The 72,089-nt window shown below is 47.6% G+C and overlaps 1 protein-coding gene across 4 annotated transcripts; it reads left to right on the top strand.

Annotated features, from left to right (window-relative positions):
- Window positions 1-17,317: 17,317 nt before the first annotated feature.
- Window positions 17,318-63,834, top strand: LOC149428197 (cytochrome P450 4B1-like). 4 transcript variants are annotated; one of them, XM_089667608.1, is made up of 14 exons: window positions 17,318-17,449; window positions 17,538-17,613; window positions 37,584-37,728; window positions 44,947-45,079; window positions 45,174-45,218; window positions 45,948-46,075; window positions 52,761-52,885; window positions 53,417-53,568; window positions 54,650-54,756; window positions 56,292-56,482; window positions 56,609-56,742; window positions 59,975-60,039; window positions 62,598-62,680; window positions 63,575-63,834. In XM_089667608.1, the coding sequence occupies exons 3-14, from the start codon at window positions 37,702-37,704 to the stop codon at window positions 63,741-63,743; spliced, it is 1,359 nt and encodes a 452-aa protein (XP_089523734.1). In that variant the 5' UTR covers window positions 17,318-17,449; window positions 17,538-17,613; window positions 37,584-37,701; the 3' UTR covers window positions 63,744-63,834. The 4 variants fall into 4 exon arrangements, with proteins under 4 accessions (XP_089523734.1, XP_089523733.1, XP_089523735.1 ...); XM_089667607.1 differs by having other exon boundaries at window positions 17,322-17,449; window positions 44,851-45,079; XM_089667609.1 differs by lacking the exon at window positions 44,947-45,079 and having other exon boundaries at window positions 17,327-17,449.
- Window positions 63,835-72,089: the final 8,255 nt, after the last annotated feature.

The raw sequence follows: 72,089 nt of genomic DNA, 5'->3' as shown, positions 1-72,089 counted from the left end.
ACAGATGGATGGAGACATGGATGGATGGACAGATGGATGCATGAAGATGGATGTAGACATGGATAGATTAACTAGAACACGCATTGACTCCGGTTATATTCAGTACAAATGGTGTATTTATATCTGTGTGATGACCAGTCCTCACCTCCAGCTGCACCCAGTATATGACTGTAGTCTGTTCCCTGAGAACCATCCCCCACTATTCATGTGATCCTGATCAGCTTCTAATTGGGGGGGAGTTGAATGCTCATTTGAGCATCTCCCTATAAATTTAGATCAGCTCATGGGGGGCACAGTCTCTGATGGAGGGAGATCTCTGATGGGGGGCACAGTCTCTGATGGGGGGAGATCACTGATGGGGGGCACAGTCTCTGATGGGGGTGCTGCTTTGAAGGAGTGCATAGAAGAAGCAGTTAAACACAGCAGGAGAACTCAAGCAGCAGGAAGACACAACAACAGCAAGAAACTCTCCTGCACGCTGGACAGACTGCAAGCAATCACCCCGGGAACATCTCTTACATACCTGAGTCCCACTCCGTGTACCTTTATATAATACTCCCCTCTTCTCCTCATCATATTACTATCCTCTGTTTCCAAATCTCATTTCTTTACCCCTCTGCTCCACCCCAAAACTTGTACATCTCCCCCTCATTGCTATCATCTCCCTACTACTGCTCTCATCACCTCCCCAAAATGCCTCTTCTACTCCTCCTCATTTTCCTCTCCTCCGTTCCCAAAATCCATTCACTATATCCCTCTGCCCCTCCCAAACATTTGTATATTGTGTCCTCACTGCTTCCTTCACCCCTCTACGGCACCCACCACCTCCTCCTATTACTCCTCTCCCACTGACCCCAACACCTCCACTAGGAGTTTCTCACGCTCCTGCACATCCCGCTCCCATGCCACCTTTCTCACCCTTCTCCTCCTCCTAACCGCGGGGGACATCTCCCCGAATCCTGGCCCTCCACCACCTCCCTCACCCGCACAACACCCTCCCGCCTCCACGTCCTGCCGCAACCCCCGCAACTTAGTATCTGTCCCCCTTCTCCCTAAAATCTCCCCCCCGTTTTCATGTGCACTCCTGAACGCCTCGGTGTGCAACAAGCTCACCGCCATCCACGACCTCTTTGTTTCCCGCTCCCTCAACCTCCTGGCGATCACGGAAACCTGGATCCAGCCCACTGACTCCACCTCCCCTGCTGCACTCTCCTATGGAGGTCTCACCTGGACCCACTCACCCAGGCCCAACGGTCGTAAAGGTGGTGGGGTTGGTCTGCTCCTGTCACCGCAGAGCACCTTCCGAGTCCTCCCAAACCCCCCCTCCCTATCCTTCTCCTCCTTCGAGGCCCACTGCGTCCGACTATTCTCCCCAACCCCCCTGAAGATTGCTGTGATATACCGGCCTCCTGGATCCATACCCCGCTTCCTGGATGACTCCTCCTCCTGGATCCATACCCCGCTTCCTGGATGACTTCTCCTCCTGGATCCATACCCCGCTTCCTGGATGACTTCTCCTCCTGGATCCATACCCCCCTCCTGGATGACTTCTCCTCCTGGCTACCCTTCTTCCTCTCCTATGAGCTCCCCACCATCATCCTTGGGGACTTCAACATCCCTGTCAACCTCGACAACCCGGACACATCCCATCTCCTCCACTTAACCCCCTCCTTTACACTTGCACAGTGCATACAATCCACCACCCACTCCAACGGTAATATCCTTGATCTCGTCTTCTCCCTCCTCTGCGCTCCCCACAACCTCACTAACACCCCCTTCCCTCTCTCTGACCACAACCTGATCACCTTCTCTATCTCCTCGTCCTCCAACGCCTACCCCTCCAAATGTCACACTGCTACCAGCCGTAACCTCCGCAACCTTAACCCTGCCCCCCTCCACTCTGCAGCTGATCAACTCCATGACCGCATCCTCCCCCTGTCCTGCCCCGACTTGGCTATGACTGCCTATAACAACGCGCTGTCAGCAGCCCTTGACTCACTAGCGCCTTTAACCACACGCAACATCAGACCCCGACCGCTCCAGCCCTGGCAGACTGATCACACCAAAACCCTCAAACGACACAGTCTTGCCCTGGAGCAACTATGGCACAAAACCAAATCCCAACAAGCCTTCACCCGATACAAATCTGCCTTCCGCACCTACACCTCCTCCCTCCACGCAGCCAAACAAGCCTACTTCCTGACCCTCATCAAGGCCCTCTCCTCCAATCCTCGCCGACTCTTCTCCACCTTCAACTCTCTACTCTCGCCACCCCCACCTCCACCCAGCACCTCACTCACTGCCCTTGAGATTGCCAATCACTTCAAAAACAAAATTGACACAATTCGCAAGGACATTGGCGCAATTCACACGCCCTCTCAACCCGTCCCCTCTCACACAGCTACCCCCTCATCCCCCCTCCCCCTCGACATAACCCGCAGGGACTTCGTCACTGCTCAAACTCCCTCCAACCCCGTTCCCCATCACTCAGCTACCCCCTCATCACCCCTCTCCCACGGCCCCACCACTGCTCTGACCTCCTCTTCCACCCCACCCTACATTCCTCATACTGAAGCTCCCCCAACACTCCGCACCTTTGACCTTACTACCATCGAAGAAGTCTCCAAGATCCTCTCTGATGCCCACCTCACCACCTGCCCCCTCGACCCTATCCCCTCACAACTCCTACGACCTCCCTCCCCCTCCATCCTACGCTCCCTCACCCACATCTTCAATCTCTCCCTCTCCTCTGGCACTTTCCCCTCCCCTCTGAAACATGCACACATCACCCCCATACTTAAAAAGCCCTCCCTGGACCCCAATGACCCGAACAACCTCAGACCCATCTCCCTGCTCCCATTTCCATCTAAACTCCTCGAGCGCCTCGTCTACACCCGCCTATGCTCTCACCTCAATGACAACAACCTCCTCGATCCCCTACAGTCCGGCTTCCATCCCCTACACTCCACCGAAACCGCCCTACACTCCACCAAAACCGCCTTACTCAAACTCTCCAACGACCTGCTAACTGCCAAAGCTAATGGCCACTACTCAGTCCTCTTACTCCTCGACCTCTCTGCGGCCTTCCACACAGTCGACCACCCCCTCCTCCTCAAAAAACTACACTTCCTCGGCCTCAGAGATTCTGCTCTCTCCTGGCTCTCATCCTACCTGTCACAACGCTCTTTCAGCGTTACCTATAATGCTACCACCTCCCATTCACTCCCCCTCTCTGTTGGGGTCCCTCAAGGCTCTGTCCTCGGGCCCCTTCTCTTCTCCATCTACACCTCCTCCCTTGGCCAACTCATACACTCTCACGGCTTCAACTACCACCTCTATGCCGGCGACACACAAATCTATCTCTCAACCCCCCACCTCACCCCCTCGGTCTCCGTCCCCCACCTCACCCCCTCGGTCTCAGCCCGAATCACACACCTACTGAGCGACATATCAGACTGGATGTCGCTCCACTTCCTTAAACTGAACCTCTCCAAAACCGAGCTTCTTGTCTTCCCCCCAGCCCGGACACCACCCCCCATTGACTTCTCCATCACATCCAACAACGCCACCATCAAACCCGCCCCGCAGGCCAGAGTACTGGGTGTCATTCTGGACTCCAACCTATCCTTCCAGCCCCAAGTCCAATCTTTAACTAACTCATGCAGACTCCACCTCCGCAACATGCAGACTCCACCTCCGCAACATGCAGACTCCATCTCCGCAACATCGCCAAAATCCGCACGTTCCTAACCCCAGAAACCACTAAACAGCTCATCCACTCCCTCATCATATCACGACTCGACTACTGCAACTCCCTCCTCACTGGCCTGCCTCGCCGCTGGCTATCCCCGCTTCAGTCCATCCTGAATACGGCTGCCAGACTCATTCACCTTTCCAACCGCTCCATCTCCACCACCCCCCTCTGCCAATCCCTCCACTGGCCTCCGCTCAGTGTCCTCCACCCCCCTCTGCCAATTCCTCCACTGGCCTCCACCCCCCTCTGCCAATCCCTCCACTGGACTCCATTCAGTATCCTCCACCCCCCTCTGCCAATCCCTCCACTGGCTTCCGATTGCGCAACGAATCAAATTCAAAATCCTAACCCTGACGTACAAAGCTGTCCACCATACTGCCCCAAACTACATCACCGACCTAATATCCAAGTACCGCCCAACACGCACACTCCGCTCCTCACAAGACCTCATTCTCTCTAGTTCCCTGGTCTCCTCCTCCCATGCCCACCTCCAGGACTTCTCCAGGGTGTCACCCATCCTCTGGAACTCCCTGCCCCAACCCATCAGATTATCACCTACTCTCCTCTCCTTTATGCGCACCCTGAAAACCCATCTCTTCAGGGAAGCCTACCCCACCCCCTGCTAAATTGCCGGTCTCCTCCTACCACTCCATCCCCCACAGCTATCTCCTCCTGTGCCACTATCCCCTCCCTCCTAGATTGTAAGCTCCAAGGATCAGGGCCCTCGATCCCCTCATGTTTTGCATTGTATTGGTATTGTTCTGTCACATGTTCTGTTCCCCTCTGTAATGTACAGCGCTGAGCCAACTATTGGCGCTTTGTAAATACTGTATAATAATAATAATAGATTGAGACATGGATGGATGGAGAGGATGGATGAATGGAGAACATGGATGGAGATATAGATGGATGCATGAAGATGGATGTAGACATGGATAGATTGAGATATAGATGGATGGATGGAGATATGGATGGATGGAGAAACAGATGGATTATTATTAGGGATTTATAAACAAATTTGATCTTTTGCATTTAAAATAAAAAAAAAAAAGTGACTTCCACCCTAGACAGGAAGTGACGCCATGATGTCGCACCAGTTCTCCGATCTCATAAAGGTTCTCCAATCACCTCCAGCCGCGTGAACCGCCGGATTGTTTCCCGGGATCGCCGGTAAAAGCGACCCCTCCCACTGCTTCCGGAAGCGTTCCAGCGGGTTTCATGTAAAAGAATCGCCAACTAAAAAAAAAAAAATGTAAAAATCCCGGGATTATGGCTGACTGCTTGCTGCACAACCCCGGGAAACTACCTGCAGGCTGCAACGTATTTCCACGTTTTGTGGTCGGCAAATGATTATGAAAACATCGGGGAAAAGAAGGAAATGGTGGCCTAATATGCACCTTTGGCATCCAAGTTGGCCGGAATCCTTCCAGGAATGGACAAATAGAAGTCTTGGATGGCAGATAATGGAATCTGATACCACTCTTCATCCAAAACTTGTCCCAGTTTTTGCAGAGAAATCGAGCCCCAACCTTCTTCTCCAAAACTGACCATGGCGGCTCTATGATGTTGAGGTCCGGCGACTGAGGCGCCCAGGGAAGCTACGAGACTTCAAGTCAAACCACGATCTGACAACAGATGTGAAGGAGCGTTATTGTCTTGGGAAATGGCGCTGTCTTCGGGAAACAATGTCTGCACCATGGTCGGCCAACGTTTCTACCTAGTCAATGGTGGTGACTCTGCCTTTCAAGGTGATGATGGGGCCTACAGAATACCAAGATCTGGCTGCCATGATTGCACCACCATGTTTTACAGTTGGCACAAGACAGTCCTGGTGATAAGCTTGGGATGGTGTTGGCCGCACGTAAACACGTCCAGTGGTTGGGAATGGTGGGAAGCTCGATTCATCGGACCATATTACAGTCTTCCATCGATCGATCGTCCACAATTTATGGGTGTTGCAGCACTCTCTCCTCTTCTGAGCATTAATATTGGTCACTTGTGGTTTGGCCATCGCAGCTCACCCGGGAATGTTCTGCCTGTATAGTTCCCTCCGCACAGACTTCGTAGACACAGGCTTTGGAAGACTGAGATTGAGCTCTGCAATCACTTTGGTTGTCTCCTTATTCCTGTGCCAAGGATAATTCTGCGCCATGTCCTTTTGTCTCTGTCGGTCAGGTGACCATGTGGGCGGCACTTATCAGACAACGTTTTCCCAGAAACTGTATACGTCGCCATAACCTTTAATACTGGACCTGGCGACACGGCAAATAAATTGGCGACTTCGGACACAGAGGCGCCAGCTAAGTGATACCAACGATTTTAAGCTCTGACATGACTCCATATTACTAGCAGCGCAGGCAGCGAGTGAGGCTAGCTAGGTGTCTCATCACACAGCGGAAGCCAAAGAAGGTTCCATCGCTTCCACTTTCACCACCAAACATTGCGTCACTTTCACACCCGCCGATCATGGAGCCATTCCATATTTTTGTCCAACCCCCTGTAATTTGCTGTTATGAAGTTGCCCACGGGACAGGTCTCCTGTAGGGCCCCATTCACACCCGCGTGTTTTGCAGCACGAATCGCAAAGCTCCAGAATGCTCGGGTAGGAAAAAAAATGCACATTACTCCATGGAGACGGTTCGCATCTCCACTCCAAGTTGCCTGAAGCTCAAAAATGGGTTTTGGCGCTGCTTTTGTAGCTCCATTCGGGCAAATTGATGCGGTTTTTGGAGCGTTTTCATTCCCATAGAAATACATGGAAACGCGCGCTTTGCCAGCACGGCAGAACATTGGCAACAATGGATGTCGCAGATGAATGTTTTCTCTGTTGGCTGATACAAAAGCGCCTGAACTCACCCGCAAACGCCTGAACAAATGGCGCACAAACATTGGCAAACACGCAAAAACACTACGCTCAGGTGTGCATGGGGCCTCACTTTACTGCTGCTGGGATAGATAAATGGACCGCGTCAGTGATCTGAAAAACCAATGAGTGGCGAGGTCTGGCAACCAGAAACCTGAAACTTTTTTTTTGTTTGTTTCCTTCCTTTAGTTCTGCTTTATCCACTTGCCGACGGCCCCCCAGCAGATGGACTGTTACAGGGCGGGCGTCTGCATATAAACGTGATCCTCCACTTCCAGGTAGAGGGTGTGTGCGCCGCTTCTGGTGTGATCAGTCACAGTAGAAGCTGGTCAGCAGGTGCCGGCCATTGGATGTCCTCCGGCACCCGCTGATCGGCGAGGAGAGACGGAACGCAGCTCTCCCTATGCAGACCAGGCAGCGGGGATGTGCCGGTTTTTGTTTCACCTGCAAAGCACATCCCTTAGTAAAAACACCTAAGACCCCGGTCACACTGGACGCCAATTGGCATGCGATTTGCATGCCATGTGACTTGCAAATCACATGCCAAATCACAACCTATTGTCCGCCGTTAGAGCGGCCATATTGGTGCGGTTCTGACTTTACCGGAGCCGCACTGACTTCTAAAGTAGTACATGCGCTATTTTTGGTGCGATTTGCATAGACATCTGTATCTGACGTCTTGCAGATCGCACCTGAAATCTTCACTGTAAGTCACACGATTTCAAAGTAGTGTTTGATGTGACCGGGGAGGGGGGGTAAAAGTAAACACCAAAAAAACTCTGCTTGGGCGCACATATAAGTCTCAGTCGCACCATTTCAAAGTCGGATGTCATTCTGACTTGCGGTGCGACTTGCAAGACACAGATGTCTATACAAGTCGCACCTGAAGTAGCACATGCACTACTTTAGAAAGCGGTGCGGCTCCGACCAAGTCGGAATCGCACCTATATGACCGCTGTAATTGCAGACGGTCGTGGATAGGGGGTACCACCAGTTGTCCTGTACGGGGCCCAGGCTAGCAGGGGGGCCCAGGCAAATGTGGGCAGGGAGGGTGATTGGTGCAGTGAGGAGGGGGGGCAATTACTGGAACCGATCCCCTGTATGGTTTCCTCTGCAGCAGCTGAAAGCCAGATTCTTCTCTTCTCCCTGCCATTGGCTTTAAGCTGCTGCAGAGGAAACCATACAGGGGATCGGTTCCAGTAGTTACCCCCCCCTCCTCACGCCACACCCATCACCCTCCCTATGCACCATGCATTTCCCCTCTGCTGCCCAGGCCCCCTTGTGTGCCCCCTCGCCCGCAGTGCTGCCGGCTTCCCTCCCCTCTTTCCCTCCTCCTCTCCACCACACAATAGGATCCTTCAGGATGGAGAGTGGGCAAAAAGTCACACCAGCCCTTCCTGAATGAACACAATGAGGGATCGGTACCTGATCACTCACTGTGTTCATTCATAACAGAAGCATAGTAAACGGGGGGGGGGGGGGGGGCTGTCAGGTTGGCTGTATGGGGCCCCATGGTTTCTAACAGCAGCCCTGATTGCCTGAAAGTCACATGGCAAGTCGCACCCGGTGTGACTGAGCTGTAGCTCTTTGATCGCCCTAGATGATTAACCCCTTCCCAGCCGGTGTCACTAGTACAGTGTCAGTGTTGGTTATTAGTACTGATCACTGTATTGGTGTCACTGGTTCCCACAAAGCCGCAATATCGCAGTCCCGCTGTGAGTCGCTGATCGCCGCCATTACTAGTATAAACTAAATACAAATTCCAGGATATATATTATACCTTGTAGACGTTCCAACCTTCACACAAACCAATCAATAGACAATTATTGGGATTTGTTTCTACCAAAACTATGTTCTAAATTTATGAAGAAATGTGTTTTTGGTTTTTTTTTTATTGGATGTTTTATCCACTGGGGGATCACCCACAGTACATATACTGCAGCAAAGCGGCCCCTGTGCGCAACATCACGTTTATAAACGTCATCCTGTTTACGGGGTAGGGGGCGCGCGACCGCCCTACCCGCGGCACGATTGGGGCTGTCAATTACTGGGTCCCGGACGGTATTTACCCGCCGGAGCCCGGTGATTGCCGGTAAACACAGTGAGCACAGCTGCATTGTTTTCAGTGGAGCTCTCCTCCCTGTCAGTTTCCAGCACACTGTTCCGGATTGCTGAGTTCAGCTTTCCGGATTAGTGTGTAACAGTGAAGGACACACACCCCGCCCCCTAGTGACACCCCCCGCCTCCTAGTAAAACACTCCCCTCACGCAGTTAACCCTTTGATTGCCTTTTAATGTTAACCCCTTCCTCCCCAGTGCCATTAGTACAGTGTCTGCTTTTTTTTTTTGTTTGCACTGATCGCTGTATTGGTGTCACTGGGGATGTCAGTGACCCCAAGTCAGTTCCCCCCCCCCCCCTCCAGGGTCTGAATGTCCACTGCAGTCCCGCCATAAGTCGCTGATAGTATAAAAAAAATAGATATACCGCCATTTGCAAACGCTATAACTTTCACGTAAACCAAGTAATTTACATATATTGGGATTTTTTTTAGCAAAGACATGGAGCAGAATACATTTTGGCTAAAATTTATGATGAAATTTGATTATTAAATTTTTTTACTGGACATGTTTTATAGCAAAAAGTCCAAAATATTGTTTGTTTTTTCTCTCAAAATTGACGGTCTTTTCTTTTTATAGTGCAAAAAATAAAACCGCACAGGTGATGAAATACCACCAAAAGAAAGCTCAATTTGTGGGGAAAAAAAGGACATAAATTTCATTTGGGTGCAGCATTGCATGACCGCGCAATTGTCAGTTAAATATCGCAGCGCCTTAACACAAACTGCTTCTGTAACCACTTCCTGACCGCCCTATAGCAGAAATACTGCTACAGGGCGGCACAGGTCTGTAAAATCACATATATATACGTGATTGGCGCTCCCGCGGTTTTCACGCCCCTCCCAGATGGCGTCAGATTGCCCGTCAGTACACCAGTCATCACATTTAACCCCTTGATTGCCAGGAACTCGCTCATGTACAATAAACCTCCATTGCTAGTATAGTGTCTGAACGGGTCAATATCTTTCATCAGATCAGCACTATACCAGCGTTCACATTAGTATAGCGTCCCCACAAACGCAGCGTTAGCAGGATCAGCCCCGGCACCTGCCAGCACCTGCGTTTAGCCCCTATGCTTACCCCCCCTTCTCCCCCAGCAAGTGTAGTGTCAGTAGGTCACTGTCACCTGATATATTACACACAAAACCGCAGTGTTGGCAGAATCAGGCCTGATCTCTGTTAGCACTTGCCGGTAAATTTTGATGACTCTCATATGCAGCAGAGTGCCAGTACTAGTTCCACGCTACCTTTTGGTGAACTAGCAACACCAGCGGTCTAGTACATCCTGGTCTTTCACATATCCCTTAGATTGTAAGCTCCCAGGATCAGGCCCTCCTAACCCTCTTATATTGAACTGCATTGTTCTGTATTGTCTTCCGTTATATTGTAGCGCTGAGCAAACTGTTGGCGCCATAAATCCTGTATAATAATAATAATACCAGCACTGCAGTATGACTTGGTGACGTGGTGAGTCCCATAAGTGCAGTACAAGCTGGTGCGGGGGCGAGCACAAGTATCCCGCAGCCACCAAGAATTTGCACACAGGCCCGTACAGCTCCTAGTATCCTTCCGGATGTGCTTCCAAATCCCGATTGACAGCCCACAAATTCTGCAGCACCCGTACTTCCCCCATTCACTGCCCAACCCGGAATTCAGGTGGAAACAGCAAATTTAACCCCTCCCCTTAATTTTTGGAGCTGTTTTTCACGGAATATCTGTATGCGTTGATTGTGGATCAAAGCAATTTATATGCACAACAGTGTATCACCGCCAACCCAAATTCAAACCTTGCCAGACCAGTCGCATGGAAACTCATTACGGTTTTCGAATTTACATTTTTTGGGGCCTAACCCTCAACATGGGCATTACTAAAAGAAATGAATTGCGGTTGTATTGGTCTGCAGACCCGATTCATCATATGCCGTGTTCTCTGCTGCCATGACCAGGCATAGACATGAGAGTATAATGTGTTTTATGCATTTCTATGACAATACACTCTGTCGTCCTCGGGGGGACCCTGAATTTCAGCGACAATACACTCTGTCGTCCTCGGGGGGACCCTGAATTTCAGCGACAATACACTCTGTCGTCCTCGGGGGGACCCTGAATTTCAGCGACAATACACTCTGTCATCCTCGGGGGGACCCTGAATTTGATTGGCTACACAAAATTCAGCCCCTCGCAAATCACCTTAACCAAAAATTTGCAGATATCTATACTCTCCAGCTAAACATCTGCGTTGATGAGTCCCTCATTAATTTTTCTGGTTGCCTTCCATTCAAACAATTTCTCCCCAGCAAGCGTGCCAGATATGGGGTCAAGGTGTAGAAGACCTTTGAGATGGCAACAGGCTATACTTACAAGTTTTGGATTTACGAGGGAAAAGTCACGTGGAGCCCCCCGGATGCCAAGACTACATGGGGAGTAGTGGCAAGATAGTTTGGGACTTGGTGTCATCCTTTTTCCATATGGGGTACCACTTATACGTGGACAATTTATTTTCAAGCGTGCCACTATTTAGACATTTGTACAATCTTGGAAATGGTGCATGTGGCACCGTGTGACCTAATGTGTGCCCACCATTAGAAGTGGGTGGATGCAGGGCGGTATATTCTAATGGTGGGCATACCACACACTTTTTCTGGCAGAGATTTCTTCTCATTTTTTCATTCAGTCCACAGGCTGCATACAAAAAAAAAAAAAGAACATATCATATACACCCAACAAGGACCAGCGACGTACTGGTACATCACTGGATTTGAATGGTTATACCAGGATGATGCCTACAGCTGCAGGCATCATCCTGGTATCGTTTTTTTCAGCTGGCGATTGACTTTCATGTAAAAGCAATCCTAGTGGCTAATTAGCTGCAGGATTGCTTTTACAAGCAGCGGGAGATGATGCCACCGCTGCATTCCACGGCCTTCTCGGGCAGTGCCATCAGGGGAACCTGAGAATGCAGCCGGTGTTTCTGCCAGCTGACCATAGAGCTGATTGGAGGCCAGAGTGGTGCCAATCATCTCTATAGTCTAAGAATTCGGAAGCTACAAGCATTTCATCACTTCAGTTTCGCAGAATATAAACAGCGCCATTTATAAATTGGGAAAGCATCTGATCACACCGATCTTGGTGAGATTAGATAATGTAAGGGCAGAGGAGATATCCAGAGTCTTATAGACCCCAGATTTCTCAAAAAAGAATATATGACAATGCCCATTGAAGTTATAGGGGATATGTGAATTCCCTGTCATAGCATTAAACAGGGGATCAAAAAGAAAAGAAAGGTACAATGTAAAAATAAATAAAAATCAAAATAACTTTAAAAAAAAAAACTTAGCCCCTCCCATGCACACATACCTGTGTGCACAAGCCTTGACCCTGTGTCGATATGTAAACAGCGGTTGCACCATGCATGTGAGGTATCACCGTGAACGTCAGATGAAGGGCAGTAATTCTAACACTAGACCTCCTCTGTAAATCTAAAATGGTAGCTTTTAAATCGTTGCCTATGGATATTAAAATTGTATGCAGTTTGTCGCCATTGCACGGGGCATGCGCAGTTTTAAAGCATGTCATGTTTGGTATCTATTTACTCGGCATACCATCATCTTTTATATCTTACCAAATAATTGGCCAATATATTGTGTTTTTGTGCATTAAAAGTAAAAACAAAGTGTATTTTTTTTTCAAAAATTGCTTTTGAAAAATCGCTGCGCAAGTACTATGTGCCATAAAAAATTGTAGTACCCACCATTTTATTCACTAGGGTGTCTGCTTTAAAAAAAACATATAATGTTTGGGGATTTAGATAATTTCCTAGCAAAAAATACTGATTTTTTTCATGTGAACAAAAAGTGTCAGAAAAGTCTTGGTCTTCAGGTGGTTAGAAGAGAGTGATGTGTGGCATAAACTTCTAATGCTGGGCATAAAACACCCCCACCCCCCAAAACGACCCCTTTTTGGAAAGTAGACACCCAAAACTATTTGCTGAGAGGCATGATGAGTCAATAGAAGAATTTATTTTTTTACCACGTTTTTGGAAAATGACAATTTTTTTTTTTACACAAAATTGTCACTTAAATGATTTACTGCTCACACATGCCATGGGTATATGTGGAATTACTCCCCAAAATACATTCTGCTACTTCTCCTGAGTATGGGGGTACCACATGTGAGAGACTTTTTGGCAGTCTAGCCAAGTCCAGGACCCCAAAATCCAATAAGCATCTTCAGGCTTTTAAAGGGCTTTATTTCCTCATTACACTTCCAGACTACCTATCACAGTTTCGGAGGCCCTGAAATGCCAGGATAGCACCTAACCCCCCCCCCCCCAAAATGACCCCTTTTTGGAAAGTAGACACCCCAAGGAATTTGATAAGAAGCGTGGTGAGTATTTTGCAGATCTCATTTGTTGCCACAAGTTTTTGGAAAATTAAAGAAAAAAAAAACATTTTTTCTACTCCTTTTTTTTTTTTTTTTTTAATATTTCAAAACCTTGTGAGAAAAAATGAGATCTGCAAAATACTCACCATGCCTCTCTTTAATTTCCTTGGGGTGCCTACTTTCCAGTAAGGGGTCATTTGGGGGGGTTGGTGCTATCCTGGTATGTCAGGGCCTTCGAAACTGTGATAGGTAGTGAGGAAGTGTAATGAGGAAGTTACGCACCTTCAGACTTTCATTGGATTTCAGGCTCCTGTATGTGGCTAGGCTCCCAAAAAGTCTCACATGTGGTACCCCCATACTCGGTAGAAGTAGCAGAATGTATTTTGGCCTGTAATTCCACATATACCCATGGCTTGTGTGAGAAATAAATCATTTCAATGACAACTTTGTGTAAAAAAAAAAGGTTTTGGTCATTTTCCAGAAACTTGTGGAAAAAAAATAAATCTTCCATGGACTCAAGATGCCTCTCAGCAGATAGCTTAGGGTGTCTACTATCCAAAAAGGGGTAATTTGAGGGTGTTTGTGCTATCCTGGTATTTTAGCATCTCAAGAAATGTGCTGTGCAGTCAGAAGTAAAAGCTGTAAATTCCATGATCTCTCCCATAGTTGTAGACGCAATAACTTTCACACAAAGCAATCAATATACACTTACTGGGATTTTTTTAACCAAAAACATGGAGCAGAATACATTTTGGCCTAAATTTATGACGAAATTTTTGTTTTTTTGGATATTTTTTATGACAAATAAGAAAATATTGTTTTTTTTAAAGAAAAAAACATTTTCTTCAAAAATTTTTTGGTTTATAGCGCCAAAAATAAAAAGCGCACAGGTGATCAAATATCACTAAAAGAAAGCTCTATTTGTGTGAAAAAAAGGACGTAAATTTCCTTTGGGTGCAGCATTGCATGACTGCGCAATTATTAGTTGAATTAGTACAGCGCTGAGTAGCAAAAAGAGGCGTGGTCAGGAAGAGGGGTAAATCCTCAGGAGGGGGAGGGGTTAATGTCCTGATCCAAGATATATTCTCTCAGCAGTGCCTCCAATGTAGTGCTATCTGTACACACTTTGTGGCTCCTGGGGTATGATGGTGTCACCTGTATAGTAATTAGGAGCAGAGTCCTAATGTGTAATATGTATGATCAGGACAGGATCTCTAACAAGTGTAAGTGCCTCCACTCAGATGGGGCTTGTGGATAACAAGTGAAATCCCAACTGAGAAATGTATCATCCACATAGACAAATCCACACAGCATTGTATATAATAGTCCATGTATTGAAGAAATCACATTCAGTGACCATCCAACATAAAGTATCTTCCAAACAGGAACATTAAAGCATTAACAGTCTTTTCTGCATGTCTCCGGGAGGGGAGGCTGCAACACTGACAGTCTGAGCTCTCTCTCCCAGGAAATACACACACCTCTCTTTTCCACAAATGCTCTCTCTGATGACCTCATCCTCAGTGCCCAGAGAGCATAGCGGCCATATTGGAAAAGGGCAAAACAAACACTGCATAACAGAAGTATACACTGGAGAATGGGCAAAGAAAAGATCACATCACTACACAGCCAATGCCATTAAGAACTATTTTCAGTGTAAAGAGGAACAAGGAGTCCTGGAAGTGATGGTTTGGCCCTCCTAGGGCCCAGATTTCACCATCATGGAGTCTGTCTGGGATGACATGAAGGGACTCAAGGATTGGAGGCGGCCGTCATCCACAGAAGATCTGGGCGTAGATCTCCGAGATGGACAGAGAACAACCTACCTGCCGACTTCCTTCACTGGGTGCAAGTCTACCTAGAAGAAGGCAAAGGGGGGTCACACCAAATATTGATTGGATTTGGATTTCTCTTCATTTACTTCCATTTTCATTGAGAAAAATAAACTATTAACACTTCGATTTCTGAAAACCTTCTTCTTCTGCAGCATTAGCATCACACCTGCCTAAGACTTGTGCACAGTACTATTGTATACTCCTGTATCCAGAGAAGTGGGGTGAGCTGTGTTCTGGGGCTCCCATTGGCTCCAAGATCTCTGCCAGAATGTAGGGTGACATACTCCATGTGGCCAGCTGAGGGTCAATGATTGCTGGGAGGAGCTGGAATGCTGCTTTGTGGCAGTGTCATAAAGGGTTAATGATGGGAGGAGCTGGAATGCTGCTTTATGGCACTGTCATAAAGGGTTAATGATGGGACAAGCTGGAATGCTGCTTTATGGCAGTGTCATAAAGGGTTAATGATGGGACAAGCTGGAATGCTGCTTTATGGCAGTGTCATAAAGGGTAAATGATGGGAGGAGCTGGAATGCTGCTTTATGGCAGTGTCATAAAGGGTTAATGATGGGAGGAGCTGGAATGCTGCTTTATGGCAGTGTCATAAAGGGTTAATGATGGGAGGAGCTGGAATGCTGCTTTGTGGCAGTGTCATAAAGGGTTAATGATGGGACAAGCTGGAATGCTGCTTTATGGCAGTGTCATAAAGGGTCAATGATAGTTCGGAGGAGCTGGAATGCTGCTTTATGGCAGTGTCATAAAGGGTTAATGATGGGAGGAGCTGGAATGCTGCTTTGTGGCAGTGTCATAAAGGGTTAATGATGGGAGGAGCTGGAATGCTGCTTTGCGGCAGTGTCATAAAGGGTTAATGATGGGAGGAGCTGGAATGCTGCTTTGCGGCAGTGTCATAAAGGGTTAGTGATGGCTGGAGCTGGAATGCTGCTTTGCGACACTGTCATAAAGGGTTAGTGATGGCTGGAGCTGGAATGCTGCTTTGTGGCAGTGTCATAAAGGGTTAATGATGGGAGGAGCTGGAATGCTGCTTTATGGCAGTGTCATAAAGGGTCAATGATTGTTGGGAGGAGCTGGAATGCTGCTTTATGGCAGTGTCATAAAGGGTTAATGATGGCTGGAGCTGGAATGCTGCTTTGTGGCAGTGTCATAAAGGGTTAATGATGGGAGGAGCTGGAATGCTGCTTTGTGGCAGTGTCATAAAGGGTTAATGATGGGAGGAGCTGGAATGCTGCTTTATGGCAGTGTCATAAAGGGTCAATGATTGTTGGGAGGAGCTGGAATGCTGCTTTATGGCAGTGTCATAAAGGGTTAATGATGGGAGGAGCTGGAATGCTGCTTTGTGGCAGTGTCATAAAGGGTTAATGATGGGAGGAGCTGGAATGCTGCTTTGTGGCAGTGTCATAAAGGGTTAATGATGGGAGGAGCTGGAATGCTGCTTTGCGGCAGTGTCATAAAGGGTTAATGATGGGAGGAGCTGGAATGCTGCTTTGCGGCAGTGTCATAAAGGGTTAATGATGGTTGGAGCTGGAATGCTGCTTTGCGGCAGTGTCACAAAGGGTTAATGATGGGAGGAGCTGGAATGCTGCTTTGCGGCAGTGTCACAAAGGGTTAATGATGGGTGGAGCTGGAATGCTGCTTTGCGGCAGTGTCACAAAGGGTTAATGATGGGTGGAGCTGGAATGCTGCTTTATGGCAGTGTCATAAAGGGTTAATGATGGGTGGAGCTGGAATGCTGCTTTATGGCACTGTCACAAAGGGTTAATGATGGGAGGAGCTGGAATGCTGCTTTGCGGCACTGTCATAAAGGGTTAATGATGGGAGGAGCTGGAATGCTGCTTTGTGGCAGTGTCATAAAGGGTTAATGATGGGAGGAGCTGGAATGCTGCTTTGCAGCAGTGTCACAAAGGGTTAATGATGGGTGGAGCTGGAATGCTGCTTTATGGCAGTGTCATAAAGGGTTAATGATGGGAGGAGCTGGAATGCTGCTTTGCGGCACTGTCATAAAGGGTTAATGATGGGAGGAGCTGGAATGCTGCTTTGTGGCAGTGTCATAAAGGGTTAATGATTGTTGGGAGGAGCTGGAATGCTGCTTTGTGGCAGTGTCATAAAGGGTTAATGATGGTTGGAGCTGGAATGCTGCTTTGCGGCAGTGTCACAAAGGGTTAATGATGGGAGGAGCTGGAATGCTGCTTTATGGCAGTGTCATAAAGGGTTAATGATGGGAGGAGCTGGAATGCTGCTTTATGGCAGTGTCATAAAGGGTCAATGATTGTTGGGAGGAGCTGGAATGCTGCTTTATGGCAGTGTCATAAAGGGTTAATGATGGGTGGAGCTGGAATGCTGCTTTGCGGCAGTGTCATAAAGGGTTAATGATGGGTGGAGCTGGAATGCTGCTTTATGGCAGTGTCATAGTACAGTCCAGAGGACAATATGGCTTTGCTGAGTAGAGAGGAGCTCTGAGCTGTCATCATGGTCCTGTGGACGGGTCTGCATGTTTCCTGGCTATCAGTGCAATGTGTGGGGCTGCTGTGTGCCGGGCTGCTGTTGCTCAAAGCCATTTCTCTCCTGTACAGATGGAAGAAGCTGCAATCGGCTGTACGTGACTTCCCGGGGCCCCCCAGTCACTGGCTCTATGGCCATGTCCACCAGGTGAGGACGTCTGCTGTCATTGTTTGTACCTGGAGGGTGAAAGGGAGTTCAGACAGTCCCAGCTTCAGGTGTCAGTTCTGGACCGAGCATTCATGTTTATACTGTGAGGAGAGATTTCCCCAGAAGTTTCCACACTATTAGATTAGATTCAACTATTGTCCTTGTGTACAGTCCATGTACAGAGCCAATGACATGCAGTTATCATCCAGCCAGAGGGGCATAAATGGCCCATTTACAATAAATAACAATGTAACAAAATACACAGTAATCCCATCATTGGTGCAATGAGAAGTGCATTCATGGATGAAATAATCAGTAATATTGTCTAATGATTGGCTGGTCAATGCTTTCACAGCCACAGGGAAAAAACGATTTGTCAGTGTATTTGTACGGCTGTGAGACAGCTGTATTGTTGGCCGGATGGAAGGCGTATGAACAGTCCATGGTTCAGGTGAGAGGCCTCATTAATGATTCTCCTCGCCCTTTGTACGCAGCGTTTTCCGTAAATGTCCCTCAAGGTGGAGAGCTGAACACCAATGATTGGTTGGGAGGTGATCACCACCCTCTGAGGGGAAGCTGCTGGACCACACTAAGATGTGAGGATGATCTCAATAAAACGACCACAAAAATTCTCCAATATCCTGCAGCACAGACGGGATCTTTTACGTTTCCTCAGAAAATATAGGCGCAGTTGTGCCTTCCTAATCAGGAAGGAAGAATTCAGAGACCGGCTGAGATCCTCCGAAATGTGGATGACCTCAATATTGTGTCACGGCCACCTCAATGGATCCTCCATATAATGTCATGGGTGCCTCAGTGGTGCTCTCTTGTGTTGATCCAGTATTAATTCACATTAAGGTGGGTGTACCAAACAGGATTTCTCTCCTAGACTAAGCCTCCTTTTGACTTTAAAAAAGTGAATGAAGATGATTTATCATAGGCTCCAGGTCAGTTAATGGTGAAGACATGTTGGTAAGAAAAAGCCAACAAGTACTCATAAAACTGTACAACTTGGTATGACAGGTCCTCCTAGAACTGTATGGCTGGGGTATGACTGGTACTCCTAGAAATGTACATTCAGAGTATGACAGGTACTCTTAGAACGATATGTATGGAGTATGACAGGTACCCTTAGAGCGATATGTATGGAGTATGACAGGTACCCTTAGAACGATATGTATAGACTGTGACAGGTACTCTTAGAACGATATGTATGGAGTATGACAGGTACTCTGAGAACGATATGTATGGAGTATGACAGGTACCCTTAGAACGATATGTATGGAGTATGACAGGTACTCTGAGAACGATATGTATGGAGTATGACAGGTACTCTGAGAACGATATGTATGGAGTATGACAGGTACCCTTAGAACGATATGTATGGAGTATGACAGGTACTCTGAGAACGATATGTATGGACTGTGACAGGTACTCTTAGAACGATATGTATGGAGTATGACAGGTACCCTTAGAACGATATGTATGGAGTATGACAGGTACCCTTAGAACGATATGTATGGAGTATGACAGATACTCTTAGAACGATATGTATGGACTGTGACAGGTACTCTTAGAACGATATGTATGGAGTATGACAGGTACTCTTAGAACGATATGTATGGATTATGACAGGTACTCTGAGAACGATATGTATGGAGTATGACAGGTACTCTTAGAACGATATGTATGGACTGTGACAGGTACTCTTAGAACGAAATGTATGGAGTGTGACAGGTACTCTTAGAACGATATGTATGGAGTATGACAGGTACTCTTAGAACGATATGTATGGAGTATGACAGGTACTCTGAGAACGATATGTATGGAGTATGACAGGTACTCTTAGAACGATATGTATGGAGTATGACAGGTACTCTTAGAACGATATGTATGGATTGTGACAGGTACTCTTAGAACGATATGTATGGACTGTGACAGGTACTCTTAGAACGATATGTATGGACTGTGACAGGTACTCTGAGAACGATATGTATGGACTGTGACAGGTACTCTGAGAACGATATGTATGGAGTATGACAGGTACTCTGAGAACGATATGTATGGAGTATGACAGGTACTCTTAGAACGATATGTATGGAGTATGACAGGTACTCTTAGAACGATATGTATGGACTGTGACAGGTACTCTGAGAACGATATGTATGGAGTATGACAGGTACTCTTAGAACGATATGTATGGAGTATGACAGGTACTCTTAGAACGATATGTATGGAGTGTGACAGGTACTCTTAGAACGATATGTATGGAGTGTGACAGGTACTCTTAGAACGATATGTATGGAGTATGACAGGTACTCTTAGAACGATATTGTGTTGTTACGTTGTTAGTCTCCTGAGGTCTCACTACAAATCATTAGAGCTCCCTCTAGCAGCAGCCTTGTAATAGCATCACTGGGAGGTCTATCCTTTTACTACAATGACAGGTACACTTAGAACTGTATGTCTCCTACCTATCCCAACGCTCCTTCAGCATCACCTACAACACTGTCACCTCCCCCTCCCTACCCCTCCCTGTCGGGGTCCCCTAAGGCTCTGTCCTCGGGCCCCTTCTCTTCTCCATCTACACCTCCTCCCTTGGAAAACTTATTCACTCCCACGGCTTCAATTACCACCTCTATGCCGACGACACCCAAATTTACCTCTCCACCCCCCACCTCACCCCCTCACTCTCCGCCCGCATCGCCCACCTCCTAAACAACTGGATGTCGCTCCATTTCCTCAAACTTAACCTGTCCAAAACCGAGCTCCTGGTCTTCCCCCCACCCCGTGCCCCCCCCATCCTCTCCATCACCACTAACAACGCCTCCATCTCCATCTCCCACCCCACACGCCAAAGTCCTGGGTGTCACCCTGGACTCCCACCTCTCCTTCCTACCCCACATCCAACTGCTATCTATCCCACCTCCGAAACATCTCCAAGATACGCACATTCCTCACCCCAGACACCACCAAACATCTCGTACACTCCCTCATCTCACGCCTGGACTACTGCAACTCCCTCCTCACTGGCCTCCCTCATCATCTCACGCCTGGACTACTGCAACTCCCTCCTCACTGGCCTCCCTCATCATCTCACGCCTGGACTACTGCAACTCCCTCCTCACTGGCCTCCCTCATCATCTCACGCCTGGACTACTGCAACTCCCTCCTCACTGGCCTCCCTCATCATCTCACGCCTGGACTACTGCAACTCCCTCCTCACTGGCCTCCCTCATCATCTCACGCCTGGACTACTGCAACTCCCTCCTCACTGGCCTCCCTCATCATCTCACGCCTGGACTACTGCAACTCCCTCCTCACTGGCCTCCCTCATCATCTCACGCCTGGACTACTGCAACTCCCTCCTCACTGCCCTCCCTCATCATCTCACGCCTGGACTACTGCAACTCCCTCCTCACCGGCCTCCCTCATCATCTCACGCCTGGACTACTGCAACTCCCTCCTCACCGGCCTCCCTCATCATCTCACGCCTGGACTACTGCAACTCCCTCCTCACCGGCCTCCCTCATCATCTCACGCCTGGACTACTGCAACTCCCTCCTCACCGGCCTCCCTCATCATCTCACGCCTGGACTACTGCAACTCCCTCCTCACCGGCCTCCCTCATCATCTCACGCCTGGATTACTGCAACTCCCTCCTCACTGGCCTCCCTCATCATCTCACGCCTGGACTACTGCAACTCCCTCCTCACCGGCCTCCCTCATCATCTCACGCCTGGACTACTGCAACTCCCTCCTCACTGGCCTCCTTCATCATCTCACGCCTGGACTACTGCAACTCCCTCCTCACCGGCCTCCCTCATCATCTCACGCCTGGACTACTGCAACTCCCTCCTCACTGGCCTCCCTCATCATCTCACGCCTGGACTACTGCAACTCCCGCCTCACTGGCCTCCCTCATCATCTCACGCCTGGACTACTGCAACTCCCTCCTCACCGGCCTCCCTCATCATCTCACGCCTGGACTACTGCAACTCCCTCCTCACCGGCCTCCCTCATCATCTCACGCCTAGACTACTGCAACTCCCTCCTCACCGGCCTACCCAAACGAACGCTATCCCCACTGCAGTCTATCCTGAACTCAGCAGCCAGACTCATCCACCTCACCAACCGCTCCACATCTGCCTCCCCCATCTGCCAATCCCTCCACTGGCCTCCATTCAGTGTCCCCCACCCCCCTCTGCCAATCCCTCCACTGGCCTCCATTCAGTGTCCCCCACCCCCCTCTGCCAATCCCTCCACTGGCCTCCACTCAGAGTCCTCTACCCCCCTCTGCCAATCCCTTTACTGGCCTCCACTCAGTGTCCTCCACCCCCCTCTGCCAATCCCTTTACTGGCCTCCACTCAGTGTCCTCCACCCCCATCTGCCAATCCCTCCACTGGCCCCCACTCAGTGTCCTCCACCCCCATCTGCCAATCCCTCCACTGGCCTCCACTCAGAGTCCTCTACCCCCCTCTGCCAATCCCTTTACTGGCCTCCACTCAGTGTCCTCTACCCCCCTCTGCCAATCCCTTTACTGGCCTCCACTCAGTGTCCTCCACCCCCCTCTGCCAATCCCTTTACTGGCCTCCACTCAGTGTCCTCCACCCCCCTCTGCCAATCCCTTCATTGGCTCCCGATTGCCCAACACATCAAATTCAAACTGCTAACTCTGACTTACAAAGCCATTCACAACGCCGCCCCGAACTACATAACTGACATGATACCCAAATACTACCCTACCCGTGCCCTCCGCTCCTCACAGGACCTCCTACTCTCTAGCTCCCTGGACTCCTCCTCCCACACCCGATTGCAGGACTTCTCCAGGACTTCCCCCATCCTCTGGTATTCCTTTCCCCAATCCATCAGACTGTCACCTACCCTCCTCACATTCAGGCGCTCCCTGAAAACCCATCTCTTCAGGGAAGCCTACCCCACCCTCACCTAACAACTAACCTCCTCCACTCCTCCCACCACTCCATCCCCCACAGCTATCTCCTCCTGTGCCACCTTCCCCTCCCTCATAGATTGTAAGCTCCCAGGATCAGGGCCCTCGAACCCCTCGTGTATTGTATTGTTACTGTCTTGTCTCATGTTCTGTCCCCCTTGCTACTGTACAGCGCTGAGCATACCTTCTGCCGCCATATAAATACTGTATATTAATAATAATAAAGTATGGCTGGGTATGACAGGTACTCCTAGGATGGTAATAGTGGGGTATGACAGGTACTCCTAGGATGGTAATAGTGGGGTATGACAGGTACTCCTAGGATGGTAATGGTGGGGTATGACGGGTACTCCTAGGATGGTAACGGTGGGGTATGACGGGTACTCCTAGGATGGTAATGGTGGGGTATGACGGGTACTCCTAGGATGGTAATGGTGGGGTATGACGGGTACTCCTAGGATGGTAATAGTGGGGTATGACAGGTACTCCTAGAACGGTAAAGGTGGAGTATGACAGGTACTCCTGGGATGGTAACGGTGGGGTATGACAGGTACTCCTGGGATGGTAACGGTGGGGTATGACAGGTACTCCTGGGATGGTAACGGTGGGGTATGACAGGTACTCCTGGGATGGTAACGGTGGGGTATGACAGGTACTTCTAGGATGGTAATAGTGGGGTATGACAGGTACTCCTAGGATGGTAATGGTGGGGTATGACGGGTACTCCTAGGATGGTAATAGTGGGGTATGACAGGTACTCCTAGGATGGTAATGGTGGGGTATGACGGGTACTCCTAGGATGGTAATAGTGGGGTATGACGGATACTACTAGGATGGTAATGGTGGGGTATGACGGGTACTCCTAGGATGGTAACGGTGGGGTATGACAGGTACTCCTAGGATGGTAACGGTGGGGTATGACGGGTGCTTCTAGGATGGTAACGGTGGGGTATGACAGGTTCTCCTGGGATGGTAACGGTGGGGTATGACGGGTACTCCTAGGATGGTAACGGTGGGGTATGACAGGTACTCCTAGGATGGTAATAGTGGGGTATGACAGGTACTCCTAGGATGGTAATAGTGGGGTATGACAGGTACTCCTAGGATGGTAATGGTGGGGTATGACGGGTACTCCTAGGATGGTAACGGTGGGGTATGACGGGTACTCCTAGGATGGTAATGGTGGGGTATGACGGGTACTCCTAGGATGGTAATGGTGGGGTATGACGGGTACTCCTAGGATGGTAATAGTGGGGTATGACAGGTACTCCTAGAACGGTAAAGGTGGAGTATGACAGGTACTCCTGGGATGGTAACGGTGGGGTATGACAGGTACTCCTGGGATGGTAACGGTGGGGTATGACAGGTACTCCTGGGATGGTAACGGTGGGGTATGACAGGTACTCCTGGGATGGTAACGGTGGGGTATGACAGGTACTTCTAGGATGGTAATAGTGGGGTATGACAGGTACTCCTAGGATGGTAATGGTGGGGTATGACGGGTACTCCTAGGATGGTAATAGTGGGGTATGACAGGTACTCCTAGGATGGTAATGGTGGGGTATGACGGGTACTCCTAGGATGGTAATAGTGGGGTATGACGGATACTACTAGGATGGTAATGGTGGGGTATGACGGGTACTCCTAGGATGGTAACGGTGGGGTATGACAGGTACTCCTAGGATGGTAACGGTGGGGTATGACGGGTGCTTCTAGGATGGTAACGGTGGGGTATGACAGGTTCTCCTGGGATGGTAACGGTGGGGTATGACGGGTACTCCTAGGATGGTAACGGTGGGGTATGACGGGTGCTTCTAGGATGGTAACGGTGGGGTATGACGGGTACTCCTAGGATGGTAATGGTGGGGTATGACGGGTACTCCTAGGATGGTAATGGTGGGGTATGACAGGTACTCCTAGGATGGTAATGGTGGGGTATGACAGGGACTCCTAGAACGGTAAAGGTGGAGTATGACAGGTACTCCTGGGATGGTAACGGTGGGGTATGACAGGTACTCCTGGGATGGTAACGGTGGGGTATGACAGGTACTCCTGGGATGGTAACGGTGGGGTATGACAGGTACTCCTGGGATGGTAACGGTGGGGTATGACAGGTACTCATGGGATGGTAACGGTGGGGTATGACAGGTTCTCCTGGGATGGTAACGGTGGGGTATGACAGGTTCTCCTGGGATGGTAACGGTGGGGTATGACAGGTACTCCTGGGATGGTAACGGTGGGGTATGACAGGTACTCCTGGGATGGTAACGGTGGGGTATGACAGGTACTCCTGGGATGGTAACGGTGGGGTATGACAGGTTCTCCTGGGATGGTAACGGTGGGGTATGACAGGTTCTCCTGGGATGGTAACGGTGGGGTATGACAGGTTCTCCTGGGATGGTAACGGTGGGGTATGACAGGTACTCCTGGGATGGTAACGGTGGGGTATGACAGGTACTCCTGGGATGGTAACGGTGGGGTATGACAGGTTCTGCTGGGATGGTAACGGTGGGGTATGACAGGTTCTCCTGGGATGGTAACGGTGGGGTATGACAGGTTCTCCTGGGATGGTAACGGTGGGGTATGACAGGTTCTCCTGGGATGGTAACGGTGGGGTATGACAGGTTCTGCTGGGATGGTAACGGTGGGGTATGACAGGTACTCCTGGGATGGTAACGGTGGGGTATGACAGGTACTCCTGGGATGGTAACGGTGGGGTATGACAGGTTCTGCTGGGATGGTAACGGTGGGGTATGACAGGTTCTCCTGGGATGGTAACGGTGGGGTATGACAGGTTCTCCTGGGATGGTAACGGTGGGGTATGACAGGTTCTGCTGGGATGGTAACGGTGGGGTATGACAGGTACTCCTGGGATGGTAACGGTGGGGTATGACAGGTTCTCCTGGGATGGTAACGGTGGGGTATGACAGGTTCTCCTGGGATGGTAACGGTGGGGTATGACTGGTACTCCTGGGATGGTAACGGTGGGGTGTAGCAGGTTCTCCTGGGATGGTAACGGTGGGGTGTAGCAGGTTCTCCTGGGATGGTAACGGTGGGGTATGCCAGGTACTCCTGGGATGGTAACGGTGGGGTGTAGCAGGTTCTCCTGGGATGGTAACGGTGGGGTATGACAGGTACTCCTGGGATGGTAACGGTGGGGTATGACAGGTACTCCTGGGATGGTAACGGTGGGGTATGACAGGTTCTCCTGGGATGGTAACGGTGGGGTATGACAGGTTCTCCTGGGATGGTAACGGTGGGGTATGACAGGTTCTCCTGGGATGGTAACGGTGGGGTATGACAGGTTCTGCTGGGATGGTAACGGTGGGGTATGACAGGTACTCCTGGGATGGTAACGGTGGGGTATGACAGGTTCTCCTGGGATGGTAACGGTGGGGTGTAGCAGGTTCTCCTGGGATGGTAACGGTGGGGTATGACAGGTTCTCCTGGGATGGTAACGGTGGGGTATGACTGGTACTCCTGGGATGGTAACGGTGGGGTGTAGCAGGTTCTCCTGGGATGGTAACGGTGGGGTATGCCAGGTACTCCTGGGATGGTAACGGTGGGGTGTAGCAGGTTCTCCTGGGATGGTAACGGTGGGGTATGACAGGTACTCCTGGGATGGTAACGGTGGGGTATGACAGGTTCTCCTGGGATGGTAACGGTGGGGTATGACAGGTTCTCCTGGGATGGTAACGGTGGGGTATGACTGGTACTCCTGGGATGGTAACGGTGGGGTGTAGCAGGTTCTCCTGGGATGGTAACGGTGGGGTATGCCAGGTACTCCTGGGATGGTAACGGTGGGGTGTAGCAGGTTCTCCTGGGATGGTAACGGTGGGGTATGACAGGTACTCCTGGGATGGTAACGGTGGGGTATGACAGGCACTCCTGGGATGGTAACGGTGGGGTATGACAGGTACTCCTGGGATGGTAACGGTGGGGTATGACAGGTTCTCCTGGGATGGTAACGGTGGGGTATGACAGGTTCTCCTGGGATGGTAACGGTGGGGTATGACTGGTACTCCTGGGATGGTAACGGTGGGGTGTAGCAGGTTCTCCTGGGATGGTAACGGTGGGGTGTAGCAGGTTCTCCTGGGATGGTAACGGTGGGGTATGCCAGGTACTCCTGGGATGGTAACGGTGGGGTGTAGCAGGTTCTCCTGGGATGGTAACGGTGGGGTATGACAGGTACTCCTGGGATGGTAACGGTGGGGTATGACAGGTTCTCCTGGGATGGTAACGGTGGGGTATGACAGGTTCTCCTGGGATGGTAACGGTGGGGTATGACAGGTTCTCCTGGGATGGTAACGGTGGGGTATGACAGGTTCTGCTGGGATGGTAACGGTGGGGTATGACAGGTACTCCTGGGATGGTAACGGTGGGGTATGACAGGTTCTCCTGGGATGGTAACGGTGGGGTGTAGCAGGTTCTCCTGGGATGGTAACGGTGGGGTATGACTGGTACTCCTGGGATGGTAACGGTGGGGTATGACAGGTTCTCCTGGGATGGTAACGGTGGGGTATGACAGGTTCTCCTGGGATGGTAACGGTGGGGTATGACTGGTACTCCTGGGATGGTAACGGTGGGGTATGACTGGTACTCCTGGGATGGTAACGGTGGGGTGTAGCAGGTTCTCCTGGGATGGTAACGGTGGGGTATGCCAGGTACTCCTGGGATGGTAACGGTGGGGTGTAGCAGGTTCTCCTGGGATGGTAACGGTGGGGTATGACAGGTACTCCTGGGATGGTAACGGTGGGGTATGACAGGTACTCCTGGGATGGTAACGGTGGGGTATGACAGGTACTCCTGGGATGGTAACGGTGGGGTATGACAGGTACTCCTGGGATGGTAACGGTGGGGTATGACAGGTACTCCTGGGATGGTAACGGTGGGGTATGACAGGTTCTGCTGGGATGGTAACGGTGGGGTGTAGCAGGTTCTCCTGGGATGGTAATGGTGGGGTGTAGCAGGTACTCCTGGGATGGTAACGGTGGGGTGTAGCAGGTACTCCTGGGATGGTAACGGTGGGGTATGACAGGTACTCCTGGGATGGTAACGGTGGGGTATGACAGGTACTCCTGGGATGGTAACGGTGGGGTATGACAGGTTCTCCTGGGATGGTAACGGTGGGGTATGACAGGTTCTCCTGGGATGGTAACGGTGGGGTATGACTGGTACTCCTGGGATGGTAACGGTGGGGTGTAGCAGGTTCTCCTGGGATGGTAACGGTGGGGTGTAGCAGGTTCTCCTGGGATGGTAACGGTGGGGTATGACAGGTACTCCTGGGATGGTAACGGTGGGGTATGACAGGCACTCCTGGGATGGTAACGGTGGGGTATGACAGGTACTCCTGGGATGGTAACGGTGGGGTATGCCAGGTACTCCTGGGATGGTAACGGTGGGGTGTAGCAGGTTCTCCTGGGATGGTAACGGTGGGGTATGACAGGTACTCCTGGGATGGTAACGGTGGGGTATGACAGGTACTCCTGGGATGGTAACGGTGGGGTATGACAGGTTCTCCTGGGATGGTAACGGTGGGGTATGACAGGTACTCCTGGGATGGTAACGGTGGGGTATGACAGGTACTCCTGGGATGGTAACGGTGGGGTATGACAGGTACTCCTGGGATGGTAACGGTGGGGTATGACAGGTTCTGCTGGGATGGTAACGGTGGGGTGTAGCAGGTTCTCCTGGGATGGTAATGGTGGGGTGTAGCAGGTACTCCTGGGATGGTAACGGTGGGGTGTAGCAGGTACTCCTGGGATGGTAACGGTGGGGTATGACAGGTACTCCTGGGATGGTAACGGTGGGGTATGACAGGTACTCCTGGGATGGTAACGGTGGGGTATGACAGGTTCTCCTGGGATGGTAACGGTGGGGTATGACAGGTTCTCCTGGGATGGTAACGGTGGGGTATGACTGGTACTCCTGGGATGGTAACGGTGGGGTGTAGCAGGTTCTCCTGGGATGGTAACGGTGGGGTATGACAGGTTCTCCTGGGATGGTAACGGTGGGGTGTAGCAGGTTCTCCTGGGATGGTAACGGTGGGGTATGACAGGTACTCCTGGGATGGTAACGGTGGGGTATGACAGGCACTCCTGGGATGGTAACGGTGGGGTATGACAGGTACTCCTGGGATGGTAACGGTGGGGTATGACAGGTTCTCCTGGGATGGTAACGGTGGGGTATGACAGGTACTCCTGGGATGGTAACGGTGAGGTATGACAGGTTCTGCTGGGATGGTAACGGTGGGGTATGACAGGTTCTGCTGGGATGGTAACGGTGGGGTATGACAGGTTCTGCTGGGATGGTAACGGTGGGGTATGACAGGTACTCCTGGGATGGTAACGGTGAGGTATGACAGGTTCTGCTGGGATGGTAACGGTGGGGTATGACAGGTTCTGCTGGGATGGTAACGGTGGGGTATGACAGGTTCTGCTGGGATGGTAACGGTGGGGTATGACAGGTACTCCTGGGATGGTAACGGTGGGGTATGACAGGTACTCCTGGGATGGTAACGGTGGGGTATGACAGGTACTCCTGGGATGGTAACGGTGGGGTATGACAGGCACGTAGTCACACATAGTCACATAGTAGGTAAAGTTGAATGCAGACACGAGAGCATCCAGTGATGTCACTACAACTCTCCATATCCCTGTCCATTGTGTTCACTAAGAAACTCATCTAAAAATGTTTTCATGTATCTCCCTTCCCTGGTGACACCGATTGTGCAGGAAGGTCTACATCCTTATGACTCGAACTGTAAAGAACCTCTTCTCGTCTGACGTCATTGTGTGGCGTCTTCAGTTCCCTTTCAATCTAATGTCCCCATTCAAAGGATTTGTGTACTGCGATCAAAGCCCCTCATAAGTGTCCCTTCTCTGCGGAGAATAACTTTAATGTTCCATGTAACTGAGCTCCTCCCTCCCCCATAACTAAGGGCCTCCCTCCCCCATAACTAAGGGCCTCCATCCCCCATAACTGAGCTCCTCCCTCCCCCATAACTGAGCTCCTCCATCCCCCATAACTGAGCTCCTCCCTCCCCCATAACTAAGGGCCTCCATCCCCCATAACTGAGCTCCTCCGTCCCCCATAACTGAGCTCCTCCATCCCCCATAACTAAGGGCCTCCATCCCCCATAACTGAGTTCCTCCATCCCCCATAACTAAGGGCCTCCATCCCCCATAACTAAGGGCCTCCATCCCCCATAACTGAGCTCCTCCCTCCCCCATAACTAAGGGCCTCCCTCCCCCATAACTAAGGGCCTCCATCCCCCATAACTGAGCTCCTCCCTCCCCCATAACTAAGGGCCTCCCTCCCCCATAACTAAGGGCCTCCATCCCCCATAACTGAGCTCCTCCCTCCCCCATAACTAAGGGCCTCCCTCCCCCATAACTAAGGGCCTCCATCCCCCATAACTGAGCTCCTCCCTCCCCCATAACTAAGGGCCTCCATCCCCCATAACTGAGCTCCTCCGTCCCCCATAACTGAGCTCCTCCATCCCCCATAACTAAGGGCCTCCATCCCCCATAACTGAGTTCCTCCATCCCCCATAACTGAGCTCCTCCATCCCCCATAACTAAGGTCCTCCATCCCCCATAACTGAGCTCCTCCATCCCCCATAACTAAGGGCCTCCATCCCCCATAACTGAGCTCCTCCGTCCCCCATAACTAAGGGCCTCCATCCCCCATAACTGAGCTCCTCCATCCCCCATAACTAAGGGCCTCCATCCCCCATAACTGAGCTCCTCCCTCCCCCATAACTAAGGGCCTCCCTCCCCCATAACTAAGGGCCTCCATCCCCCATAACTGAGCTCCTCCGTCCCCCATAACTGAGGGCCTCCATCCCCCATAACTGAGCTCCTCCATCCCCCATAACTAAGGGCCTCCATCCCCCATAACTGAGCTCCTCCATCCCCCATAACTAAGGGCCTCCATCCCCCATAACTGAGCTCCTCCGTCCCCCATAACTAAGGTCCTCCATCCCCCATAACTGAGCTCCTCCATCCCCCATAACTAAGGGCCTCCATCCCCCATAACTGAGCTCCTCCCTCCCCCATAACTAAGGGCCTCCCTCCCCCATAACTAAGGGCCTCCATCCCCCATAACTGAGCTCCTCCGTCCCCCATAACTGAGGGCCTCCATCCCCCATAACTGAGCTCCTCCATCCCCCATAACTGAGCTCCTCCATCCCCCATAACTAAGGTCCTCCATCCCCCATAACTGAGCTCCTCCGTCCCCCATAACTGAGGGCCTCCATCCCCCATAACTGAGCTCCTCCATCCCCCATAACTGAGCTCCTCCATCCCCCATAACTAAGGTCCTCCATCCCCCATAACTGAGCTCCTCCATCCCCCATAACTAAGAGCCTCCCTCCCCCATAACTGAGGGCCTCCCTCCCCCATAACTAAGGGCCTCCATCCCCCATAACTGAGCTCCTCCATCCCCCATAACTGAGCTCCTCCATCCCCCATACCTAAGGTCCTCCATTCCCCATAACTGAGCTCCTCTATCCCCCATAACTGAGTTCCTCCATCTCCCATAACTGAGGTCCTCCTGCCCTCATAACTGAACTCCTCCATCCCCCATAACTGAACTCCTCCATCCCCCATAACTGAGGTCCTCCTTCCTCCATAACTGAGTTCCTCCATCCCCCATAACTGAGTTCCTCCATCCCCCATAACTGAGTTCCTCCATCCCCCATAACTGAGGTCCTCCTTCCTCCATAACTGAGCTCCTCCATCCCCCATAACTGAGTTCCTCCATCCCCCATAACTGAAGTCCTCCTTCCCCCATAACTGAAGTCCTCCAGTCCCCGTAACTGAGCTCCTCCATCTCCATAACTGAGCTCCTCCATCTCCATAACTGAACTCCTCTGTTCCTCATATAGTGGAGAAAATAATTATTTGATCCCCTGCAGATTTTGTACGTTTGCCCACTTACAGAGAAATGAAGTGTATATATTTTTATCATAGGTGTATTTTAGATGATAGAGACAGAATATCCACCGAACATCCAGAAAAAACACGATACAAATGTTATAAATGGAGTTGCAGTTCAGTGATTAAATAAGGATTTGATCCCCACACAAAACACGGCTTATTACTTGGTGGAGGAATCCTTGTTGGCGAGCACAGAGGTAAGACATTCCTTGTAGTTGGCCCCCAGGTTCGCACACATCTCAGGAGGGAATTTGGTCCACTCTTCTTTACAGATCCTCTCCAAATCCTTAATTTTCTTGGCTGTTGCTTGGCAACTCGAAGTTTCAGCTCCTCCATAAATTTTCTATAGGATGAAGGTCTGGAGACTGGCTAGGCCACTCCATGACCTTAATATGCTTCTTCTTGAGCCACTCTTTTGTTGCCTTGGCGGTATGTTTTGGGTCATTCTCATGCTGGAAGTCCCATTCATATCCGATCTTCAGTGTTCTGGCTGAGGGGAGAAGGTTCTCATCCAACTTTTTACAATACATGGCCCCATCCTTTGGCCCCTCAATGCGGCAAAGTCAGTTTGTACCATTAGCAGAGAAACAGTCCCAAAGCATAATGTTTCCACCTCCGTGCCTGACTGTAGGGATGGTGTTCTTAGGGTCACAGTCACCATTTATCTTCCTCCAAACACGGTGAGTTGAGTTAATGCCAAAGAGTTAAATTTTGGTCTCATCTGACCACAACGCTTTCTCCTAATCCTTCTCTGAATCATTTAGATGTTCATTGGCAAACGTCAGATGAGCCTGCACATGTGCATTCTTGAGGAGGGGGACCTTGTGGGCGCTGCAGGATTTTAATCCATGACGCCGTATTGTGTTACTAATGGTTTGTTTGGCAACTGTGGTTCCAACTGCCTTGAGATCCTTCACAAACCCCCCCATGTCGCTCTGCGCTGATCCCTCATTTTTCTCATGATCATCCTTACCCCATGAGGCGAAAGCTTGCATGGAGCTCTAGACTGAGGACAAATATTATTTAGTATTTCTTCCAGTTGTGACTAATTGCTCCAACAGTTGTCTCCTAATCACCAAGTTTCTTGCTGATGTTCTTGTAGTCCATTCCAGCCTTGTGCAGGTCTACCATCCTGTCCCTGACGTCCTCTGACAGCTCTTTGGTCTTGCCCATGGTGGTGAGGTTTGGATGGAAGAGCTTCTGTGGACAGGTGTCTTTTATACACATAATGAGTTGTAATTAGGAGCACCTTCTTCCATTGACAGGACTGATCTGTGTACCACACGAAAACATAGCCAGTCTGTTGGTAGGGGATCAAATACTTATTTAAGGCTAGGTTCGCACCTATGCAGGTTGCATTTGAGCCATTTCTGCATTGCGTTTTGCGTTGCTACGGTTTTTGCTACAGTTTTGATGCATTTTGCTTTTTTTTCATATTTTTCTTGTTGCTAGGCAGATTTAAAATGCAGAACGCGTTTTGTGTTCAAAAAATTCCCTGACCCTTTAAAAAACTGCACTGGGTGAAAATGCACAGGTATGAACATGTCCCATAGGAAATCATGTTAAATGGACTGTGCTGCGTTTCTGTAAAACTCAAGACGGTGCAGAAAATGCTTAGGTGTGAACCTAGGGTTACCCACTGAACTGCAACTCAATTTATAACATTGGTATCATGTTTTGTTCTGCATTTTTGTTTGATATTCTGTCTCTATCATTTAAAATACACCTATGATAAAAATTATAGACCCATTTCTTTGTAAGTGGGCAAATATACAAAATCTGAAGGGGATCAAATAATTATTTTCCCCACTGTAACTAAGGTCCTCCATCCCCATAACTGAGCTCCGCCAGCCACCATAACTGAAGGCCTGCATCCTCCATAACTGAGCTTCTCCATCTCTCATAACTCAGGTCCCCCATCCCCCAAAACTGAGGTGCTTTATTTCCCATAACTTAGGTCTCCATCCTCCATATATGAAGTCCTCTATTCCCCATAAATGAGGTCCTCTATTCCCCATACATTAGGTCCTCTATTCCCCATAACTGAGGTCCTCTATTCCCCATAACTGAGGTCCTCTATTCCCCATAACTGAGGTCCTCTATTCCCCAAATTGGAGGTCCTCTATTCCCCAAATTGGAGGTCCTCTATTCCCCATAAATGAGGTCCTCTATTCTCCATAAATGAGGTCCTCTCTTCCCCATAACTGAGGTCCTCTCTTCCCCATAACTGAGGTCCTCTATTCCCCATAAATGAGGTCCTCTATTCCCCATAAATGAGGTCCTCTATTCCCCATGATTGAGGTCCTCTATTCCCCATGATTGAGGTCCTCTATTCCCCATGATTGAGGTCCTCTATTCCCCATAAATGAGGTCCTCTATTCCCCATAACTGAGGTTTTCTCTTCCCTATAACTGAGGTCCTCTATTCCCCATAAATGAGGTCCTCTATTCCCCATGATTGAGATCCTCTATTCCCCATAAATGAGGTCCTCTATTCCCCATGATTGAGATCCTCTATTCCCCATAACTGAGGTCCTCTATTCCCCATAAATGAGGTCCTCTATTCTCCATAACTGAGGTCCTCTATTCCCCATAAATGAGGTCCTCTAATCTCCATAACTGAGGTGCTCTATTCCCCATAAATGAGATCCTCTATTCCCCATAAATGAGGTCCTCTATTCCCCATGATTGAGATCCTCTATTCCCAATAAATGAGGTCCTCTATTCCCCATAAATGAGGTCCTCTATTCCCCATAAATGAGGTCCTCTATTCCCCATAACTGAGGTCCTCTATTCCCCATAAATGAGGTCCTCTATTCCCCATAACTGAGGTCCTCTATTCCCCATAAATGAGATCCTCTATTCCCCATGATTGAGATCCTCTATTCCCAATAAATGAGGTCCTCTATTCCCCATAACTGAGGTCCTCTATTCCCCATAAATGAGGTCCTCTATTCCCCATAACTGAGGTCCTCTATTCCCCATAAATGAGATCCTCTATTCCCCATAAATGAGATCCTCTATTTCCCATAAATGAGATCCTCTATTCCCCATAAATGAGGTCCTCTATTCCCCATAACTGAGGTCCTCTATTCCCCATAAATGAGATCCTCTATTCCCCATAAATGAGATCCTCTATTCCCCATAAATGAGATCCTCTATTTCCCATAAATGAGATCCTCTATTCCCCATAAATGAGGTCCTCTATTCCCCATAAATGAGATCCTCTATTCCCCATAACTGAGGTCCTCTATTCCCCATAAATGAGATCCTCTATTCCCCATAAATGAGGTCCTCTATTCCCCATAACTGAGGTCCTCTATTCCCCATAAATGAGATCCTCTATTCCCCATAAATGAGGTCCTCTATTCCCCATAACTGAGGTCCTCTATTCCCCATAACTGAGGTCCTCTATTCCCCATAACTGAGGTCCTCTATTCCCCATAAATGAGATCCTCTATTCCCCATAAATGAGATCCTCTATTCCCCATAACTGAGGTCCTCTATTCCCCATAACTGAGGTCCTCTATTCCCCATAACTGAGGTCCTCTATTCCCCATAACTGAGATCCTCTATTCCCCATAAATGAGATCCTCTATTCCCCATAAATGAGGTCCTCTATTCCCCATAACTGAGGTCCTCTCTTCCCCATAAATGAGATCCTCTATTCCCCATAACTGAGATCCTCTATTCCCCATAAATGAGATCCTCTATTCCCCATAAATGAGGTCCTCTATTCCCCATAACTGAGATCCTCTATTCCCCATAAATGAGATCCTCTATTCCCCATAAATGAGGTCCTCTATTCCCCATAACTGAGGTCCTCTCTTCCCCATAACTGAGGTCCTCTCTTCCCCATAACTGAGGTCCTCTATTCCCCATAAATGAGGTCCTCTATTCCCCATAACTGAGGTCCTCTATCCCGAATAACAGAACCTCATCTGCAATATAGCTGCCCAGCCCTCTATTTTATAGAGGTCTTCTTGTAAAGTTTCTGTATTCTGCTGTGAAATTATTACCTTGCTTAGCTTTGTATCATCCATAAACGCTGAGATTTAAGGGCCTTCCTCTATCCAAATTGCAGTTCACCTCATCATAGAAAGTAAATTGTGGGTCCGGCAAGAACAATGCTTCATAAATCCATGATGGTTGCTACTTTTTTATTTATTATATCTTTTATTCATTTTTTCATTACAAAAACACATCAGTATACCATTTTCATCCAACAAACAAACATTTCACTGAGGTTTTCCATCCCAACCTACACTCCCCCCCCTTCTCTACAACTCACCCCAGTCCATATAACTCTTCCCATCTCTTTCCAGTAGTCCAGTCCAAGTCTATAACCCTTCTCTTCAATCCCTTCTTCCTTTTCTTACTATTGTTTCTTTCCCTCCAGCCTTTCTTTTCCCTTTTTCCTATTTCTGCTATGGTCTTACAAAATGTTCCCTTTAATTCTCCTACGTCAGATCAGATCCCTGGGACACCAACTACTTCCATATATTTCCCAGATGCCTTGAAGTCATACCATTTTCCCCATTCCTTTCTGAATTTTTCCATTTTACCTTCATCTATATGGTATAACTCCTCCATCTTGTTTATGTGTTCAACCCTGTCTAGCCAATCCCTCATTGTTGGAGGCTCCTGTACCTGCCAACATTTGGGAATAAGCCTTTTAGTCGCTCTAATTAGATGGTATAATACACTATATTTATACTGCTTCACTGGTACTTCTGACTTCTAAAATAAACACCCCCACGGATCCTTCTGTATAGTTGTCCCCAGTATCTCTTGTATAAATTGGATTATATCTTGTCAAAACCCCAGTATTTTTGGACAATCCCACCATACAGTCAGGTCCATAAATATTGGGACATGGACACAATTCTATCATTTTTGGCTCTATACACCACAATGGATTTGAAATGAAATGAACAAGATGTGCTTTAACTGCAGACTGTCAGCTTTAATTTGAGGGTATTTACATCCAAAGCAACCAAAGAGTTTTTGAAGGGAAAGAAGTGGAATGTTATGCAATGGCCAAGTCAATCACCTGACCTGAATCCGATTGAGCATTTCACTTGCTGAAGACACAACTGAAGGGAAAATGCCCCAAGAACAAGCAGGACCTGAAGACAGTTGCAGTAGAGGCCTGGCAGAGCATCACCAGGGATGACACCCAGCGTCTGGGGATGTCTATGCGTTCCACACTTCAGGCTGTCATTGACTGCAAAGGATTTGCAACCAAGTATTAAAAAGTGAAATTTTGATTTATGATTATTATTCTGTCCCATTACTTTTGGTCCCTTAACAAGTGGGAGGCACATATGGAAACTGTTGTAATTCCTACACCGTTCACCTGATTTGGATGTAAATACCCTCAAATTAATGCTGACAGTCTGCAGTTAAAGCACATCTTGTTCGTTTCATTTCAAATCTATTGTGGTGGTGTATAGAGCCAAAAATGTTACAATTGTGTCCATGTCCCAATATTTATGGACCTGACTGTATATATGTCATTGTTCCCTTAGCTCCATATCCCCTCCAACATAGCGGCGAGACTTCTACTTGTTGTCTATGTGCAACACTCCGTGTCAAAATACCATCTCATTAAACATTTATAATTCATTTCAACCGTGTTCATGTTCATCACCCCATGTGTTCATTTAAACATTTTATTTTTCTGTGATTCATTCATTTTTGTTCCCTTTCCCATTTCTCTAAGAACAGTGGAGGGCCCGCCCCCTTTAATTCAGTAAGAATCTTGTATATCTCGGAAGTGACATGTTTTGGGGCCATACTAGACCCCAATATCTTTTCGAATGGGATCATGTCCTCCGTCATCCTCAGTGGTTGGGGTAACCTCAAAACAAAATATTTTAATTGATATCTCAATTCATGATGGTTGCTACTAATGATATTGTTTTCATCAGCAAAACTTGTGATATGACCCTTATCGTCCCCTCCAATAATGTACATACTATTGATGTTAGGCTGACTGGCCTGTAGTTTCCAGGAATATACCTCAGCCCTTTTTCTATCTATCTATCTATCTATCTATCTGTTTGTCTTTACAGTTCCACCGGGATGGAAGGGACCTGGATCGGTTGATGGTTTGGGTGAAGAAATATCCCAACGCCTTCCCTTTGTGGCTTGGAAAGTTTGTGACTAGTCTGGTCATCACTCACCCAGAGTATGCTAAAGCCGTGTTTGGGCGATCAGGTGGGAACCAACAAAATACTGTATTTGAAATAAGAACTCTCTGTGGTCCCCCCCTCTTTGAGGCTTTCAGATGAAAGGTGGGATCCAATGAGATTCCATGAGCCGATACGTTTTTTTCTTTGGAATTTGATATATTGGGCTGATTGTAATGGAGCCTTCCTGTATATTGACTGGCAGAGTCAAAGGAGTTTTTACAAGGAGGATGAATGAGCATCCTCGGTATCAATACCCATCTACTGCAGGCCACACATGGCATTGTCAGACCATTTCTACCAGATCACAGTCCTGATAATGACCAAAGTGATGTCCTGTCACAAAACACTGGTTTTCTCTCACCTGGCTGTTTATTGGGATCAAAAACTCGCTGAAATTAGACGAATACCAGATATATAGACAGATCTATAGACATGTAAATACTAGATATGTAGACAGATCTGTAGAGATGTACAGTTGCAAGAAAAAGTATGTGAACCCCTTGGGATTACATGGAGTTTTGCATGAATTGGGCATAAAATGTGCTTTGAACGTCATCTAAGTCACAACAATAGAAGAACACAGTCTGCTGAACATAATACTACACAAACATTAGATGTTGCCATGGTTTAATTGCACATAACATGTAAACATTCACAGTGCAGGGAGGAAAAAGTATGTGAGGCCCTAGCTTAATGACTTCTCCCAGAGCTAATTGGAGCCAGGAGTGAGCCAACCTTGACTCCAATCAGTGTGATGATATTGGATGTGTTGCTGACACCTGTTTTGGGTTTACTGGTTTCAAGAAGAACTGTCTGATGTGAACCATGCCTCGCAGAAAAGAGCTCTCAGAAGACCTAAGCTCAAGAATTGTTGACTTGCATGAAGCTGGAAAGGGTTACAAAAGTATCTCCAAAAGCCTTGATGTTCATGTGTCCACGGTAAGACAGACTGTCTACAAATGGAGAAAGTTTAGCACTGTTGCTACTCTCCCTAGGCGTGGTTGTCCTGTACAAATGACTGCAAGAGCACAGCGCAGAATGCTGCATGAGGTAAAGAAGAATCCCAGAGTGTCAGCTAAAGACCTACAGAAATCTCTGGCACATGCTAACATTTTTGTTGACACATCTACAATAAGGAAAACATTAAACAAGAATGGAGTACATGGGAGGACACCACGGAGGAAGCCATTGCTGTCCAAAAAGAATATTGCAGCATGTTTGAAGTTTGCAAAAGAGCACCTGGATGTTCCACAGCACTACTGGCAGAATATACTGTGGACAGATGACACCAAGATTGAGTTGTTTGGGAAGAACACACAACGCTATGTGTGGAGAAAAAAAGGCCCAGCACACCAACATCAAAACCTCATCCCCACTGTAAAACATGGCGGAGGGAGCATCATGGTTTGGGGCTGCTTTGCTGCCTCAGGGCCTGGACGGATTGTTGTCATTGATGGGAAAATGAATTCCAGAGTTTATCAAGACATTTTGCAGGAAAACGTACGACCATCTGTCCGCCAACTGAAGCTCCGCAGAGGATGGGTGATGCAACAGGACAATGACCCAAAGCATACAAGTAATTCAACAAAACAATGGCTGCAACAGCACAGAATACGCCTTCTGGAGTGGCCCAGTCAGAGTCCTGACCTGAACCCGATTGAAATGCTGTGGCATGACCTTAAGAGAGCGATTCACACCAGACATCCCAAGAATATTGCTACACTGAAACAGTTTTGTGAAGAGGAGTGGTCCAAAATGACTCCAGATCATTGTGCAGGTCTGATCTGCAACTACAGGAAACGTTTGGTTGAGGTTATTGCTGCCAAAGGAGGGTCAACCAGTTATTAAGTCCAAAGGTTCACATACCTTTTCCTCCCTGCACTGTGAATGTTTACATGTTATGTGCAATTAAACCATGGCAACATCTAATGTTTGTGTAGTATTATGTTCAGCAGACTGTGTTCTTCTATTGTTGTGACTTAGATGACGTTCAAAGCACATTTTATGCCCAATTCATGCAAAACTCCACGTAATCCCAAGGGGTTCACATACTTTTCCTTGCAACTGTATGTACAGTACCAGATATATACTGTACAACGATGGTAAGTGAGGAAGAACGATGGTAAGTGAGGAAGAACGATGGTAAGTGTACAGACCAAGGCAGTTCCAGCCACTCTATGGTGAGAGAGTTGGAGCATTTCTGCTATATGACCCAGAGCAATGGGGTGAAGGCCACATGTGTGCGTCCTTGGCGTCATTCTGGACTCAAACCTTTCCTTCCAACCTCATGTCAAATCACTTACAAACACATGCAGGCTCCGCCTTCGCAACATTGCCAAGATACGTACGTTCCTTACCCCAGACACCACTAAACTACTCGTACACTCCCTGATTATCTCACGCCTTGACTACTGCAACTCCCTCCTCACCGGCCTACCCCAGTGCAGGCTCTCCCTGCTTCAGACCATCCTGAACTCAGCGGCTAGACTCATCCACCTCACCACCCGCTCCACCTCTGCCACCCCCCTCTGCCTATCCCTCCACTGGCTCCACCCTCCTCTGCCTATCCCTCCACTGGCTCCACCCTCCTCTGCCTATCCCTCCACTGGCTCCACCCCCCTCTGCCTATCCCTCCACTGGCTCCCTATCGTCCAACGCATCAAATTCAAACTACTCACTCTGACCTACAAAGCCATTCACAACACTGCCCCTAACTACCTCACCAACCTGATTCCCAGGTACCGCCCTATCCGTACCCTTCGCTCTTCACAGGACCTCCTTCTATCTTGCTCCCTGGTCTCCTTCTCCCACGCACGACTGCAAGACTTCTCCAGGTCCTCCCCCATCCTCTGGAACTCACTACCCCAATCCATCAGACTGCTGTTCTGTTTCATGTATTGTCCCCCCCTCTATTGTACAGCGCTGAGCAAACCCTTTGGCGCTATATAAACTCCATGTAATAATAATAATCCTCCCCATACCTGTGGCCTGTATTCGGGGTTACTTACATCTTGCTTTGTTTTCTGAAACATTGAGTGTCTGAAACGGCTTGTTGCTTAGCCATGGTTGGTCTGAGGGACCACTGAGAAGCCACTGTGGAAGCCATAGGGGGCACAGACATCAAATGGTTTTTTTATATATTAAAAAAATATTTGTAAAGCCATTGTTTTGACCGCTGACTGAGGGTACACCTACCATTGTTCTTCATTTACCATTGATCTTCCTCACTTATCATCGTTCTTCCTCACCTACCATCGTTCATCTTCATTTACTATGGTTCTTCTTCATTTACCATTGATCTTCCTCACTCTCCATTGTTCTTCCTCACTCTCCATTGTTCTTCCTCACTCTCTATCGTTCTTCCTCACTCTCTATCGTTCTTCCTCACTCTCCATTGTTCTTCCTCACTCTCTATCGTTCTTCCTCACTCTCTATCGTTCTTCCTCACCCTCCATTGTTCTTCCTCACCCTCCATTGTTCTTCCTCACTCTCCATTGTTCTTCCTCACATACCAATGTTCTTCCTCACCCTCTATCATTTGTCTTAATTTACCATCATTCTTCCTCACCCTCCATCCTTCTTCCTCACCTACCATTGTTCTTCCTCACCCTCCATTGTTCTTCCTCACCCTCCATCCTTCTTCCTCACCCTCCATCCTTCTTCCTCACCCTCCATCCTTCTTCCTCACCTACCATCGTTCTTCCTCACCTACCATCGTTCTTCCTCACCTACCATCGTTCTTCCTCACATACCAATGTTCTTCCTCACTCTCCATTGTTCTTCCTCACATACCAATGTTCTTCCTCACCCACTATCATTCGTCTTAATTTAGTATCATTCTTCCTCACCTACCATTGCTCTTCCTCATTCTCCATCATTCTTCCTCACATACCAATGTTCTTCCTCACTCTCCATTGTTCTTCCTCACCCTCCATCCTTCTTCCTCACCCTCCATCCTTCTTCCTCACCCTCCATCCTTCTTCCTCACCCTCCATCATTCTTCCTCACCTACCAATGTTCTTCCTCACCCTCTATCATTCGTCTTAATTTAGCATCATTCTTCCTCACCTACCATTGCTCTTCCTCATTCTCCATCATTCTTCCTCACCTACCAATGTTCTTCCTCACCCTCCATCCTTCTTCCTCACCCTCCATCCTTCTTCCTCACCCTCCATCCTTCTTCCTCACCCTCCATCATTCTTCCTCACCTACCAATGTTCTTCCTCACCCTCTATCATTCGTCTTAATTTAGCATCATTCTTCCTCACCTACCATTGCTCTTCCTCATTCTCCATCATTCTTCCTCATTTCTCTCTTGGTATTGGCTCCACGCTTGCCCTGGGAATTGTAGCAGCAATGCTCCAGTGTCAGTTAGATAGCAGGACCTCATCCACACTGCCAAGTGGAAGTATATTCAGGGAAATGCTTTGAGTTTAGAGCCAAGTCTCCACCCCTTTCTTTATATTAGTATAACGGTGATTGGAAAAGGTATAATGTGATTGATGTCCAATACAAGAGATAGATGAGAATACTGGTGGGGGATGGGGCAATATATTGAGCAACTGCGGAGAGCATTGTCAATTCTGATATCTCACTACTCAAAGGTTTCATATATTCAATTATATTATGTGATTGTTTATATATTGTTGGGTCCCCTCAGAGTCTTTGCTGTAATATTTGTCCCCAGGATGTGGCCCCCAGAATCACATCGACATGCTTTTAGTCTTGATGTCCTTTCCTTGTAATGATGGAATCACATGTTGTGGCTGCGGTTTGTAATGTCATAGCTGATCGATCTCCAGTGTCCATATACTGCTGCAGCTAGCTGGTCCCTATTCACTAGACAGGCAACTTCCTGCCCTGCGTCACACAGCGTCCAATCCAGGCCTCACCTCTTCCTCTGTTACATCACAAATGTCAGAGTGCTGATGTGATGAAAACGTTTCTTCCAGCATGGTGAGATAATTGCTCTGCCTGCTGGTGTCTGTGTCAGATCTGATTGCTGTGTAGCTGCAGAGCACTAGAATGAAGGACGCGGGATCGTGGGATATGTAGTTTCTGCACAGAAAATGTCAGTTCTCACACTACAGGGAGAGGTCATGCATTAACCTGTGCAGTGGCAGTTCATGCCTCATGTTTAATCACAAACAGAAATGTCTGACACACTACATGTACATCCTATGAATGACACCACGACACTACATGATCAGTGTACATCCTATGAATGACACCACGACACTACGTGATCAATGTACATCCTATGAATGACACCACGACACTACATGATCAGTGTACATCCTATGAATGACACCACGACACTACATGATCAGTGTACATCCTATGAATGACACCACGACACTACATGATCAGTGTACATCCTATGAATGACACCACGACACTACATGATCAGTGTACATCCTATGAATGACACCACATGATCAGTGTACATCCTATGAATGACACCACGACACTACATGATCAATGTACATCCTATGAATGACACCACGACACTACATGATCAGTGTACATCCTATGAATGACACCACGACACTACATGATCAGTGTACATCCTATGAATGACACCACGATACTACATGATCAATGTACATCCTATGAATGACACCACGACACTACATGATCAGTGTACATCCTATGAATGACACCACGACACTACATGATCAATGCACATCCTATGAATGACACCACGATACTACATGATCAGTGTACATCCTATGAATGACACCACGATACTACATGATCAGTGTACATCCTATGAATGACACCACGATACTACATGATCAATGTACATCCTATGAATGACACCACGACACTACATGATCAGTGTACATCCTATGAATGACACCACGACACTACATGATCAATGCACATCCTATGAATGACACCACGACACTACATGATCAGTGTACATCCTATGAATGACACCACGACACTACATGATCAGTGTACATCCTATGAATGACACCACGACACTACATGATCAATGTACATCCTATGAATGACACCACGACACTACATGATCAGTGTACATCCTATGAATGACACCACGACACTACATGATCAGTGTACATCCTATGAATGACACCACGACACTACATGATCAATGTACATCCTATGAATGACACCACATGATCAGTGTACATCCTATGAATGACACCACGACACTACATGATCGATGTACATCCTATGAATGACACTACATGATCAATGTACATCCTATGAATGACACCACATGATCAATGTACATCCTATGAATGACACCACATGATCAATGTACATCCTATGAATGACACCATGACACCACATGATCAGTGTACATCCTATGAATGACACCACGACACTACATGATCAATGTACATCCTATGAATGACACCACATGATCAGTGTACATCCTATGAATGACACCACGACACTACATGATCAGTGTACATCCTATGAATGACACCACGACACTACATGATCAATGTACATCCTATGAATGACACCACGACACTACATGATCAATGTACATCCTATGAATGACACCACGACACTACATGATCAGTGTACATCCTATGAATGACACCACGACACTACATGATCAGTGTACATCCTATGAATGACACCACGACACTACATGATCAATGTACATCCTATGAATGACACCACGACACTACATGATCAATGTACATCCTATGAATGACACCACGACACTACATGATCAGTGTACATCCTATGAATGACACCACGACACTACATGATCAGTGTACATCCTATGAATGACACCATGACACTACATGATCAGTGTACATCCTATGAATGACACCATGACACTACATGATCAGTGCACATCCTATGAATGACACCACGACACTACATGATCAGTGTACATCCTATGAATGAAACTACATGATCAATGTGCATCTTATGCAGGTGAAAAACACGGGGCTCAGGTATGAAGATTTCGAATGTCTTTCAGGCAGATCTCTGGGCAGAGCACGCACTTCTATTGTATAACTTCAGCATTGTAACAACAACACAAACAATACCTATTACTGTCAATCCAATATAAGATTACTGGAAAATAAAATCTCCTTTCATGTTGTGCTGCTTGTCTGCCATCTCTTTCCACCACTTCCCGCATTCCCAGCATGCTTTGCAGCTTCTCCATTTCTCAGGACTACATATCCCATGGTACCTTGCTGATTCCTGTACTGACTCCGCCCCCTTAAACTCTTCCCCTCAGAAGGCGGGCTCTGTGAAATGTGTGATGCGGCAGTGCCTGCTCACAGGCCATAGTGACTCTGTGTCCCAGAATTCCATGATGGAAATGTGTGGGAGGAGCCTGGAGATCATTGGAGGACAATGTGGAGATGAAGGTCTGATCTTATATTCTCACCATAGATACAGTTTAACACTCATGAATGAAATATGAATGAAAGGTAAAAATCATTTGATGTGTTTTATCTGCAGATCCAAAAACATCAACGGGATACAATTTCCTGGTGCCATGGATCGGTAAGTTCTCTTAGACACAGTCACGCATTTACAGCCAGTTCTCTATGTGGTCTTCCATCCCCTATAGGTCAGCAGGATCATTGAAGGTCCCTACGTGTCGATCGATGCAGTCGGCTTGGAGTCGCTCAGACTGGTTACTAAACTCGCTGAAGGACTTAGAGGTGGAATTAGATGGCCGGAAGGTTTTTCAACCTCATTATTTAACTATGGAACAGATACAGATTGCATGGCGGTTACTCTTGGTACAATTTGTGTAACAATTCAGAAAACGAATCTAGAGGACATTGACAGGATTAAAGCTCTCCCCATTCTCATTTCCCAACACCCCCATTAGATTATTTATAAAGATGAGAAAAGACTCGGGCCCAACCAGTACGTCCTATGTGTGTGATTTGTGGTCTCTATCAATTCCCATCGTCCTGTATATTCTGCTGGGGGAGGGAGTTCTGCACTTTACTGCTCTAACAGTAAAGAATCCATTTTTCAATGTAAAGTTAAACCTCCTTTCTTCCAACCTCAAATTGTGGCCATGTGTCCTCTTCGGGGACCTCCATGATCAGTTTATTACAGTTACCGGAGTCCCCTTTATATATTTGTACATTGTAATCAGACCCCCTCCTAAGTTGTCCATTTAAATTCACTTGCCGTATAACTTTCCATATATATTTCTGTCTGTGGATTATTGTGAGGCCATTGCCGGTCACTCTGAGGATTCTTCTTTCTGTGCAGGGAAGGGATTGCTGGTTCTGTCGGGGAACTCCTGGTTTCAGCATCGCCGGCTCATTACTCCTGGCTTCCATTATGATGTTCTGAAACCGTACGTCAAACTCATCTCTGAATCCACCAATGTCATGCTGGTATGTACAGGGCAAGGAAGGCTTCTGTCCCTCTGATATCCTGCAACATCCCTCCATCATCACACATTGTTGTAGCTGACTCAGCATACAGCTCAGCAGACCAATCAACAGCCTTTGTACCCCCGTAAATATTCTGCTGTGTGATTTGGGGATGAGATTCTGTGTGAATAGCGGTTCTAATGGGGCATCCACTAGGTGTCTGTCTGCTGGTATCTGTTCAGCTGCTTTGCAATAAAGCATGAAAATGAAACGTCCGGCAGTATATTAATATGCGTTTACTAAGGAAGAGTGTCGCACATATAAACTGCTATCAGTTGTAGGAAAACCATAGAGAACATACAGAGTACTACAAATATACATACAACACACGTGTAGGTGTTATCTGACCTGAAAATGGTCTGTATGTTATACATACAACACACGTGTAGGTGTTATCTGACCTTCCCAGCAAATGAGCATTGAAAATGGTCTGTATGTTATACACATACAACACACATGTAGGTGTTATCTGACCTTCCCAGCAAATGAGCATTGAAAATGGTCTGTATGTTATACACATACAACACACGTGTAGGTGTTATCTGACCTGAAAATGGTCTGTATGTTATACATACAACACACGTGTAGGTGTTATCTGACCTTCCCAGCAAATGAGCATTGAAAATGGTCTGTATGTTATACATACAACACACGTGTAGGTGTTATCTGACCTGAAAATGGTCAGTATGTTACACATACAACACACGTGTAGGTGTTATCTGACCTGAAAATGGTCTGTATGTTATACATACAACACACGTGTAGGTGTTATCTGACCTGAAAATGGTCAGTATGTTACACATACAACACACGTGTAGGTGTTATCTGACCTGAAAATGGTCTGTATGTTATACATACAACACACGTGTAGGTGTTATCTGACCTGAAAATGGTCTGTATGTTATACATACAACACACGTGTAGGTGTTATCTGACCTGAAAATGGTCTGTATGTTACACATACAACACACGTGTAGGTGTTATCTGACCTGAAAATGGTCTGTATGTTATACATACAACACAATAAAAAGTCACTGTTTGCATTATAGCTGCTCCGTGATTTCTGTAGGAAACAGGACTCCAGGCATCTCAAGCGATTGCAGAAAACTGGGTTCTTGCTGTTGTTTTTCTCTTGTAGTTGTCTTGTAGTTGTCTTGTAGTGTGTCTTGTAGTTGTCTTGTAGTGTGTCTTGTAGTTGTCTTGTAGTTGTCTTGTAGTTGTCTTGTAGTTGTCTTGTAGTTGTCTTGTAGTTGTCTTGTAGTTGTCTTGTAGTTGTCTTGTAGTGTGTCTTGTAGTTGTCTTGTAGTGTGTCTTGTAGTGTGTCTTGTAGTTGTCTTGTAGTTGTCTTGTAGTTGTCTTGTAGTGTGTCTTGTAGTGTGTCTTGTAGTTGTCTTGTAGTTGTCTTGTAGTGTGTCTTGTAGTGTGTCTTGTAGTTGTCTTGTAGTTGTCTTGTAGTGTGTCTTGTAGTTGTCTTGTAGTGTGTCTTGTAGTGTGTCTTGTAGTGTGTCTTGTAGTTGTCTTGTAGTGTGTCTTGTAGTGTGTCTTGTAGTGTGTCTTGTAGTGTGTCTTGTAGTGTGTCTTGTAGTTGTCTTGTAGTGTGTCTTGTAGTGTGTCTTGTAGTGTGTCTTGTAGTGTGTCTTGTAGTTGTCTTGTAGTTGTCTTGTAGTTGTCTTGTAGTTGTCTTGTAGTTGTCTTGTAGTGTGTCTTGTAGTTGTCTTGTAGTGTGTCTTGTAGTGTGTCTTGTAGTGTGTCTTGTAGTGTGTCTTGTAGTTGTCTTGTAGTGTGTCTTGTAGTTGTCTTGTAGTGTGTCTTGTAGTTGTCTTGTAGTGTGTCTTGTAGTGTGTCTTGTAGTTGTCTTGTAGTGTGTCTTGTAGTTGTCTTGTAGTGTGTCTTGTAGTGTGTCTTGTAGTGTGTCTTGTAGTGTGTCTTGTAGTTGTCTTGTAGTGTGTCTTGTAGTTGTCTTGTAGTGTGTCTTGTAGTTGTCTTGTAGTTGTCTTGTAGTTGTCTTGTAGTTGTCTTGTAGTGTGTCTTGTAGTTGTCTTGTAGTGTGTCTTGTAGTTGTCTTGTAGTTGTCTTGTAGTTGTCTTGTAGTGTGTCTTGTAGTGTGTCTTGTAGTTGTCTTGTAGTTGTCTTGTAGTGTGTCTTGTAGTTGTCTTGTAGTTGTCTTGTAGTTGTCTTGTAGTTGTCTTGTAGTTGTCTTGTAGTGTGTCTTGTAGTGTGTCTTGTAGTGTGTCTTGTAGTGGTCTTGTAGTTGTCTTGTAGTTGTCTTGTAGTTGTCTTGTAGTTGTCTTGTAGTTGTCTTGTAGTGTGTCTTGTAGTTGTCTTGTAGTTGTCTTGTAGTGTGTCTTGTAGTTGTCTTGTAGTGTGTCTTGTAGTGGTCTTGTAGTGTGTCTTGTAGTGGTCTTGTAGTTGTCTTGTAGTTGTCTTGTAGTGTGTCTTGTAGTTGTCTTGTAGTGTGTCTTGTAGTGTGTCTTGTAGTGTGTCTTGTAGTGTGTCTTGTAGTGTGTCTTGTAGTTGTCTTGTAGTTGTCTTGTAGTGTGTCTTGTAGTTGTCTTGTAGTTGTCTTGTAGTTGTCTTGTAGTGTGTCTTGTAGTTGTCTTGTAGTGTGTCTTGTAGTGTGTCTTGTAGTTGTCTTGTAGTTGTCTTGTAGTGTGTCTTGTAGTTGTCTTGTAGTTGTCTTGTAGTTGTCTTGTAGTGTGTCTTGTAGTTGTCTTGTAGTTGTCTTGTAGTTGTCTTGTAGTTGTCTTGTAGTTGTCTTGTAGTTGTCTTGTAGTTGTCTTGTAGTGTGTCTTGTAGTGTGTCTTCTCTGGCAGAGTCTTCTTTGGTTGTCTTTCTGTGGAGTCCCTCTTTCAGCTTGTGCTGTTGGCCTTTTATCTAGAAGGTTTGGGTAGCAATTCCCACACGGGTATATCTCTTTCTGCCTCTTCCTTTCTGCAGTAGCTTGTCTGAGAGATGTCTTTTCTAACTCCAAACTCTAGTTGGCACTGTGGTATCGTACATGCCATGGGTCAAATATATCAAAAGGTCAAGGTATTGTTTATCTTTATTGACACAGCTTTGGGTCCAGTGTTTGACAGACGCTCCTTTAAAGCAATTATTATTATTATTATTACATGGAGTTTATATAGCGCCAAAGGGTTTGCTCAGCGCTGTACAATAGAGGGGGGACAATACATGAAACAGTACAGCAACTACAAACAGCACACGAGGGGTTAGAGGGCCCTGATCCTGGGAGCTTACAATCTAGGAGGGGGAGGGGGTAGTGGTACAGGAGGAAGTGGCTGTGGGGGATGGAGTGGTAGGAGGAATGAAGGAGAACGGCTGTTAGGTGAGGGTGGGGTAGGCTTCCCTGAAGAGGTGGGTTTTCAGGGAGCGCCTGAAGGTGAGGAGGGAAGGTGACAGTCTGATGGATTGGGGTAGTGAGTTCCAGAGGATGGGGGAGGACCTGGAGAAGTCTTGCAGTCGTGCGTGGGAGGAGGAGACCAGGGAGCAAGATAGAAGGAGGTCCTGTGAGGAGCGAAGGGTACGGGTAGGGTGGTACCTGGGAATCAGGTTGGTGAGGTAGTTAGGGGCAGTGTTGTGAATGGCTTTGTAGGTCAGAATGAGTAGTTTGAATTTGATGCGTTGGGCGATAGGGAGCCAGTGGAGGGATAGGCAGAGGGGGGTGGAGCCAGTGAAGGGAGAGGCAGAGGGGGGTGGAGCCAGTGGAGGGATAGGCAGAGGGGGGTGGCAGAGGTGGAGCGGTTGGTGAGGTGGATGAGTCTAGCCGCTGAGTTCAGGATGGTCTGAAGCGGGGAGAGCCTGCACTGGGGTAGGCCGGTGAGGAGGGAGTTGCAGTAGTCGAGGCGTGAGATAATCAGGGAGTGTACGAGTAGTTTAGTGGTGTCTGGGGTAAGGAAGGAGCGTATCTTGGTGATGTTGCGGAGGCGGAGTCTGCATGTGTTTGTAAGTGATTGGACATGAGGTTGGAAGGAAAGGTTTGAGTCCAGAATGACGCCAAGGACGCACACATGTGGCCTTCACCCCATTGCTCTGGGTCATATAGCAGAAATGCTCCAACTCTCTCCCGATAGAGTGGCTGGATGAGTTGGCCAAGGGAGGAGGTGTAGATGGAGAAGAGAAGGAGTCCAAGGACAGAGCCCTGGGGGACCCCAACAGAGAGGGGGAGGAAAGGGGAGGTGGCACCGTTGTAGGAAATGCTGAAGGAGTGTCGGGATAGGTAAGAGGAGAACCAGGAGAGAGCGGTGTCTCTGATGCCAAGGGAGAGTAGTTTATTAAGGAGGAGGGGGTGGTCAACTGTGTCGAAGGCCGCGGAGAGGTCCAGGAGAAGGAGGACAGAGTAATCGCCTTTGGCTTTGGCGGTAAGCAGGTCGTTGGAGAGTTTGAGGAGGGCAGTTTCGGTGTAGTGTAGGGGACGGAAGCCGGACTGTAGGGGATCAAGGAGATTGTTGTCAGTGAGGTGGGCGCTTAGGCGGTCGTAGACTAAGCGCTCAAGGAGCTTGGAAGTGAGTGGCAGCAGGGAGATGGGTCTGAGGTTGTTTGGGTCAGTGGGGTTCAGGGAGGGCTTTTTGAGTATGGGGGTGATGTGCGCATGCTTTAGGGGGGAGGGGAATACGCCGGTAGAGAGGGAGAGATTGAAGATGTGGGTGAGGGAGCGGATGAGGGAAGAGGGGGGTGACCGGAGGAGTTGAGAGGGGATAGGGTCTAGGGGGCAGGTAGTGAGGCGGGCTTCTGAGAAGACCCTGGTGACTTCTTCAGTGGTAGCAGGGCTGAAGGAGTGCAGTGCTGGGGGGGTTACGGTAAGCGGGGCCTTGGGTGTGGTGGGGGGCAGTGCAGTTGCGAGGTCAGAGGGGGGAAGAGATGAGGGGGAGGCTAGGTGGGGAGGTAGATTGCGAGTTGACTATGTCCTTACGGATTGCGTCAATCTTGTTGTGGAAATGAGTGTCAATCTCGTGGGCGGTAAGCGAGGTACTGAGTGGAGGAGGGGGGGGGGGAGAGCAGGGAGTTGAAGGTGGAGAAGAGTCGGCGAGGGCAGGTGGAGAGGGTGTTGATCAGGTTTATGAAGTAGGCCTGCTTGGCGGCGTGGAGGGAGGAGGTGTAGGTGAGGAAGGCAGATTTGTAGAGGGAGAACGCACGGGGGGACCTGGTTTTGCACCATAGTCTCTCCAGCGCACGACTGCGACGTTTGAGGCGTTTAGTGTGGTCGTTCTGCCATGGTTGGAGCGGTCTGGGTTTGATGTTGCGTGTGGTTAGGGGTGCCAGAGAGTCTAGGATAGCTGATAGTGAATCGTTGTACGTGGTGGTGGCTAGGTCAGGACATGACAGTGGAAGGATGCTGTCGTGTAGGCGGTCGGCAGCCGAGTGGAGGGGGGCCGGGTTCAGGTTGCGGAAGTTGCGGCTGGTGATGGTTTGGCGCTCTGGGGGGGGGGGAGTTAGGGGAAGGGGAGATGGAGAACATGAGGAGGTGGTGGTCGGAGAGAGGGAAGGGGGTGTTAGAGAACTGGTTGAGGGTACAGAGGTGGGAGAAGACGAGGTCCAGGGTGTTCCCATTGATGTGGGTGGAGGACTGTGTGAGCGCGAAGGAGGTTAGGTGGAGGAGTTGGGATGTAGCCGGGTTGTTGTCATTGATGGGGATATTGAAGTCTCCAAGGTTGATGGTTGGTAGCTCAGAGGAGAGGAAGAAGGGAAGCCAGGCAGCGAAGTCATCCAGGAAGCGGGGTATGGATCCGGGAGGCCTGTAGATCACTGCGATCCTTAGGGGGGTGGGGGAGAAGAGCCGGATGCAGTGAAAAGCAATGGCAATAGATAAAAATGTGTCCACTGTCCCAATATACAATAATAGTATCTATTCCCCCATTGTGTTAGAGAACAGAATACCAGTCTTGGCAAATATGTTTCCTGATAGGACAATGATGTGTTTAGAAGCTGATGCTGTTTACTCCTGAAAAACAACCAAGATTTGTTATGTAAATCACAGAACCTAGAACCTATATAAGTGTCTGCACTCTATAGCACAATTACTGACCAAACTTCCTCGTCACTAACTTTGGCTCTTCCCACTCACATCCTTTATTACTTCTCCGTAAGAGCTGAGAATGTGGAATAGACTCCCTCCAGAGTTGGTTGTGGCAGCTCAGTGGGTTGCTGTAGGAAAGTCCTGGATCCTTTCATGGATACACAGAATATAACTGGATATAACATTTATAGGGAAAGGTGATCCCGGGAATATCCGATTATTGATCCAGGGAATATCCGAATATTGATCCCGGGAATATCCGATTATTGATCCAGGGAATATCCGATTGCCTCTCGGGGGATCAGGAAGGAATGTTTCCCCTGCAGGAGCACATTGGATCGTGCTTTGCTGGGCGATTTTGCCTTCCTCTGGATCAACTGTGGGTGGAGGATTATAACTTTTTTTTTTCTATGGTTGAACTGGATTAACTTTTGTCTTTTTTCAGCCAGACTAACTATGTAATTATTGGCCTGTCACTGTGATGGGCAGCCCTACAAACCAATGGTAAAGCAAAACAACAGGAGGACTTAGGACCAGTTTGGGGGATCCCCAGGCAACAGAAAAATATCTTCCTGACAGACATGAGGGTAACTGATGCTTCATTCTTATGTGTCTGACATCTCTTGGCAGGACAAATGGGATCCATTGTGCAATAAGGAGGAATCGGTGGAGCTTTTCCAGTATGTCAGCCTGATGACCCTGGACAGCATCATGAAATGTGCCTTCAGCTACAACAGCAACTGCCAGACTGACAAGTGAGTTCCGTCAGCAGCAGCCGCTTCCTTCTATACACTGTCATGGCTTTCTGGGACTCCTCATTCTGATAATGTGTGTTGTTGCATTCATATATCTTCTGTTGTTCCATGGATGTTCTTTCCATAGCATGCTACTCTCCTAATGTCCATAGAACCTTCCCTTTCTTAGAGTAAAGCTGTCACCTATATGCACAGTAAAGTAACTGGCAGAATCTGGAGCTTCTGTGTACGGCAGCCAATCAGCTTCTCTTTCATTTTCAAAGTTTAACTGTGTTAGAGCGATTATTCTCAGTGTCGGTGGGAATGTTGAGACACCTACATGGTGAATGTGTGACACATAGATCATACAGAGCCTCATGACAGGTTCTCTTCTTGGACGATCACACACACGCCTCCTGTATGGATTTCAATGGTTGTTTTCTGCTTTTTAGTTTCATTGAAATGTTGTCACATTTGATGTAATATTTAACGCCCAGATAATATATATAATTACAGAAAACATATTTACAGTATAAATCTTGCCCCTTTCAGTGTTAATTCTTACATTGGCGCTGTGTATGACCTCGCCAGTCTGACGCAACAGCGAATCCGGACGTTCCCCTATCACAGTGACTTCATTTACTACCTCAGCCCTCACGGATTACGTTTTCGCCGAGCCTGCAGGATTGCTCATCTTCATACCGGTAAATGACTTTTGTTTTGGCATTTTTATAAATATAATTTACTCTTCAGCAGAAATACTTGTAGACCTTGTTGTACTTAACCCAGACATGGAAGAGGACGGAAAAGAGAAGAAAACGGGAGAAGAGCGCAACAGGAAGATAGAGGGGTAAAGGGTGAGAAGGGGGGAGGGGAATTGGGAGGAAGGGGGTGCCCTGAGTCCACCAGGGTGTCCCACATGGACTGTCACATTAAATCAAGGCTTTAATAACTGTCTATCATAGCAGATAGAAGGAAATGCCCACCCCATGCGGTCCGGGTGTTGTCAGCTGGCCATTCGGTCTCAATGTATAATGTTATACTATGCCGTGTGTCCATCCGTATCGGCACATCATTACCGGAACACCAGGAGATACTCAACATGTCATATGGTTTATATATACAGTATGTCTCAGCCCCAATACTGCCTTCCTATTAGTGCTGCTAGTCTCTCTATATACAGTGTATACCATATATATACTGTATATGGGCTGTTCACATCCCCGGGTTCTATAAAAGCAATGAACAGGAACTTCTCTCTGGATTCCCTCTGTTGATGGGTTAGTCTATCAGTTTACTATTTCTTGGTTTCCTGAAAACTTTCAGGTCTACAGAGAGAAGTAAGAGGAATAATCCAGAAGGTCTCATGTATGCAATGCTATCAGCTGGCAATGTCTGTTTAATCCAAACAATTCTATTATGATCTCTTGGTAATTTTTACATAAGAAGATGTTATGTATCTGTCCAACGTTTCCGAAGCTTTTGGATTTTCTGAATTGAATTACTCTGGAGTCCCGTGTTTTATACAGTGAAAATCGCTCACCATAGGGTTACCCTAGGCGGCACACAGACATATATGTGTCTTTCCTGTGAGGACATCTCTCTGTTGATCAGTTTGGAAACTGTTTCCTGATACAATATTGTGCTTTTCTGTGGCTTAGTGCCAAGATCAGATTCTTAGAACCATTTACTGGGAGTCTCGGAGTGGTTTTCATATCTCTTATCTATAGGTCGATTTCAAGAGATTTCTGAAGATTCAGAATATATTTTTTTTTCTTCAATCAGACAAAGTTATTGAACAAAGAAAAAAACTGCTGGAAAAAAATGAGGAGCTCGAGAAAATCCGGCAGAAGAGACACCCCGATTTTCTGGACATTCTTTTGTGTTCGAAGGTCAGTTTTCATTACTTCTTATTGGTATCTCTGGGGAGACCTTTGTGTCGGAGCATTGGGCCTTCATTTCCAAATGAGCCTGTAATAGGCATCCCCCCCGAATCGTCATATAATCAATGATACGCTGAAGGAAAACATTCAGAGATCTTTCAGGCAATGCCCATAGATATCATTGCGCAGTAAGGTCACTACTGTGACTACTCATAACTGTACCCCTAAATCTGAGGGTGACTACTCATTACTGTACCCCTAAATCTGAGGTGACTAGTCATTACTGTACCCCTAAATCTGAGGGTGATTACTCATTACTATACCTCTAAATCTGAGGGTGACTACTCATTACTGTACCCCTAAATCTGAGGTGACTAGTCATTACTGTACCCCTAAATCTGAGGGTGACTAGTCATTACTGTACCCCTAAATCTGAGGGTGACTAGTCATTACTGTACCTCTAAATCTGAGGGTGACTAGTCATTACTGTACCCCTTAATCTGAGGGTGACTAGTCATTACTGTACCCCTTAATCTGAGGGTGATTACTCATTACTGTACCTCTAAATCTGAGGGTGACTAGTCATTACTGTACCCCTAAATCTGAGGGTGATTACTCATTACTGTACCCCTAAATCTGAGGGTGATTACTCATTACTGTACCCCTAAATCTGAGGGTGACTAGTCATTACTGTACCTCTAAATCTGAGGGTGACTAGTCATTACTGTACCCCTAAATCTGAGGGTGACTAGTCATTACTGTACCCCTAAATCTGAGGGTGACTACTCATTACTGTACCTCTAAATCTGAGGGTGATTACTCATTACTGTACCCCTAAATCTGAGGTGATTACTCATTACTGTACCCCTAAATCTGAGGGTGACTAGTCATTACTGTACCCCTAAATCTGAGGGTGACTACTCATTACTGTACCCCTAAATCTGAGGGTGACTACTCATTACTGTACCCCTAAATCTGAGGTGACTGCTCATTACTGTACCCCTAAATCTGAGGTGATTACTCATTACTGTACCCCTAAATCTGAGGGTGACTAGTCATTACTGTACCCCTAAATCTGAGGGTGACTACTCATTACTGTACCCCTAAATCTGAGGGTGACTACTCATTACTGTACCCCTAAATCTGAGGTGACTGCTCATTACTGTACCCCTAAATCTGAGGGTGATTACTCATTACTGTACCTCTAATCTGAGGGTGACTACTCATTACTGTACCCCTAAATCTGAGGTGACTGCTCATTACTGTACCCCTAAATCTGAGGGTGATTACTCATTACTGTACCTCTAAATCTGAGGGTGACTAGTCATTACTGTACCTCTCAATTTGAAGATGATTATTCATTACTGTACCATCTCTGAGGATGAAAATTCATTACTGTTCCCCTCAACCTGAGGGTGACTGTTCATTATTGTATCCCTCAATCTGAGGGTCACTACAGCCCTTAAGTACCTACCTAGTCCTGATTAATTAAATCTGTAAATTTCATTGTATTGTATTTCTTATATTTCTTCTGTGTGACACAGGATGAGAACGGTCAGGGCCTGTCTGACGAGGACCTCCGAGCTGAAGTTGACACTTTCATGTTTGAAGGACACGACACAACAGCCAGTGGCATCTCCTGGATCTTGTACTGTATGGCCCAAAATCCAGAACACCAGGAGAAGTGTCGGGAGGAGATCCGGGAGGTCCTGGGGGACAGGAAGACTATGAACTGGTGAGTTCCCTTATGGCCTTATAAATTTTTTTGTGATAACAGACTGAAAGGCAAATGAGTATTGACAGGATGGAAGAACACCTTCATTTCTGAAAACGAAATGCTTAACTTTGTGTTTTATTCCAGGGAAGACCTAAGCAAACTTCCCTACACCACAATGTGCATTAAGGAAAGCCTTCGTCTTTATCCTCCGGTGCCCTCCGTCTCCAGGGAACTCTCCAAACCCATCACATTCTTTGATGGGCGCTCCTTACCAGCAGGTATGGTGCTAACAGTCAGCCTGTCCCTTCTTCTACCTTTGGGTGAGCTAGAAGCATGGCAGCAGAGTAATGGCTTTCTCTCATTGTTTCTGCTAGATACTGGCTTGTGATCTCTGTGACCTGTCCGGAGTCACTGTACAGGGTGTCCCTAAAGTCTGGACACATAGGCAAAATGCATATTTTCAATAAATTTCAATACATTTTTCAAGATTTTATTTCATTGGAATATTAGTCAATAACATCTTCACTGTGATTTCCACCATTTGTGATGCAAACTTCGATGCGCTCTGCAAGATTCATATGGACCTGATGTAGTAACTCCACATTTCCGTTAATTTGAGCACATTCATTCATGATGCGTTCCTTCAGGTGATTCATATCTGTGATTTTCATTGAGTACACCTTCTCCTTTAGCCTACCCCAAAAAAAGAAGTTAAGGGAGTTAAGGTCTAGTGAGCTTATATAGTGACACTTCCTATGAGTCCGGACTGTAGGGACACCCCGCAGAACTGCCTTTTTGGTTTTATAACCTTTTAATCTGCCAGGTTCTGACACTGATAGGGTGTGATTCATTTCGTACCTTTATAATGTAATTTCATAAATACTGTATACAGTATATATATATATATATACAGTCAGGTCCATAAATATTGGGACATGGACACAATTCTAACATTTTTGGCTCTATACACCACAATGGATTTGAAATGAAATGAACAAGATGTGCTTTAACTGCAGACTGTCAGCTTTAATTTGAAGGTATTTACATCCACATCAGGTGAACGGTGTAGGAATTACAACGTTCAAATATGTGTCTCCCACTTGTTAAGGGACCAAAAGTAATGGGACAATTGGCTTCTCAGCTGTTCCATGGCCAGGTGTGTGTTATTCCCTCATTATCCCAATTACAATGAGCAGATAAAAGGTCCAGAGTTCATTTCAAGTGTGCTATTTGCATTTGGAATCTGTTGCTGTCAACTCTCAAGATGAGATCCAAAGAGCTGTCACTATCAGTGAAGCCATCATTAGGCTGAAAAAACAAAACAAACCCATCAGAGAGATAGCAAAAACATTAGGCGTGGCCAAAACAACTGTTTGGAACATTCTTAAAAAGAAGGAACGCACCGGTGAGCTCAGCAACACCAAAAGAACCGGAAGACCACGAAAAACAACTGTGGTGGATGAGCAAAGAATTCTTTCCCTGGTGAAGAAAACACCCTTCACAACAGTTGGCCAGATCAAGAACACTCGCCAGGAGGTAGGTGTATGTGTGTCAAAGTCACCAATCAAGAGAAGACTTCACCAGAGTGAATACAGAGGGTTCACCACAAGATGGAAACCATTGGTGAGCCTCAAACACAGGAAGGCCAGATTAGAGTTTGCCAAACGACATGTAAAAAAGCCTTCACAGTTCTGGAACAACATCCTATGGACAGATGAGACCGACATCAACTTGTACCAGAGTGATGGGAAGAGAAGAGTATGGAGAAGGAACTGCTCATGGTCCTCAGCATACCACCTCATCAGTGATCATGGTGGTGGTAGTGTCATGGCGTGGGCATGTATGGCTGCCAATGGAACTGCTTCTCTTGTATTTATTGATGATGTGACTGCTGACAAAATCAATTCTGAAGTGTTTTGGGCAATATTATCGGCTCATATTCAGCCAAATGCTTCACAACTCATTGGACGCTTCACAGTGCAGATGGACAATGACCCAAAGCAGACTGCAAAAGCAACCAAAGAGTTTTTTAAGGGAAAGAAGTGGAATGTTCTGCAATGGCCAAGTCCATCACCTGACCTGAATCCGATTGAGCATTTCACTTGCTGAAGACAAAACTGAAGGGAAAATGCCCCGAGAACAAGCAGGAACTGAAGACAGTTGCAGTAGAGGCCTGGCAGAGCATCACCAGGGATGAAACCCAGCATCTGCTGATGTTTATGCGTTCTAGACTTCAGGCTGTAATTGCAACCAAGTATTAAAAAGTGAAAGCTTGATTTATGATTATTATTCTGTCCCGTTACTTTTGGTCCCTTAACAAGTGGGAGGCACATATGCAAACTGTTGTAATTCCTACACCGTTCACCTGATTTGGATGTAAATACCCTCAAATTAAAGCTGACAGCCTGCAGCTAAAGCACATCTTACTTGTTTCATTTCAAATCCATTGTGGTGTATAGAGCCAAAAATGTTAGAATTGTGTCGATGTCCCAATATTTATGGACCTGACTGTATATATATATATATTTGATGAACACAGAAGACTGAACTGTGTATTATACTTTTATTTCATGATATTTCTGTGATTTTACTGAATAATAAATCCAAAGGGCATTTGCAGATTTGGCTCCTGTCAGCTATTACATTTGGTACTGTTTTCTATTCTACTCTTATCAGAAGAAGAGAATTTTCCCTCAGAGAGCAGCTTGTTTCATTGATACTACACTAAATACCAGCAAGTCTGTTCCATTTAATTTTTATATAATCTTCTAAGATCCGATGCAGCAGAGCTTTCAAAGAGCAGGTCCAGCCTCTGCGAGCCTCCTCCTTCCTCAGAACCATATGACTTTCCATCCTGTACTCCAAGATTCTGAATGAGGAGGATCAGGGTGTCTGTTTCTTTGTGAATGATGATCAGGTCAGGAATTATTAGAGCAGTATAGACTTTAGATGCACATTTCAATTTTCAGTAGTATACATCATTACAAAAGACTTTGGCCAGGTTAGGAACCCCTGGAACTGGAGACCTGGGATTAGGTATTATCAGATTGGTAGAGATCAGAGAGGTCCATTCATACAACACCACTACAGAGATCCAGGGCATGGGCTGGGTAGGTCGTGTCCCCAGAAAGTATTTGTATTGTGGGGGTTTGACTGGAAAGGTAATATTTTCAAAGTAATCTTGTTCTCTGGACTTTGAAGCTTCCAATGGTGATAGTTAGTTGTATAGATGCAAATCATTTTTTTTGTAAGTAGTAGTCTGACGTCTCCATCCAAATGCAAGGTCCACTTCTTTGTTATGCTCTCCATGAAAATAACAAAATGATAAACAATTAAGAAAAGCCCAGAACTGAGGAGATACAAATATATTCTTGCCTTTCACCCCAACATCTGCCCAGAGTGATGTCACAGGCCATCCGGTGAGATTCCCCTGCCCCTGCCCAGTGTGCTCTACTTGGTCATTGATAATAAGATGTTGTCTTTTCTTTAATGTTTTTATGTACTTTTTAGGTTCTCTCGTCAGTTTAAATATTTATTGCATTCAACGGAACCCAGCCGTGTGGGAGGAGCCAGAGGTACAGTCATTTAGCTTCACTACTGTTTTACATTGGACAATTGGTGGACACATGAACAGGAGAAGGCCAGCTGATTTGCTGACAATTTGATTACATCTTTTGGAAAATATATTTCATGTGGTTGCTTTGAAGATGAATCAGCTTCTCTTAGAAAGGTTTTGGTTGTTATTTTCTTCCAGTTTGTTTTGGCTCTTGGAATAACGATTCTATCTAAGTGGAGGAGCCAAGAGCCCTTTTCCACAGTCCATAGATTCCAGAGTGCAAAAAATGTAACTAATATGCATCAGAAAATGTACAAGCCATCGTCCCACGTTCTCTGCACCCTCCCTATAATAAAAAGTAAAATGTAGGGATATTCCTTGTATTATGCCCAAAATGGAAGGCAGACCCAAAGTCAGAGGCAGCAGTGCCGGGGGTGAAGGTAATAGGGCAGTAACAGGCTTCAAAAGCAGATCTGGCACACCAAAGCATTGGCAGGGTTGCACACAGCAGAGGTGACGCTCCTTGGTCAAAGTGGCAGATCAATCCATGGACAGCACATGAAGGATGTTAATGACTGGATCATGAAGCCTGTGTCATCCTCTGCTTTCCAGGCACAGAGCAACCAGTTTTCAATCCAGTGTATCTAATTCAGCCTCTTCCTTCCCTTCTAACAATATCACCAGACCCCTTTAAACTGGCTGTAAGGAGTGGTGGTATTGTCTGAGAGCTCCCATTTATAGGTTGTTGCCAGAGGATCAGCACCAGAAGACAATAGTGATACGTACTGTATGTATGTATGGTGATTCTATGGGTGGATCAGTGGCTGTTAGCACCCCTGAGGATGCCCTGGTCCAGGCAGAGGACAGCAGACACACAGTAGCACCAGCCATCGAAGTGCCAGCAGATAGATCTTTCTGTGAGGTGGGCTCCAGTGATGAAGTAGTGGGGGACAATAATGGGTCAGTCCTCACTTGTGTGCCATAGAGGGTAGAGCAGGGCGGCTCTGGGGGGAGAGGTGAAGGTGGGACCCTAACAAAAGCCTACAGGATCCTGTCAGAGACCCCCCAGCAGAAAGGTGTTAATTCCCCAGGTCTAAGAGTCTTTTACTCATACAATCTGTGCATACACTCAGCATGTCATCCTGTAGATCTAATGTTAGCCCACCAGGGTGTCCGGCTGCTGCATGCGGAGCCTCCAGCACATTGTGAGTGACACCCAGGAGATTTATCTCTGATAATCCCTCACTGTTGCCACTGATAACGTGGACATTCTCCTACACACAGCTTCACAGGCCAGTCACATGTGTGAGCCAGTACAGAGCCTGCTACACACAGCCAATGACACCCCAAAGTGTCAGTGGGTGAGGGGAACCTCCACATTGTTACTGAAAAGGCATAACGAATGGCTATTGCAAAGCAGCATCAGTAGGTGCTAAATATAAATGTTTTCTGTACGTCAGCAGCCTGTAAAGTGTTACCTGATGGGAATGTCCCTCTGATATCTCCTCGTCCACATTTCCAGCAGAGGGAGGTTTCATTTGATCCACAAGGTGAGGGAATCAGTACTCCCTACCATAAGCCTGGGTGTGCACCCAATGGGGATCTGCTCCAGTCTGGGGCCATCTTTTAGCCAACAGTACAAATTGTGAATAAAATTGTTAAAACGAAGATGGAACATTAACAATAAGACTTCTTGTCACGTACCTGGTTGGGGAGCCTGATGTGGAGAGAGGGCGTCCTCTTACAACCCCCGCTCGGAGCCCCTGGAAGTGGGTACAGGGGCGCAGAGCCAGGAGTGGCAGGAGTGCCGTATGGATCCTGAAGACTGTCGGCAGGTATCTGGGGACCCAGGTGATCCGGACACAAGCCAGGTGTGAGTGCAGGAACGTAGGTGCAGCAGCAAGGAGGTGTGGTGGAGGTCTGAGTGCGGGTTTTGGGACCGCGCACCGGTGCGTGGATGCAGTGGCTGACAGGTTTGGCGGTGATCCAGATGTAGGCCAGATGCAGAGCTGTGGGTACAGCGGCAGGTGGTTATGGTAGCCGACCAGATGCGGTGCAGGTGCAGGCGGGATAATACAGCGGAGTCAGGCAGGCCGGGTCAGTATCAGGCGGGCAGCGAAGTACAAGAGGAGCAGACAAGAGAATGGTCAGGGATAGCCGGGGTCAGTGCAGGCAGAGTTCTTTCTTAGGCGGGTATGCAGAATACAGGGATCAGGAATGTATGCAGGAACGTTGTAGACCAGAAGGCAGTGATTTTACATTGAAGCAGGTTTAAATAGCCCGCCTGACGTGATGTGGGCACCTACTGCGCATGCGCGAGCTTTCCGCGCTACCGGGCATGCGCGGTTGCACGTGCCTGCGCACTCGCACCGCTGCGACTCGAGGGGATCTGTCGCCGTCGCACCGCTGCATGGCGACAGGATCCCTGACACTTCTTTTCTGATGTCAGGAAATGTCGCCTACATTGCCGGTAACGTTGTACTTTGTAATGCTTTGTGAAGGATTTATCTTCTTACCTCTACACTCCCTATATGTGATTATCATTTACACTGAGCAACATTGATCTCTGTATTGCAGGTATTTGATCCTCTTCGATTTTCCCCAGAAAATTCTGCCAAGCGCCACTCTCACGCCTTTGTTCCCTTTGCGGCAGGACCCAGGTACATAATGAGTTTACGGTATTTACACCAAGCCCTATAGAGAGCTCTGTACAATATACGCTGCCAACCAGTAAGAACATCCTACTGAACACAGCGAGTATTTGTCTGTAGGGTTAACCCCAACCTTACCAAGGTCACTTCTACATGCCCGACATAGGGAGCTTTCTGCGATGGAAATGTTCCATAGTACACGGATCATCACATTCCATCAAGGGGAGAAACGTTTCAGAAGGTATTATGAGCTCTGAGCAGTGACCCCTCATTGTCCAGCATGGCACATAGTGATCCCTGTAATACAAATTATTGCAATTAGCTATGTAAGCAGGTAACCCCAGGGAGCTGCCCCCCTAACCCCAATTCTACCCCCCAGAGATCCCTTTTCTGTGCTCTTGTTTGAAGAACCCCTGAGGCGCAGGACCCTGGGGGGAGTTAGGTCAGTATACATATTGCTGTAATTCTAATAAATACACCCAAACACTACATGTGAAATATCACATTTTGAAGTGTGACCCACAGTCTTCCTTATATCTGATGTTCACATACATGGGCAGCTTTGTGGCTGAATGGTCTGTAGCCCAGAGGTCCTGCATTCAGTTTCCACCAGAAGCTCTGTGGTCTGGAAGTGGCTATGTTCTGTATGTGTGTCCTGGATTAGGGTTTTTTCCCCTCATTTCTCTGGAAATGTATCTTCTGGGATCTCATAGGATAAACACATTCAAGAATGGGGTGTACATGGAGGGCATTGTGTGAGGGTTCAAGTCCTTTTTCTTCTAGTTTATAGCCATCCTGAAATGGGATTATCTATTGGGGGACAGTACAGCTGCTTTGTCCACATTTGGTCTCTAGGTAATGATGCCATCTTTAGTAGAAGTTCTCTTTTTTTATCCTGCCCAGGAACTGCATTGGACAGAACTTCGCCATGAATGAGATGAAAGTAGCTGTGGCGCTGACCTTGAACCGGTTTGAACTATCACCTGACCTCTCCCAACCACCCCTGAAACTGCCGCAGCTGGTCCTGCGCTCGAAGAACGGCGTTCATGTTTTCCTGCAGAGAGCCGGGTAAAGGGGGATTTAGCTGTCAGATCAACACAGAAGATTTCCTTTCCGCTTATTTCCCTGTAATTATACCACAATAAAATATAATCAAGAAATCACGTTGCTGGGTCTTCCCTGTGTCTGACTTTTCAGCGATGCTGTCATATTTCAGCTTACAGTTGCCCCTCATTTCAGGGCTGCAATAATAGAGCTGCAACCCACCTGAAGTGTGTGATAAGGTAAGTGTTCATGTACGGAGCCCAGCCACTTTATTCATAATAACCACTACCATATCCCACCCTGAGCTCTGATGAAGAAGGCATGTCCTTCGAAACGAGTCAGCTGTACTGAGTGGCTTCCTCCATGATGGGATTCGCATTGGCATCTTGCCTTTAAAGTCCCTTTGAGGACTTACATGCTTGTTTTTATTCGCTGTTTGTGAGTGCCATTCTTTTACTAAATAAATTTTGGTTACTGAGGTAATGCGCAAGGTTGGTGCGCTTCTTTTTGTTGTTCTACTTCACAGTTCTGTTCGGGCTTCCCCATCCTTGGTGTGGAGCTGCACGACCTTGTCTATTCTGGTGGTTCCTTCCTTTTTTGGAGTTTGATTCCATCTACTCACCACCGGTCTGGGTCCCGGAGCACAGGAGATATCGCATTTGGTTCATATCCCACCCTGGTTCAGCCTTTCCAAGGTGGAGGACACCATGTTGTAGCTTAAATCCTACAGATTGGGTGTACCCTGTAGGGTCAGGTTCCTGTGTTTTAGGGGACAAATTGCCTTTTGCTTTGGTGAGTTGTAGGAACTACACAATTCTTTACCTTCTCTTTTATATTTTCTCTTATCCTTGTGCTAGGAAGTTGTACAGATGGTTCTGGTTTCTACTGTATGGTTCAAACTCACACACGTGCATCTGAGAGCTTTGTTGGATTTTGAGATTCTGCTTTCTGCATCATTTCTGGTGGCATTGGGCACTGCTTTTCTGTGTGAGGTAGGACAGAAGTGGGTGTTTGGGTGGTGGTTGCCAGCCTCATTTCTGGCATTTTCATTTGCATTTTTTGGCAATTTTTTCTTTTATTGCTTTCTATTCCTTTTGGCCAGTATGGGAGGAAGCGGCAAAAAGAAGATGGTCAGAGACATTTGAATGATTACTTTAGTCAGCTTTGTCAATTGTTTATTCAATGGATGAACAACAGAGCCTCCAATACAAAAATTATCTGTTCAAAATAATTATAACTAATTGATTATCCTCAAGTTTCTTTTCCCTATGCAGATATCCTTTATTTAATCACAATAAGATTGGGTGTAAGTATGGACTGGTACTATAAAATGAATTGGTTTATTTTACAGCGGTCACTTTTACAAAACACCATAAATAAGAGTGAAATTGAGATATGACACAGACGCTAAGATTTGATGCACGATGAATGACCTGCTAAAACATGTGAATATACTGAATTAACTGAAATAATTAATTTGTAGACAAAGCTGCAGCCTAGGTTTGCCATTACTCTGCATGGCCCCATGCAGACACTCTTCCCTGCTGGAGGAGCCATGTGTAGACCTTTCTCATCCCTTGATATACCATTATCCTTCTCGCTAGAGCAGTGGTTCTCAACCTTTCTAACGCCGCGACCCCTTAATACAGTTCCTCATGTTGTGGTGACCCCCAACCATAAAATTATTTTCGTTGCTACTTCAGAACTGTAATTTTGCAGTGGGAGGAATAGTGTCCCATCATTGGTGTCACTGGGAGGAATAGTGCCCCATCATTGGTATCAGTGGGAGGACTAGCGCCCCATCATTGGTATCAGTGGGAGGAATAGTGCCCCATCATTGGTGTCAGTGGGAGGAATAGTGCCCCATCATTGGTGTCAGTGGGAGGACTAGCGCCCCATCATTGGTATCAGTGGGAGGAATATTGTCCCATCGTTTGTATCAGTGGGAGGAATAGTGCCCCATCATTGGTGTCAGTGGGAGGAATAGTGCCCCATCACTGATGTCAGTGGGAGGAATAGTGTCCCATCATTGGTATCAGTGGGAGGAATAGTGCCCCATCATTGGTGTCAGTGGGAGGAATAGTGCCCCATCATTGGTGTCAGTGGGAGGAATATTGTCCCATCGTTTGTATCAGTGGGAGGAATAGTGCCCCATCACTGATGTCAGTGGGAGGAATAGTGCCCCATCATTGGTATCAGTGGGAGGAATATTGTCCCATCGTTTGTATCAGTGGGAGGAATAGTGCCCCATCATTGGTGTCAGTGGGAGGAATAGTGCCCCATCACTGATGTCAGTGGGAGGAATAGTGTCCCATCATTGGTATCAGTGGGAGGAATAGTGCCCCATCATTGGTGTCAGTGGGAGGAATAGTGCCCCATCACTGATGTCAGTGGGAGGAATAGTGCCCCATCATTGGTGTCAGTGGGAGGAATAGTGCCCCATCACTGATGTCAGTGGGAGGAATAGTGTCCCATCGTTGGTATCAGTGGGAGGAATAGTGTCCCGCCATTGGTGTCAGTGGGAGGAATAGTGCCCCATCATTGGTATCAGTGGGAGGAATAGTGCCCCATCATTGGTATCAGTGGGAGGAATAGTGCCCCATCATTGGTATCAGTGGGAGGACTAGCGCCCCATCACTGATGTCAGTGGGAGGAATAGTGTCCCATCGTTGGTATCAGTGGGAGGAATAGTGCCCCATCGTTGGTGTCAGTGGGAGGAATAGTGCCCCATCATTGGTATCAGTGGGAGGAATAGTGCCCCATCATTGGTGTCAGTGGGAGGAATAGTGCCCCATCATTGGTGTCAGTGGGGGGAATAGTGCTCCATCATTGGTGTCACTGGGAGGAATAGTGTCCCATCATTGGTGTCAGTGGGAGGAATAGTGCCCCATCATTGGTATCAGTGGGAGGAATAGTGTCCCATCATTGGTGTCAGTGGGAGGAATAGTGCCCCATCACTGATGTCAGTGGGAGGAATAGTGTCCCATCGTTGGTATCAGTGGGAGGAATAGTGTCCCGCCATTGGTGTCAGTGGGAGGAATAGTGCCCCATCATTGGTATCAGTGGGAGGAATAGTGCCCCATCATTGGTATCAGTGGGAGGACTAGTGCCCCATCACTGATGTCAGTGGGAGGAATAGTGTCCCATCGTTGGTATCAGTGGGAGGAATAGTGCCCCATCGTTGGTGTCAGTGGGAGGAATAGTGCCCCATCATTGGTATCAGTGGGAGGAATAGTGCCCCATCATTGGTGTCAGTGGGAGGAATAGTGCCCCATCATTGGTGTCAGTGGGGGGAATAGTGCTCCATCATTGGTGTCACTGGGAGGAATAGTGTCCCATCATTGGTGTCAGTGGGAGGAATAGTGCCCCATCATTGGTATCAGTGGGAGGAATAGTGCCCCATCATTGGTATCAGTGGGAGGACTAGCGCCCCATCACTGATGTCAGTGGGAGGAATAGTGTCCCATCGTTGGTATCAGTGGGAGGAATAGTGCCCCATCGTTGGTGTCAGTGGGAGGAATAGTGCCCCATCATTGGTATCAGTGGGAGGAATAGTGCCCCATCATTGCTGTCAGTGGGAGGAATAGTGCCCCATCATTGGTGTCAGTGGGGGGAATAGTGCTCCATCATTGGTGTCACTGGGAGGAATAGTGTCCCATCATTGGTGTCAGTGGGAGGAATAGTGCCCCATCATTGGTATCAGTGGGAGGAATAGTGCCCCATCATTGGTGTCAGTGGGGGGAGGAATAGTGCCCCATCATTGGTGTCAGTGGGAGGAATAGTGCCCCATCATTGGTGTCAGTGGGAGGAATAGTGCCCCATCATTGGTGTCAGTGGGAGGAATAGTGCCCCATCATTGGTATCAGTGGGAGGAATAGTGCCCCATCATTGGTGTCAGTGGGAGGAATAGTGCCCCATCATTGGTATCAGTGGGAGGACTAGCGCCCCATCACTGATGTCAGTGGGAGGAATAGTGTCCCATCGTTGGTATCAGTGGGAGGAATAGTGCCCCATCGTTGGTGTCAGTGGGAGGAATAGTGCCCCATCATTGGTATCAGTGGGAGGAATAGTGCCCCATCATTGGTGTCAGTGGGAGGAATAGTGCCCCATCATTGGTGTCAGTGGGGGGAATAGTGCTCCATCATTGGTGTCACTGGGAGGAATAGTGTCCCATCATTGGTGTCAGTGGGAGGAATAGTGCCCCATCATTGGTATCAGTGGGAGGAATAGTGCCCCATCATTGGTATCAGTGGGAGGACTAGCGCCCCATCACTGATGTCAGTGGGAGGAATAGTGTCCCATCGTTGGTATCAGTGGGAGGAATAGTGCCCCATCGTTGGTGTCAGTGGGAGGAATAGTGCCCCATCATTGGTATCAGTGGGAGGAATAGTGCCCCATCATTGCTGTCAGTGGGAGGAATAGTGCCCCATCATTGGTGTCAGTGGGGGGAATAGTGCTCCATCATTGGTGTCACTGGGAGGAATAGTGTCCCATCATTGGTGTCAGTGGGAGGAATAGTGCCCCATCATTGGTATCAGTGGGAGGAATAGTGCCCCATCATTGGTGTCAGTGGGGGGAGGAATAGTGCCCCATCATTGGTGTCAGTGGGAGGAATAGTGCCCCATCATTGGTGTCAGTGGGAGGAATAGTGCCCCATCATTGGTGTCAGTGGGAGGAATAGTGCCCCATCATTGGTATCAGTGGGAGGAATAGTGCCCCATCATTGGTGTCAGTGGGAGGAATAGTGCCCCATCATTGGTATCAGTGGAAGGAATAGTGCCTATCATTGGTGTCAGTGGAAGGAATAGTGCCTATCATTGGTGTCAGTGGGGGGAGGAATAGTGCCCCATCGTTGGTGTCAGTGGGGGGAGGAATAGTGCCCCATCGTTGGTGTCAGTGGGGGGAGGAATAGTGCCCCATCGTTGGTGTCAGTGGGGGGAGGAATAGTGCCCCATCGTTGGTGTCAGTGGGGGGAGGAATAGTGCCCCATCGTTGGTGTCAGTGGGGGGAGGAATAGTGCCCCATCGTTGGTGTCAGTGGGGGGAGGAATAGTGCCTATCGTTGGTGTCAGTGGGGGGAGGAATAGTGCCTATCATTGGTGTCAGTGGGGGGAGGAATAGTGCCTATCATTGGTGTCAGTGGGGGGAGGAATAGTGCCCCATCGTTGGTGTCAGTGGGAGGAATAGTGCCGCATCGTTGGTGTCAGTGGGGGGAGGAATAGTGCCTATCATTGGTGTCAGTGGGGGGAGGAATAGTGCCCCATCGTTGGTGTCAGTGGGGGGAGGAATAGTGCCCCATCGTTGGTGTCAGTGGGGGGAGGAATAGTGCCCCATCGTTGGTGTCAGTGGGGGGAGGAATAGTGCCCCATCGTTGGTGTCAGTGGGGGGAGGAATAGTGCCCCATCGTTGGTGTCAGTGGGAGGAATAGTGCCCCATCGTTGGTGTCAGTGGGAGGAATAGTGCCCCATCGTTGGTGTCAGTGGGAGGAATAGTGCCCCATCGTTGGTGTCAGTGGGGGGAGGAATAGTGCCTATCATTGGTGTCAGGGGGGGGAGGAATAGTGCCCCATCGTTGGTGTCAGTGGGGGGAGGAATAGTGCCCCATCGTTGGTATTAGTGACACAAATGATGGGGCACTATTCCTCCCACTGACACCAATGATACTTACCTTGCTGACCCCTGCTCCAGCCTGGGCTCGCTCTCTCCCTCTCCCATCTACAGCCTGCAGAAGCAAAATTTGCACTTACCTGTCAGCTGTCTTCCTTCTCTGGCCGCTCTCCTCTTCACTCGGTCCTGCAGCTCCCTCGATCTTCTTCGATCTGCGCGTTCTGCCGCTCGGCTCCTCCTCTCCAAGCTCCACCTCCTCGCCGGTGATTGGCCGCCTGTGTGCCTCTCCTGAGCTACAGTTCCGGTGGCCAATCAGCGGCGAGGAGGCGGAGCTGTTGAGTGATCCCGGAGGTGTGGCCAGGTTACAGGGGCAGCATATCATCCCGCCCACAGATCGCGAGACAGAGCAGCGGTGTCTCGGTTCCTAAGACCATCGGAAATATGTGTTTTCCGATGGTCTTAGGCGACCCCTGGGAAATGGTCGTTCGACCCCCAAAGGGGTCGCGACCCCCAGGTTGAGAACCGCTGCGCTAGAGGCTGCTGAGAGGGAATCGTATACTGGGGGTAGTGGTGGAAAGGGAGGAGCTGGTAGGAGGAGGAGGATTGCAGCCCTTTTCCTGATGAAGAGCATGTGTCCAAATGGCCAATGGTATTGCCATGCTTGATATGCTGGAGGTAGAGACTGCAAATAACAATGGTGCTGTCTGCTGCACATGTGTGAAAAAACGCCCACTCCAGGTTGTTCTGTGGAGGGGACCGGGGGACAACAATGTCCTGCACCCATGAAGCTCTTTCATCTGGTGGAACATGGTGGCTTCTCTGCAAGCTGCCCCTGGATGATATATTCCCTTGCTGGGGTTGTGCTTCTACTTTTCTTTCCTCCTCTGCTCTATTGGGCACCCAGGTACAATCAGAGACCTCATCTTTATCCCCTCCCTCCTCAATGCCCATTGGTTCCTCCTGCCTGCTCAATAAAAGCCTGCATCCTGCACCAGGCTGAACAGACTACGGAATACAGGCATGCTATGTGTCTGCACAGTGCCCTGTATCTCCAAACAACCAGCATGTATGTGATGTAGTAAAAGATCCGCCCCCTGCTATAAGGAAGAAATAGATTCATGGTCACATGAACTAACTTTGTAACCTTGTGATAATGATCATTTCTGAAACTAAGTGTAGCATTACCCCCCTTAAGAGTCACTGAGGTTTGGGTCCCCCTAAAGCTCTGCACAGCCAGGCAACATGCACTTTATCCACACTTTGCACTCAAAGTCAGTACACGGTCATTGAGCTTGGTTTTGTGATTTTAATAAGGGGTTGATACCTTGGATGGGGTTGAGGGGTGTATAGGATGCCCAAGGAAACTGCAAACCTGAGGAAAACTATATACAAAAAATGTGGACATAAATAGTATCTCCTTCAAGAACCTCCAAAGCTCCCTCGCGTACCTCTTCAGACCCCAAATGAATCCTCCTCTTCACCCAGCTGCACTGAGGTTATCCCCTGGGCAAAGGGGCCCAGAAGCTGCTAATTTAGCCAAGCAGTCCCAGGTGAGGGCTAGTTGGGTTTTGCACCTGACGGCCCTCTTCCCTTATTCTGCCCCGGGGGTGTAAGAGTACTCACACTGTCCTGTCTATCAGCTTGGTGGGTTGGTGGCTGCCTTCAGGCCTTTTGCTGGGTTGGCTCCTTCCCTACTGTTCAGAATTGTTCTTTCTTGGAAGATGGCGGTGCAGTGAAGGTTCCCTCTTCTAGCACCTGCCTGTAGGTAGGCTCCTTCCCTGGGCCCCCTCCCAGGTTCCACACTCCAGCGTTCACATCTTCCACCCGACTCACTCTGAATTACTCTCCAGGCTCTGCCATATTTGAGAGTTGCCTTGGTCACCATGTCCAGCCTCCTGTCAGGGGATTGGCCAGGGTCCCACAAACATGCAGATCTGAGCTTCTTCCCCTCCTCCAGAAAGCTCTCAGGTTTCTGGAGAGGTGGAAGGGCTCCTGAAGCTCCAACCTTCAGAACCTCCCTAGCCTGTTCTGAGGTAACCCCTCTATCTCATTCCCCAGGCTGACTCATCCCCAGGCTGCTACTCAGCCTCTAACTACAAAAATAAAATAACAAACCTATGTAGCTGTGCTAGAGGGCCTTACATAAGCAAAAGCAGTTATATGTAAATCCTGTATAATAATATGTGCGGAACAGATATACATAGAAACAGAACGACAGAAAAAGTGACGGCAGAAAAAGATCGAGTGGTCCCTAAAGTTTGCCCATTTTTTGTGTGTGTGTTTTTTGAACAGTATTTTTTTTTTTTTTCATTTTTTCTTGGTTTCTTTTTTCTTTTTTTTTTTAAAGTTTTTTGTATAGAGTATAGATCTGTGCTTGTCCCACGCATGTTGGAAGCTATTTACTGTTGACTGGCTCACTACCTCTGCTGGAAGTTTATTCTGAGCATCAACAACTCTTGCAGTAAAATAATACTTTGAGATTAGTTTTGAACTTTCCTCCAGTCAGTTGGAGGTCATGTCGTCGGTTCTTGATTTTGGTTTCATGTTGAAAATCCTGCCTTCCTGAACCTTATTCACCCCCTTGATGTATGTAAAGGTTTCAGTCATGTCTCCCCTTTCTCTTCTCTCCTCCAGACTGGACATGGTAAGTTCCTGAAGTCGCTCTTAATATCTCCCCCGGACCTTTCACCATTTGTGTTACCTGAACTAGTTCCATCTTATCAGTATCTTTTTGCAAGTGAGGTCTACAGAACTGGACACAATATTCTA

The sequence above is a fragment of the Staurois parvus genome, unplaced genomic scaffold (assembly GCF_062004578.1).
Source record: "Staurois parvus isolate SC_StPar_1 unplaced genomic scaffold, SC_StPar_1.0 ptg003413l, whole genome shotgun sequence".
NCBI classification, from domain to species: Eukaryota; Metazoa; Chordata; class Amphibia; order Anura; family Ranidae; genus Staurois; species Staurois parvus.
This window is presented reverse-complemented; position numbering and strand designations above follow the sequence as displayed.

Coding starts and splice junctions, on each gene's coding strand:
- LOC149428197 (XM_089667606.1), top strand. CDS start 17,434: ATGGTCCTGTGGACGGGTCTGCATGTTTCCTGGCTATCAGTGCAATGT. Junction 37,729..45,173: donor AGCCGTGTTTGGGCGATCAG/GTGGGAACCAAC, acceptor TTTTATCTGCAG/ATCCAAAAACATCAACGGGA. Junction 45,219..45,947: donor TTTCCTGGTGCCATGGATCG/GTAAGTTCTCTT, acceptor CTTTCTGTGCAG/GGAAGGGATTGCTGGTTCTG.